The sequence below is a fragment of the Sus scrofa genome, chromosome X (assembly GCF_054392235.1).
Source record: "Sus scrofa isolate SSC_HxYL_T2T_F1_AM1 chromosome X, Sscrofa_HxYL_maternal_Yorkshire_Landrace_v2.0, whole genome shotgun sequence".
Taxonomy (NCBI): Eukaryota; Metazoa; Chordata; class Mammalia; order Artiodactyla; family Suidae; genus Sus; species Sus scrofa.
The window spans coordinates 134879449-134945358 of NC_139401.1; the positions used below are offsets into that span (position 1 = coordinate 134879449).

Below are 65910 nucleotides of genomic sequence, written 5' to 3' on the forward strand. Positions count from 1 at the left end.
GGCGGCCTTGTGCCCAAGCAGCCAGGGCCGGTGTGAGAGCCCCCAGGTGCCATCTTCCCCCCAACCTCCAGAAGGCTGTCTGATCACCACCGCCAGACAGCGCCCTTCACATCATGGCCATTGGCCCTCAATGCCAGGGGACAGGACAGCATAGCCGCCCCAGGCCGTGGGCTCCCCTGGGTCATCTGCTTCCCTCCGGCCCCCGGGACATGAGATGGGGTCCCATCCTTCCCAAGTCACAGCCCCAAGCGATAAGCACAAGGAGCCTGGAGAGCCAGGTGGGAAGGGAGGTCGGTCGGCAGCAGAAAACAGAAGGGGTGTCCTCTGGAGGCCCCCCGTGTGGTGGGGGTGGGGGGCAGACAGCAGGGCTGAGCTGAGGTTCCCCTTCTGCTCAGCCCTGTAGGGAGGAACGAGCCTGTTTCCCCATAGGTGGTTACCACTTCCTGCTGCCGGAAGAGACTCTTCTGCCTCCCTTCCCCGGCAGCTTTGCACCTGCTCTGTCCTAGGCCTGGGGGGCTGGGGAGGGGCCGCCCTCTTCCTTCCCCCTCAGAGCAAGGCCTTACTGAGCCTGGCGGGGGGGGGGGGGGGTATCTGGGAGCCTCTCTAATCCAGGGGCACTGGAGTTTCCCCTCACCCCTCTCTACCAACTGGAAGTCACAGGACTACAGTTTTTCTCCAGTATACTGAGACGGCAGGGTGCATGCAGCAGGTGACAAGCCAGATTTGACAGCCAGCCATCTTCGGTTGGGTGGGAGGGACATCCCTGGGGTATTGTCGCTGGTGAAAGAGGTGAAGGCAGTTAGGCTCCGGGATTGTGCCTGGGGAAGGCAGGCTTGTAGGCACTAGTGCAAGGGATCCAGGAGTGTGTGCACGGATGTCAAGGTTGAGCTCTGTACAAATGTGGGCACACGTGACCCTGACCTGCAGCTCTGGGAAGGAGGGGACTCTGTGAAGGTACTTCTTGGCTTTGGACTGTGGGCAATTCTCTTGGCTCCTCAGCTCCCTGCCCCCCACCTCCAGAACCAAGGCCCTTCTCTGAGGTGCAGTGTGCCTACGGGGCCCGGGCCAAAAGGCCTGGAAGCTGCTCTGAGGCCAGCAGGGACCCATGCCCCTCATCAGCTAGCCCCAACACACCTCGCCCCCTCCCCCCCATCTGAGCACTGGCTGGACCCTCCCCCATCCAGCAGAGCCAGGCACCAGGCTCAAGCCCACTGGAAACTGCTGCTCAACTGGACTCAGCTCCTACTTTCAGATACTCTCCTCCAAACTGCTACTTTACACTCCAGAAATACACGCATGTGATGCCCCATTTGGCTACTGCTGTAAAACCTTGGGTAGCCCTGGCTTTTAGGGTGCATGTCTGGCACTTAAGGCCCTACTGCTTTGCTCTATCTTCAGCTCTGTCGTTCCCCTGCAAAGAACCCAAAAGCCTGTTATCGCGCAGAAGGGTAGGGCCAAATCTGCAGGACCTTGCTAAAACTGCTGACGGGTGGAGTGAACACTCGGGACTGAGGGGTGACGGCAAGGCGAACGTGGTCAGGTCTGCTGCGTGGAAGATGGACCAGAGGGAGATGAGAGCAATGGGGAGGCTGTTAACAGCTGTCCACGTCAGTCAGATGAGAGCGTGAATCAGACAGCGAGGGTCCCACCTCAAGACGCTGTGATGCCCCTCCTATTTTCCCACGTTGGTTTTCTAGAAGAAGTTTCGCAACGGGGGCTTCAGGGGTCAAGGCTGTGCACCTCTCTGCATAGGTTCATCCCCTGGGGAGACGTCCCCCGGAGCCCACTCCCGGCCACAAGGCTAGGGAACAGGGGTTCCTGCTTTTCCCACTCTCTCGGCCTCCCAGCCTCAGCACCTTGGCATTGAAGCGGCCCCTCCCACAGGCGGAGGAAGTGCTGGGCCCCCAGGGCCAGTCCGGCCTGCAGCTTCCCCACTCTGTCCTCCGCCCCCGCCGCAGCTCCCACCTCCGCCCAGGAAACCCGACCGCCGGGGGGCAGCCGAGCGTCAACAGGCCGGCCGGGGACGCAGGGCACGGAGGGCAAGAGGGCGGGCCGGACGGCGGAGGAAGGAGAGCGCCGCAGGGAACCGTGGGAGCCTCCGCCGGCTCCCTCCCACCAGCGCTGGGGCGCGGCTCGGGTAGCGCGCATGCTCTCTCGCCCCGTCCCGCCCGCGGCCCCGCCCCCGAGCCAATCAGAGCCTGGGAATGAAGCCCGGCGCTCCCGGCGAACCGAAAGGGACTGACACCAGCGCGGAGGGCGGGGCGCGGAGCAAGCCCGCAGCTCGAGCCAATCAGAACACAGCTTCCCTCCCCCGCCCCGCCTGCGAGCGAGCGAGCGAGCGAGCAGGCGAGCGTGCGCAGGCGCATCTTCCTGTTCCCGGCCTCACCCACTCGTCTCCGCTTCCCCGGCTGCCTGTTGGTCACGTGTCAGGCGCCAGCCAGAGAGAAAGCCGAGCTCCGGATCTCAGAGGCGAATTATTCAGCGTAGCAGGGGCGCAGTGTGCCATCTGCGGTAGCAGAGGCATAAGGTACAGTGACAGCTAAGGAGTCCTGAGCTCCGCTGGGAGGTGGGTGGTCCAGGCATGGCTCACCCAGGGATGAGGGGCAGCAAACAATGGCGCTGCAGCCAGAAGGAATAGCAGGCATGAAAGGCGCAAGAGAAAATTTTAGGGCTGGAGTTGAAGCTGTGAAAAACAGAGGGCTCATATTCTGCGTGAAATGACATGATGCACCTGCATCTGGAGCAGGGCTCAGAAGGCTCCCAGAACTCCAGGGTCTCCTTCCCCCCGGGGACCCCTCAGACACCTCAAAGACCCCGACAACGCTCTTCCCTTCTACTTGGGCTTAGCAGGACCCACTGTGCCAAAAGGACGTGAGGTCCACATCCACAGGGACGCGGAAGAGCCAGAGAGGGGCATCCACACACCCCAAAGATGTGCACACTCGCACACAATCTCCCCAAGGCCACTGGGTGAAGTTTATTGTGAAACCTCTCGCGGTGAGGATGGGATGGGCAGGCCAGGGCAGGGAGCCGAGCACGTGCAGGCTCTAGGAGGCCGAATCCGAGGCCTCTGAGCTGTCCTTGACGTCGGTGCTCTCTGTGGTCTCGCTGACCTCGCTGAGGTCCTTGCTGTCACCACCGCTGTCCTCAGCAGCCAGGCCCTTTTCCTCACGACAGGCCTCTCCCGAGCTTGGAAGCGAGTTGCCCTTGCTGTCTGCCTTGTTCTCGATGGAGCCCAGCACCACGTGCCTGCCCTTGTCCTTCAGCTCCAGGTGCCGCCGCAGCTGCCGCCAGGAGCCCAGGGAGAGGCGGGAGGAGGGAGACAGGGCCTAAGTCCCGAGACCACGAAGGCCCTCTCCCGCCCCCTGGGGCTTTTCACTTGCTGGGGCAGGGGGCGGGATGCCAGGGAGCCCGGCCAGGGTGGGAAACACAGGCTGAGGTGGGAGAGCCGGCGGAGTCCTGGCGCTGCCCTCTCTGTGAGCCTGTTTCTTCTCCCGTAGAGCGGAGGCGCTCCAGACTCCCTCCCACGGCTGCTGTGGCGCCCCCGTCTCTCAGCACCTCTAGGGCCTCCTCCCTCTTGCATCACGCCTCTGTGGCGGTACAGGTTCCTTCCTCTGAGAATGGAAGCTTGGGTCGATGGCCGTCTTTATTTATTTATTTTTTGTCTTTTTAGGGCCGCACCTGCGGCATATGGAGGTTCCCAGGCTAGGGGTTGAATCGGAGCCATAGCCGCCGGCCTGCGCCACAGCCACAGCCACGCGGGATCCAAGCTGCGTCTGCGACCTACCCCACAGCTCACAGCGCCGGATCCTTAACCCACCGAGCAAGGCCAGGGATCGAACCCGCAACCTCATGGTTCCTAGTCGGATTCGTTAACCACTGAGCCACGACGGGAACTCCCTCGATGGCCATCTTTAGAGCTCTGCCAAGGTCCAGCCCCCCCCCCCCCCCCCCCCCCGACAGCTAGGGCAGCTGAGGTGAGGGAGGGCCGTGACTCCCAGCAAGGCTGGCGCCTAGTCCACCTGGCCTCCAGCCATCACGGCCTCCTGCTGCCTCAGGCCACCCCTGCCGGCCTTGCTTTGCTTCATCTGCAGGACGGTGGCCCTGACCCCACTGGACTCTTACCTCGTCGGCCATCTGGGTGAGATCTCGCTTCATCGCATATGCATCCTCCCCGTCTGCGTAGTACTTGGGCTCCACTTCGCTGATCCTGGGGGGGGGTGGAGAAGGAGGACAACCCAGGTCAAGAGGCAGCCTCTCCTAGTGGGCAGGGCGGCACAGCCCCTCCAAGGACCCTATCAGAGACACTTCCATCGTGGCTTGCTTTCCCTCTGCTCCTGTCCTGGGCCCTTGTCTCTACTGCCGCCCTCCACCAGGCCCCCGCCAGCATCAGGCAGTCTTCTCCCGGCCCAGCAAGAAACACCAAACATCCCCTGGAATCACATCAGGCCTCGAGCAGGCGGCAGCAGGCGGGTGCCCTTGCCCCTGAGAGCGGAGGAGGTGTCCGGGCAAGGTGGGGAGTCCCCGGCCCCCTCCCTGTGTTGGCAAACTCCAGCTATCCCACCCCCCTGCCCCGAAGGCAGCTCAGCCCATCCCGCCACCTGGATAAGCCAGACCTGGGCCCATCGCAGTCCCTCGGGAATATCCGGATCTACTTACTGAAAGTTGAGGGTGTTGGAGTAGAGGTGCAAGGCGGCCCGGTTACTGCAGGGGAACAAGGCACTGCTGAGCCCCACAGACTCAGCTGTGGGCAGGGACGGCTCATCCAGGTCCTGCCCCCACTGAGTCCCGTCCCCCCCCCACCCCGCCCCACCCATCCCACTTCCCGACCTTCTCCAAAAGCCAAGGAAGGCACCCCAGGACCCACATCAAGACAGTCCCTCTCCCCGCCCCCCCTTCCCCTTCCCCTGGCTTCCACCTCTTCCGGACATGCAGCGAGACGTATTTGGCGTTGAAGTTCTCAATCATGGCTCGGGAGGCCTGGTCCATCAGCTTCTGAGCCAGGCCGAGGCGCCGGTGGGAACGCTTCACTGCCTGGTGGGAGAAAGGTGGGCCTCGAGGGCTGCTCCCACTAACTCCCACTCCCCCCAGAGCCCGGCGGGGGGGGGGCCCTACGCACCAATGAGGTGATGTGGCCGTGGGGCACGTCGTCAGGGTCCTCTTCCCTAGCGCAGGAAGAAGGGGTTAGTGAAGAACCTCAGACGTCCCAGCCCCAGGGGGCGGGAGCCAGGACTCTCAGAACCCCAGGCAGCAGCCAAAAGACATGCAGGGTCGATGGAGTATCGTTCAAGGCTAACAAGAAAAGAGCTCTCTGGAGTTCCCTTGTGGCGCAGCGTGTTAGGAACTGGCACTGTCCCTGCAGCGGCTCGGGTCGCTGCTGTGGCAAGGGTTTGATCCCTTGCCTGGGAACTTCCACCTGCCACAGGCCAGCCCCCCCCCCCAAAAAAAGAAAGGAGCTCTCAAGCCATGGAAGCAGGTGGAAGAAACTTCAACGCACATGACTAAAGTGAAAGGTGGTTTGAAAAGGCTACACACGGGTTCTAAACATATGGCCTGGGAAAAGCAAAACTGTGGAGAGAGGAAAGAGATCAGTGGCCACCAGGGCTGGAGGGAGGAAGAGACGGCTGTGAGGAGCACAGGGACTTTCAGGGCAGTGACACTGCTGGGCCTGACACTACAGTAGGGGCACAGGTGCTGGGAGCCATCTGTCCACAGAGGGCAGAAGGCAGAGACTGTGGACTTCAATGTAGCAATGTCGCCTCACCACCTGTAACAAATGTCCCGCAAGATGTCAAGGATAGGAGACTAGAGAAGAGGGGAGAGGTCACATGGGAACCCTGGACTCGCCCCTCAGTTGCTTGTAAAGCCACAACTGAACTAGAAACCAACCAACCAGCCCACCCCAGGCACAGCATCCCGAGTTGGTGCTCCCCCCTCTCCCCGGCCCAGGTCAGGCGCCAGGCTTCTCTCTCCATCCTTTGGTGACTCACATTTTGGCCAGGACGTACCCCACAATCTTCCCATTCTCATCCTCGGCGATGTAAGAGAGCTGGGTGACAGCAAAGAGAAGGCAGAAAACAAACGCCTGTCAGAGCCGGAGGCGCCCTTGGCGGACACCTGGCCCGACCGCCTGCCTCTTACCGTGTGTGTGACAGACGGCAGCCAAGCACAGGCGGGGAGCTCAGTGACAGTTCCTGAGCTCTGGCCCAAGTGGCTTGGTTTTCCCGCACCACACTGTGCCCTGGTCCCTAACCCAGAAGGGGTGGACAGGCACAGAGGGGATCCCTACCTTGGCCCTGTTCCTCCGCCCTCTTCAGGCACCTCTCCCCCCCCCCCCCCACCCGCAGACACTCAGGGCCTGTTCACCCCTTCGCCCCGCTAGGGTCTTGACGACCTTGCCTGCCCCTCCCAAACTGACCCAGGCTGGAATTTCCTTGGTCTGGTTTCCGCCATCCCTAAATGCAAAAGCTGCCCACCTGGGGCCAGGAAAGGCCGTGGTAGAAGTAATATTTCATCTGGTAGTTCTCCGGCAGGCACAGGAGGTTGCAGTGCTGCATGTTCATCAGGTCCTCTGGCTGCGGGGGAGGAGGGCAGCGGAATGCGGTCAGGCCAGGGGCTGTGGTGACTAAGTAGGCCTCAGACCTGTTACAACTCTGCTGGCTGTCTACTCACCCCCCCCACCCCACCGGGCTGGGCGGGCGCCGTGACTATCTGTCTCTGCACAGGCCTGGCTCACAGCCACTGCGCAAAAACTGACTGTTCCAGGAATGAACGTGAGCGCCAGGAAGCTCCCAGACACCATCCAGCTGCGCCCCGACGTCCCGGAAAGAACGGGTTTGCAAGCCCCGGCCCTGCGCCCCTGGCCTCCTATTCGCGTAGGTCCAGTCCCACCGGCTTAGTGGCCTTCACTGTGCCGCGCCGGTCGGCCGCTGGCGCGCAGAGCGACTGGCCCGGGGCTCGGCTGGGCCCCTGGGGAGCATGCGCACGCGGCCACCGGGCCCCGCTCCCACGCGGCGCGGACAGCCTCCGGCCCCGGCCCCTCACCCTCGCATTGCGGATGTTCATAACGGCGGCGGGGCTCGTGGCTCCCAGCGGGTCGTGAACGCGCAGTCAGCTGTCGCCGCGCTCCGGAGCGTCGCCGGAGCTGCCAGGGCACGGCTGGGACTGGAGCTGGGTCCGGGATCGCGGGGGCGGTGGCGGAAGGGGCGGTGCGCACCGGGCCCGGCCACCGGCCGGAAGTGCGCGCCGCGGGCCCGCCCTCTCGGCCGCTTGGCCAATGCGCAGGGTGGGCCAAGGGCGGGGCGGGGCCTCCCCGCGGGGCGTGACGAGGCGGGGTCTGGTCGGGCCAATGACCTGGCGGGCCCCGGGCCTTGTTGGCAGGGTGGGCGGGCCCAGCGCGCGGGGCGGGTCACTGTCCTGGTGAGCAGGTGCCCTCTGGCCAGCGCGGCGGTCTCTCCCTTCCCGAGACCCAGAGACTCTCGCACACGGGCTATGGTGCAGGCTCAGCTTTATTCTGCGCTTCGGCGGGCGGGGTCAGCGGGCGAGGACCGGGCGCCGTAGAGCCTAGGCGAGGCGGCTCAGCAGGGCGCTCAGCATCTCTTCGCACATGGCAAGGCACCGCGGCACGTGGAAGCAGCCTGCGCAGAGGCAGGACGGCGGGTTGGGAGGGCCAGGGGCAGCCGAGCGCTCCGAGCCCCTGAAGCCCTGCCGTATCTCCCACTCACCTTTAAAGGGACCCCCCTTGATAGTGAGGGCAACCTTCCCCTCTCGGTTCAGGTAGCCAAACCATTCCCCGTACTCGGGATCACGAAACTGCAACAAGGAGGAAGTGACAGGTGGTGCCTGCAGGAGCCGCCCCGACGCCACAGGCCCTGGGGAAGGGGCGTTCCCTGTCCCCACTAAACCGCTCCACAATCAGTGCTCCTAAGTGAGTCCCGGACAAAGGTGAATGCGAGGGCTTTTCCTTTTCCTTTTTTTGCAGGTGGGTGGGAGTCTGCACCTAGATAACACTGCTTGGGAAAGAGGCCACAGGCTGTGAGATGAAACCTTGCAAGTTGGAATAAGAAATTCTCTATCATGATTGCGCTGGTGGTGACAGATATACACATTGTCATGTCTCAGTGAACTAAATGCTTACAATGGATACGTTTTAGAGTATATAAATTGTACTTCAATAATAACTGATTTAAAAGAAGGAAACAGGAATTCCTTTCATGGCTCAGCGGTTTATGAACCCGAACCCAACTAGTAACCATGAGGATGCAGGTTCTATCCCTGGCCTTGCTCAGTGGGTTAATTGGCAGATGCGGCTCAGATCTCGCATTGCTGTGGCTGTGGTGTAGGCTGGCAGCTGTAGCTCTGATTCGATCCCTTGTCTGGGAACTTCCTTGGCCCTAAAATGCAAAAAAAAAAAAAAAAAAAAAAAAAAAGAAGAAAAAGAAACAAAGAAAACATTGATGATGGAAGCGCCCAACCCTCGTGTAACTTTATAACAAGTTACTCCCTAGGAGGTCCTGGTTCCCTGCTCCTCCGAGGCCTAATCTTCAGGCCTGTCTTCCAGGGAGATGAGATGGTGGGCATGTAGCAATGACATCTGACTCCGGCCCTGCACACCACAGGTCTCAAACACACTCCCCCTCCCCTGGAGCCACCCGAAGCCTGCCCCTGCCCCACAGCTCTGTTGATGCCCTGGGACTCCCTTCTCTCCTGCCCACATCCCACCGGGCACCTATCCCGTGGAGGCTTCTCCAGTTCCTTCCCGACACTCCAGTATAGACCTCAGACCCCTGGTCTAGGCCCTTCTCTTTCCTTTCCAGATAAGAGACTTGAGCAGAAGCCCTTCTCAGAAGGCCCAAGGAAGAAATCAACGATATTGAAGTCCCCTATCAAAATGTCGTCCTTGGAGTCCCCATCCTGGCTCAGTGGTAACAAACCGGACTAGGATCCATGAGGACGAGGGGTCGATCCCTGGCCTCGCTCCGTGGGTTAAGGATCCGGCGTTGCCGTGAGCCACGGTGTAGGTCGAAGATGCAACTTGGATCTGGCGGTGCTGTGGCGGAGGCCAGCAGCTGCAGCTCCAAATAGACCCCTAGCCTGGGAACCTCCATATGCTGCGGGTGCGGCCCTTGAAGAGACAAAAACAAAGACAAAAAAAAAAAATGTCTGTGTAAATGGGCGCCTGTGAGTTGGTGTACTCTTTTTTTTTTCTTTTTAAGGCCACACCTGTGGCAAACGGCAGTTCTGGGACTAGGGCTCGAATCGAAGCTGCACCTGCCGGTCACAGGCACAGCCACACGGGATCCAAGCCACATCTGCGACCTACACTGCAGCTTTCGGCAACGCTGGAACATTAACCCACTGAGCGAGGCCAGGGATCGAACCTGCGTCCTCACAGAGACAAGTTGAGGGAGTAAAATTTGTTCTGTATGTACTCGGTCTCTTTCCAGGGACATTGCTCAGTCCTTGTTTTTCGACTCCTTGATCTGACCCAGGAGGAAAACAAAAGATGAGTGTTTGCCCTGTCTGTAATGTCTGAATTTCTGCTTTTTGTATAGTCTGTTATGATGCTTAGTGAATAATGATTGACCTGTTGGCTATAACTTTTGCGATGGTTTAGTGACATCGCTACCTCTTTCTTGAAAATTTATCCCTTAAATTTCACTTTACGGCAGTTTCCATTGTGGCTCAGTGTTTAGGAACCTGACTAGGAACCACGAAGTTTCGGGTTCGATCCCTGGCCTTTCTCCGTGGGTTAAGGATCTGGCGTTGCCGTGAGCTGTGGTGTAGGTCGCAGACACGGTTCAGATCCCACGTTGCTGTGGCTCTGGTGTAGGTGGGCGGCTACAGCTCCCATTCGACCCCTCGCCTGGGAACCTCCATATGCTGTGGGTGCGGCCCTAGGAAAGACCCAAAAAAAAAATTCACTTTATGCAGTTAAAACCAATGGCCTCGAACGCATGTTCTTTGCAAATGCTTTCAATGCTAAGATACATCTCCTCGGGTCTCGTGGCCCGCATGGTTGGAAGTAGAGACAGGCTCGTGCAATAATTGGAGACGCCTCTCTAACTGCAGCATCATATGAACACGTTTGGGATTTCTGGTGACAAAAGTCAGACACTGTAACACTGCTACGGTTCGCTGCTTTCGTTCATGATGGAAGCGAAAGCTGGATTTCAATTAGAGGTTAGTTTTCTCCTGGGTTTCAACGCCCACAGACCTCAGAATAAGACCCCCTGTTATAACCCCTCCCAAACTGGGCTTTACCAGTGCCGGGTGTCGTGGCTTTAGAAACAGGTGAGGAATCATCCCTCCTCCACCATCAAGCTGGCACGCGAGGTGCGCCTCGGCTGCAGCAGCTCGGCGCTCTGCTCAGAGTGCTCTGGCCTCAGGGAAGGGGCTTCCTTCCTACCTCACAGCCTGTCCCTCTGATCTCAAACGCTGGCCTTGCCTCCTGGCTTATGTAGTCGTGTGCCACTCCAGCAACGGTGGCCAGCCTAGACCTCGCCGCCTCTGCAGCTGCCGCCCACGGGCCAGGATGACAGCCACAGCCCCGGGTCCCCTCCCGGAGCCCGGGGACCCAGGAATGCCCAAGTCAGACAGGGTGACTCCTCTGTGCAGAGCAGTCCTTCCAGCCTTTTCTGTCCCACGTGCCCCCCAGTCCCCAGCCGTGCTTTAGGTCTCAGAGCTCTCATCAGCAGCTACATGGTCAGTCCTGCCACCACCACCAGCATGACGCACCCTGGGGGGCAAGGGCCACTCTGGTGACTGAACAGAGGGTACCAGGGCCAGCACTTCTGGGAGCTCTCAGACCTGCAGAGGCACCACACCCAGCAGCGGCGGGGGGTGGTGGAAGAGGTGCACGGGGTGAGCCTCCCCATCGCGGCCCAGCTTCTTCCCACCGCCCCCAAGCCTGGCCCTGGCCCGCCTGGGAAGAAAGGGCTGCCCACTGCCGCCTCCACGCACCTGGCGAAACGTGTACTCGGCCACCTGGTAGAAGAGACGCAGTAAGGCAGGGTCCCCGCTCTCACTGTAGCCCATGAGAAAGGCGATCATGGCTTCGCTGTGCGGCCACCAGAGCTTCATGGCCCACTCCAGCTGCGAGCAAGCAGAGGCGGGCGTCTGAGGGCCCAGGGTGCCACCCTTCCGGTCCTGGCTCAGATGCCATCTGGCCTGAGCATGGGGAGCTTCACGATGGGATGGACGTCCCTGGGGGGCCGAGGGGACTAGCTTCCTGACCCGGCTGCAGCCCCAGGAGCCCCTTCCAAAGGCCAAGGGTGGGGCAGGCTCCCCTTTCGCCTTGGAATCGAAAGCCTTTGTGTCTCGTTAGTCTGTCGAAAGCCCCTTGGACACTCTGCTCCTGCCGGGGGCAGAGCAGCCACCCTCTGTGGACCTCAGCAAGATCCAGGCGCAATCGGAGACAAGAACGGAAGGGAGCCAGCCGGCTCCCACTGCTGATGCCCCTGAAGATAAAGGCGAGGACCACGGCGCCCTGGGCACATCCCCACCTGGGTGGGGCAGAGGCCATCGGCATCCTGGAAGTAGAAGAGGCCTCCGTGATCAGCGTCCCATCCGGAGCGGAAAGGCAGTAGCAGGAACGTGTCGATGACGTGGGCTCGAAGTTTGGCGTCACCGCTCCGGCTGCTGTGGCGGAGCAGGAACCAGCCAGCTTCCAGCGCGTGGCCTGGTGAGGACTCGGGGTGAGGCAGGCAGCGGGTCCTTCCCCAGGCAGGGGCTCAAGGCCCTGCTCAGACCACTGACTCGCTTCCTCTCTTCCCCACAGTGGGAGCTGCTCTGAGCTCCCCTGGGGACAGCCGGCCCTCCCAGTCCGTGCCAGTCGCTCTCGTGCAGCTGACGCACTGGCACAGGAGCCACGTCTCCCCTTCTCCACCTGGTGCTCCGGGGCGGAGGGTGGAGGGAGGCCTTCCCCACGCTCCCCGCCCCATCACCTGGGTTCTGGTGTCTCCCCAGGCAGCCAGAAAGTTCCTCGCCATCTTCCGACACATTCTCCAGCACAGCCTGTCCATCCCTCTGCCGAGGGAGGAGGAGAGAGGCAGCTGGGCCTCAGCACCCCCCCCACCCCATCATCCAACCAGCAAGATGCCCCTCCCCTGCTCCCTCCCTCCTGATCTGCGGGCTTGGGTGGCCTGGCTCTCAGGAGCATTTGAGAGGGAGTCCATTCACTCCCAAGGGTCTGAGTGGGTTCTAACCCTTGCTCTGGGCCTGGGTGTGTAGGCTAAGACGCTGAACGGGGACTGAGCTTGGGTGGACTGGACTGCCCACAGAGGCCTGGGACCAGCTTGGTTCTGGGCCGGGTTTCCTGCGCCGTGCGGTGTCTGGGGCTCTGACCCCCACCCTCGGGCCCTCAGTCCCCCCCAGGCTCCCCTGGAGCCCTCCTCCCCTTCCCGAGGGTCCCGGGCCACACCTCACCCTGGCGGGGCCTCCCCATGCCTCCAGGTGCCTGAAGGGGGCCTTCGGGGCCCAGCTGGAGCGAGGGAGGCGCCCCCCGGGTGGGGGCGGGGGCTGCCCTGCCCCCCAGCTCCCAGGGCCCGTCTGGCGCCGGTGTCTGCCCCCGGCCCCTACCTGGACGTGCTGCAGGATCCTCCGAGCGCACCAGTGCCCCAGCTGCGCGTAGCGGCCTGCCAGCTCCTCGTCCTCCTCCCCGAGCTGCTCCACCAGGCACAGCAGCATCATGGGCACTGCCATGGACTCCGAGGCCACGGCCCCGGGGAGCTGGGGCCGGCCCAGCCCAGAGGGGTCCTCTCGCACCCAGTGCACGATCTGATCCATCATGTCCACCGCTTCGCTCTGGGGGTGGAGGGAGAAGAGGCTCAGGCTGAGGCTGCATGCCATCCAGTCTGGTCCCCCAGGCCCTGATCTGCCAGGTCCCCAGGGCTCAGCCCTGGGGTGGGAGAGCTGTGTCCTCCCACCCACTCATAGGACGCCTCACCAAGGCCTGCTTTGGGGCCTGGGCCTGGTCTCGGGGTGCAGACCATTCCCGGGCAGTGAGGTCAGGTCTAAACGCCAGAGGGGGACCGAGCGAGAGGGGTGCAGGGAGCGAGCGGCCCCTCCCAGCCAGGGCAGCTCCCTTCAAAACTAAGCAGCGCCCTGCGGGGCCTTCTGGGGGATAGGCGTCCCCTGTGTCCCTCACCCCTTATTTGTAGGCCAGCGTTAGCCCCCTAGGCTTTCCCCAAGTTCCAAAGAGCAAACTTGACCGGAGAAGTGAGCAAAGGCAGAAACAAAAGAAAACAGTCCAACAAGACGAAATAATAACACTTTAGCCATGAGGAAAAGCCAAGGACATTCTAGCTCCTCCTCAAAGGCTGTAGGTGACATCCGGACTGACAAGACGTTAACTGCTGCCCAGGGGCACGTAGACCCCAGACCCGTTGGAACCAGAAGGTTGATGATGCGGCCTCCCGATGACCTCACCACCCACCCATCGGAAGAATGTCCCTGAGCTGAGCCGGCGCCCTGCGGCCCTCCCTCACCTGGCTTTTAAAGACCCTCCCCTGAAAGCCGCTGGGGAGTTTGGGTCTTTTGAGCACGAGCTGCCTTTTCTCTCTGCTTGGCCTCACGCTGGGTGCCCTGCGCTTTGGTTGGGAACCACCTCTGTGTCCAGGGTCCCTGTGGGGCTGTGGGAGCGGGGGCAGGAATACCCGCAGGCCCACAGTGAACGTGCGGGGGCCCAGAGGACGGGTTGCCGTCGATGACAGACCCGGCCTGCGGACAGGACCCGGGCAGCGGCTCGCACACCGGGGCGCAGGCGAGGGCACGGAGCCTCCCCAGGCAGCCTTCCTCCCGCGCACCTGGTACCGTGCCTCCGCCGTCACCCTCCACAGCTCGTTCATGGCCATGGTGTAGAAGCACTCACTGAAGATGCTCCGCTGCACCTTGACGGGCCGGCCGTCCCGCGTCAGCACAAAGGCACACTTCTTTTCAGGAGGTGCCACTCGGGCATGGCGCAGCAAAAATTCGCCCCCTGGTGGTCAGGAAGGTGGCAGCTAGAACTCGGGGGAGGAGGGCCCCGCCACCCCTCCCTCCCTGCCTGTGAGCCTTCAAGGCCTTTCGTTGCTTCTAGAGCCCTCTAGGAACTAGGCACACGTGGTGCACGACTGGTAACTTGAAGGGGCCTCCACGATGCTGGGGACAGGGAGGGGGCACCTGCTTTAGCCGCATCCAGAAGCTCAGGGCGGTGGAAGCGCTCAAGCTTGCGGTACAGGCGACAGTACATCCACACCTGTTGCGGGCGGGGGTGGGGGGACATGGCTTAAGTCCTTAGGGCTGGGATGAGGGGGGAGTCCTCAGTGCCCCTGACGTGGAGGAAGGGTGCTGAGCCGACAAGCCCTGTCGGCGTGCTGACCGAGGCAGGGCAGAGCAAGCCCAGGTCCGACTCGCTCCCGCCCCTGGGAGAGCTGCGAGCTTGGGCACGCCTTGTACCTGCCTCCCCTGCAGCCAGACGTACTTGAGGTCGTCATACACCCGCCCGTCGCGGCCCAGGCACGTGAAGAAGCCCCTGTGGGACAGGCAGCATTAGCAAAGGGGCCAGGAGAAGCCCAGCAGAGCCGAGTCAGCTGCGAGTGAGGCGGGGGGCTCCGGCAGGGCAAAGCCCCTGCTGAGGGCTCCAGCAGGGCGAAGCGCACCCGTGCTCCCGATCGTGGGAGTGCTCCAGCCAGAAAGCCATCACGCGGTCCAGCTCTTGGCCCACACGCTCCTTCCAGGCCTGCAGAGTTTCGCGCTCCTTCTCCATATCCTGGGGAAAAAGTTGGGGCTTGGGGACGCAGCTACCCCACAGGCCCCCCCATCTTCCCGGGTCCCAGCCTCCCCTGTGGGCTCCTTGGGGGTCCGGGTCACTCCAGGCTCTGGGGAACCCCAGGGTTCCCTAACCTGTGTCCCCTAGGTCCCCGGGCCTCAGCACCCTGCCTTCAGGGTTCCCCCCAACCCCCTGTGCAGATCTGTCCTCGGGACAACACCCTCCCCGGCCCCGGCCCCGGCCCCGGCCCCCTGCCACTGGCCTGCCACACTCGGAGACCCCCCGCTCAACCCTCCCTCTCCTCCAGGAAGCCAGACGGAGCTGATCGCTGTCCCGTGACTGTCACTCAGCTGACCCAGCCTAGCCCCACCCACCCCCTCCTCTCCGGGGTTCCGCCGGCCCTGGGGGCGGGGCCTGCGGCGGGGGCGGGGCTTGGCGGGCGCGCGGCTCTGCCCCCAGCCTCGGCCCTGCCGCGCCCCTCGGTCGCAGAGCCCCGTGGAGCCCCCCTCTGGAGGCGCCCTGGCTCCTCCTGGCGGGAAGCGCTGGGTGAGCTGGCAGGACCGGCTGGGACCCGGGGAGGGGTTGGGGGACCGCAGGGCCGTCTCTCCTCCTCTGGCTGAGGTGGGATCACTGTCTACTCAGGTGGTCAGCGTCGGAGCTCCGGCTTCCATGCTTTCTTTGATAAGGCCATTGATTAAGGTTTGTGGCTTGAGGCTCCGGGGAGTACCGTCGCTGCAGGCCCTGTTTACGGCGGGGGGGGGGGGGGTAACCTGTTTCACGTCCAGGTGGACGCCAATCTCTAACCCGCTCTTAGCGCGAGGAAAGGAATGAGCAGAATGGTGGTGACTCTCAGTCTAAGGATGAGGCTCAGGGGCGCATCTCCAGCCCTAAGTCCGCTCTTGGGCAAGGAGACCGGGCCAGGCCAATGGGAGAAAACCACATCTTCCTGGACCCCACGTTGGTTTCCCCCCATCTTTAAGGGATACAAACCCCTCTAGGACAACAGAAGGGGGGGCTCTTCTCCCCCCTCGCCGCTGTCCTGGGAGCTGTTTGCTTTCTTGTGATAAAGACTTGGCTTGCTTGCTGCCTGTGTGTTCGCCAAGTTCATTCTTCAGTTCCGGGGTCAAGAACCCAGATTCCAGTAACATCTTTCCGGCATCGTAGCCACCTCTGCCTCTCACCACCCCAGGAGGGCGTGGGGTGCAGTGGGAGAGGGAACAGCTGGAAATGCCTGAACGCCGAGCCTCCTCGGGCCTGGGACCCACAGGATGGGCAAGTCCTCCGATGAGTCGGCTCCTGGGCATCCGACTGCACTGCGAAGGGCAGAGTGTGCATGCTGGCTGGCACCTCTCTGCCCTCAGCTGCCCAAGTTCTCCAGACCTGGCTACCAACCCCCAGGTCTGGTTCTCGTGGCTCCTGGGACCTCCATTTTCCCAGCCAGCAGAATTATGTGCAGGGGAGGCGTTGCAGGGCCCCGAGGGTGTGGCTTGGGGAAGCTTGGACTTTTTGGGGGTCGGTGGTCCTGTCTCCTGGAAGGATGGACGGCAGCCCGGGCAGCGTGCAGAAGCTTGGCTCCCGGGCCGTAGCTGTGCGGGGGGCTCGCGCTGCTCTGGGCTGCTCGTCTGACACAGCAGCCGCGGCTGTTTGGCAGGCAGAGTCCTTGCAGCAGGTGGACCCCCCCCCCCTCGACCCTCAAACAGTCGCCCTCTGCCTGGGCTCCCTGGAGCTGCCCTGCATTCCCCCCCCCGCCCCCCGCCTTACCTGGTTCGCGGGGTCCTGGCTCGCAGCTGCCTGTCATTGGGTTGTGGCGTAGCCCTGGCCTTTCCAGGCCTTCCTGGGACTCGGTCTCCCTCAGGCCTCGCCCAGGACGAGCCTTGGGATGTGGAGGATTCGAAGGTTCCAGTGGACGGGGCCTCAGCCAATCCAGCAGTACTCCTCTGAAGAGTGCGCTGTTTAGACCAGAGCCCAGCACTGGCGCGGCCTTGGCTTCCAGAGTGCAGGTGAGCAGAGGGGCGGTGGGACACCCCCGCGGCCCCCACGGAAAGCACCCCCTGAGCCATCTATCATGGGGCTGGCAGATCCGCACAGGCCCCTCCCCTTCCGGGGCCAACTGCACAGGGACCCTTGGCCCCAGCCAGGCCATGTCTGTCAGGCCTGGGCGTCGCTCCTCCTGCTACAGTCCTTGGGGCACCTGTCCACCCCTGTCCCCGGGCCTCAGCCCCTGCGAGGCATGGGGCGCCTGGGCTGACGCAGCTCAGGGTTGCTGTGGACGGGGAGCCAGAGCCTTGGCTCCCGGTGTCGAGAAGGACGGAGGGCGTGGCTTTCGGTGCCATGGTGACCTGCCAGCAGGGGGAAATAAGGCGGGACCGAGGGCCCCAGTCAGGAGCACGGGGACCGGGCAGCATGGTGCTGCTCCCTTCTGCCTGGCTGGCACCCAGGCTGTGCTGGGGCTCTGGCCTCTCCCCAGGCACTCTGCCCAACTAGCCCTGGCGGCGCCACCACTCCAGATATTCCCCCGCCCCACCAGTGGCACCGTTACAATGGGCTCAACGCAAGTTCTGCTGCTTCCCCTTCGGGGGCCTGATGGGTATGTAGGAAGGGCCAGACACGGGAGCCACTCTGCCTGACCCGGCTGCCCCGCAGAAGTGACACCCTGAGGGCCTTGAGCTCTTGGTGGGAGGAGCTCAGGCCTGGCCCACGGGCCAAGGAGGCCAGGGGTGGAGACCTGCCAGTCCGCTGGTCCGGGAGAGGGAAGGTGACTTGGTGTAGACACACGGAATCAGCAGCAGCTGCCCCGGGAGCCCCCGGGTCTGTGCCCCGCACTGCGGCTGCCATGGGATCTTCCGGGCGCCACCCAGTCCTGGTCCAGCAAAGCTTTGAAACACGGGAGGCAACTGGAGGCGGTTTGGCGAGTCTTACAGGGCCACTGCCACTTCCCAGACACAGCGAGACAGCAAGTGGTTATTTCAAAAAAAGTCTTTTTAATTGTTCAAAATAGCACAAAACGACATCGCACTATGGTAATATTGAGTCACAGGGGTTACTCTACAATAGATGAACGAGAGATCAAAGGGACAGGAAAACGACGGGACCAGGCGAGCGGGCTCCAAGGTGACTAAACGTGACATGTTTCCACAGCGAAATATACTATAATACAACCAACCAGAGGCCCCAGAGGGCGTGGGCTGGGGCGGGGGCTTGAAGAGGCTGGGGTCCCTCCAGCCACAGCTGCATCTCCAGGGCAGAGAAACGGGCTTTGAAAATACCGGCTGCTCGTTTTAAATTCTTTCTTCTGTGCGACCTGCTCGCAAGCCTGGCTCCTTGCCCAAAGCTTGGGCTTGGGGCAGAAAGCTGCCTCACTAGCCACTCCAAGCAGAGCCCCAAGCCCCCCCCCAAGTCTGGCCCCAGCTTGGGGACTGCACTGCAAATTCATAGAATGGGTGGCACCACACCACCGGCCCTCCCAGGCCGCCTCTGAGGCCGAGGCCCCTCCGTCCCGCACCAGCTTTGCCGTGAGGGGGTGGCTGCAGGAAGCCGCAGCCATGGGTGTCACATGCTCTAAGCCGGTCATAGGAGCCAGGGAGTGCGCTATGACCCAGGCCTGGGGACCAGGCCCCGGCCCCCACCTCGGGCCCATCCTCCTCAGACATCCGGCTTCGGGCTCCGGCAGCCTCTCCAGCTCAGGGCTCCGGGCGTGGAGCAAGCGCCCTCCTTCGTCCCAGAGGCCCGGGGACAGGCAAAGGGGCAGAGGGCAGGGCCCACCAGAACAAAGCGGCTGGGTGGCACACACCAGAGCCACAGGGGAGGTTCCGTGCCTCTCCTGGCCTGGCTGCCACCAGCTTCTCCTCCAGAAAGATCCCTGCCAAGGCTTAGCCAAGGAGAAAAAAAATGGAAAAAAAAAGATACACATTCTGTACACAGCTAACGACAACAACAAAAAAAGGGACAAAACCCCACACGCTAAGGCTAAAATTACAATAAAAATGTTAACTTCATCAATTTCAACTTAAAAAAATACAACAAATGCAGCAGTTGGTGATGCGGCCGAGGCCAGGCTGGGTGCGGGCGGCTCAGCGCCGGGGGGCCGGGGGCTTTCACAGAACATGGCTCGGCCCCGCGGGGCTCCTTTGCCACCTCCTTCTTTTTCTTCTCTCTCTCTCTCTCTCTCTCTCTCTTTCTCTCTCTCTAAGTGGGAAAGAAGAGGGCAGAGGAAAAGGGGGAGCACGAAGGCCTTTGAGCAAAGGCGTCAGCTTCCCGGGGACTGCTGGGCAGGGGCGGCCGCTCGGTGGTGGGACCTCAGCCAACAGAGGAAGATACCGGACCGGAGAGACACCCAGTGCTGGCTGCCCCGAAAAGCCTCTCGCAGCAGAGGCGGGAGGGTGCTGGGGGCGCCCATCCTCGGCTTCCAGGCCCCCCCACCTTGGGCCTTGGCCGCTCCCCGGATCCAAGGGTCACGAACAGCAAGAGGCCTGCAGGCTCCGGAGGCGCCTGCCGTGTCCTGTGCGTGTCCTTCGTCCTGTGAGTTTCTCGGTCCCGCCCTCTGAGGGCGTCTGCTCTTCCCGCCTCCGCCGTCTCCCACGGCCACGGTAAAATGTGCTTTCTTGAGATCATTTTAAAAACAGAGAGAGAGAGAGGGAGGGAGAAGAGCAGCCAGGGCTCGAGAGGGTGAGGCGAGCGCTGGGTGGGTGACGGGCAGGCCCTGGCGGGTGGCATTCCCGAAGCAGGAGGGGCCGGCGAGGAATCCGGGGCCGGGCGGCCTCTCACGGACCGTCTGCCTTCGACTTCTTTGGAGCGGATTTCCTGGGAAGGCGGGAGCAGAAGCGGAGCGTCAGGCGGGCCTCGGCGGGGCCTGCGGCGGCACCCGGCGGGCCAGCCGCCCTCCGGCTCCCACACGCTCTCCTCCCGGGCCCCGGCCCCGGCCCTGAGGGCTCCTCGGAGGCCCCCCCCCCACCTCCCGCTTACATTTCCGGAGAGGACATGGGCCGCTTGCTGGCCGGCTTGGTGCCAGAGCTGTCTTTACTGGTTTCTGGGAGGAAAAAGCACAGGGGAGGCAGCTGGTGAGCAGCCTGGCGAGGCGGGTACGACACGCTCCGGGGCGCAGCAGCCTCGGGGCCGCCCGCCCCGCCCCGCCCCGCCCCGCCCCGGGGCCCGGCAGTCCTACCGCCCCGACAAAGCACCCACCTTGCAACCACCTGACTTGGGTGGCTGGGCCGTAGCCCTTCTCGTTGCGGGCGGCGATGCGGAAGATGATGGCGGGCTTGGTGGTGTAGTCGATGTGGGCGTTGGAGAGGCTGGAGGACTGCACGAGGCAGGAGGGGCTGGGCCCGCAGTATACCCGCATGAAGGCCAGCTGGGCCGGGGCGGCGCTCTTGGGCTCGCCGCCGGCCTGCGAGCTCTGGATGGCCAGGTACACCGAGTACTCGATGATCTTGCCGGAGGTCACGGAGGGCGGCTCCCAGGTCAGGTGGGCTCCATCGGGACTCTAGAAGCGAGCGCGGGGCAGGGGTCACGCCGGGCCCTATCGGGCCCTGCGCGGCCTTTGTGACTTATTCTCGCCCTGCCTGTCCGGGAACAGAGAAGCTTCCAGAACAGGCTGCTCGCCCTTCACTCGCCCTTCGCTCGCCCTACTCGCCGAGCAAATCTACCTCACGGCCGAGGCCGAGACGCTCCGCAGGAAGGGCTTCACCCGCCCCCGCCTGGAAGGCAGCCCGACCGGGAGCAAGGCGCAAGCAGCATGAACACGGGTTTAGGACACCTCACGTACGGCCTGTCCCTCAGCCTCCCGGTGCCTCCGTTTCCTCATCAGGAAACGGGAGCTGATGCGCACGGGTCCCCGAGCTTCCGCCGTGAGAGGAGCGGACAGAGCAGGACGCTCACCGCCAGAGGCCGCCGACAGGAACCCGGCCAATCGGAGGCAGAGCCAGGAACCCCAGCCCGCCCCGCACCTCGGGGCCTCTCCCGAGCCACCGCCACCTGGGCCGGCACGAAAGGGAGCCCCATGCGTACGGACTCGCGGCCAGGGGCGGAGGAGGTCCCGCACAAGACGTACTTTGCTGATCTTGATGGCACAGGGGGCCCCCGGGAAGCCGGGCAGACACGTCTTAAAGGCCGAGATCTCGCTGAACGGCCCCCGGCCGCAGGCGTTGATCCCGGCGACTCGGAACTTGTAGGCAGTGCCCGGCTGCAGCTCCTGCTTCTTCAGCTGGTTGTAGTCGGGGACAGTGCCGGAGTCATCCTGGGGAAGAGGCCAGGTGACAGAGCGAGATGAAACTGATGGGACCGCCACCATGGAGAGGGCTGCTCGGCAGGTGGCCCTGGAACCTGCAGGCGGTTTTCGGCCCCCGGGAACGAGGCAGCCCCTTCCCCACGCTGGGGGCAGAGCCGAGCAGGCTGAGAGAGGGCTTCGCCACCGCCCGAAGAGGTCACGACCCACTGGAGCACGGCAGCTCCCGCAGACACTTACGTCCGACGGCACGGCGTCATCGGGTGGCAGGAAATAGTGCGTCACCATCACGTTGGTGCCCTTGATGACGCCCACGTCAAACCACTGGTTCTCCTTCTTCACGGGGGCTTTGCTGGGCGGGGGCGGTAGGTCCGGCTTCTGGAGGGTGGAAGGGGGGACGAAATCAGGCCCCCAGCCCTCGGGGGCCGGGGGCGCAGCCCCTCCCCACACAGGCGCGCCCGACGCACCACGCCCAGGGGCTCAATGCCGTTGGCCACCTCGGTCAGGGTAGCTGCGGCCTGCAGCTTCGCGGGACTGGCGACCACGACTGGCTGGGGGGCCACAAACGTGTTGGATGGAGCCAGGCCTGGGAGGAAAGACGGCATGAGCAGGAACAGGAGCAGCAGCTGCCGCGGGAGGAGGGGCCTGCACCCAGTGGGGCCCGCGGCACTGCGGGAAACGCGCCCGGGGCCGCACAGGGTCACACTCACTCTCGGTGGCCGTGGACGGGAGCAGGGCCACGGTGCTGGGGACGGCCCCGGCCAGCTCATTGAGGCAGTTGCTCTCGATGGTGGGGTCGTTGAGGCTGTCGGCAGGGGCCAGGGCCTCGGTGGGGAGGTGGTGCTGCTGCTGCTGGGCCTGCGCCTCCTGGAGCTGCTGCTGCTGCACCAGGGCGGCCAGCTCCTGCTGTGTCAGCACAATGGGGATGGTGGTGGCCTGACCCTCCTGGCCCTCAGCCGACAGGTGGCTCAGCTCCGCCTGGGTCACAGCCGCCGCTGCCTCAGATGTGTCCATGGGCTCCCCGGTGCCTGCTCCAGGGCGGAGGAAAGGCTACTCAAGAGGGGCGTCGGGCAAGGGGCGCCCGCCCCTGGCTTCCTGGGGTCCCGCCCCAGCTAGAGCGCCGCGCGGCCTCAGAGCTGCTCCCACAGCCCGTTTTCCAGCCCTTCCCGATCTAGAGATGCCGCCTCCCTCCTGGGGCCCCCCTCGGCCGGCCCTCCCTGCCACGCCTCCTCTTCTCGGGCCGCCCGGCACCAGCCAGGCTCCAGAACCGTGGGTCCTCACTCCTCCCGAGGGGCCTGTCTTCCCCTCGCGGCTCCCCCCTGCACCTACCCATGACAGCCTGCTGTGCGGCCTGGAGCACGGCCTGGATGGCCAGGGCCTGGGCTTCCTCCGTGGCCGCGGCCTGGGCGGCCGCCTCGGCAGCTGCAGTCACCGCCAGCTCCTCGGGGGTGAGCCCCGTTACCATGAGGGTGGTGGTCCCTGCCTGCGCCTCGGCCATCAGCTCTTGCGGAAGCGACAACTGGTCTACTTCGGACTGCGTGGGCGGGGGAGGCTGGACCACCACAGTGGCCACCACGGCCGAGGTGGCAGGCTCCTGGCCTGAAGACGGGTCCCCTGTACTGCTCAGATCCACGGCGGCCTGGAGCTCAGGGGTCTGGGAGGCAGACAGCACCTCAGCGGACTCCCCCATCAGGGGCGTGGCGGCGGGCTGCAGGAGTTGCCGTGGCGGAAGCTGCTGGCGAGGCCCTGGCGAGGCCTGGAGCTCCTCTGGGGGCTGCAGGATGTCAACAGCAGAGAAGGGCATGTCAGAAGTTTCTGTGTTGGCTATGGTCACTGTTATCGTGGCCGGGATGGGGACTTCGGTGGTCAGAGCCCCTGGGGTAGTTTCAGTCACTGATGAGATCTTCTAGAAAGGGAGAGAAACCCCATCAGAGGAGAGAAGAGGGGGGCCAGAAGCAGGCAGACCCGGATCCTTCCCCGTGGGCCTGGATTTGCATCCTCAACGGGCCTGCGCCACCCCGTGTGATGGGCGGGGGCGCGGCACGAGCAGAGACCGTCGATGGGCCGGCCAACTGCGACCCATCCTTGGACGTGTGCCGTGCCACCCTGACAGCGGGCGGCAGAAGGACAAGCCAGGGCAGACAGCTACAGAGGCAAAAGCGCCCGTGAAACCCCCAGGACGGGGGGGCTCTCTTGCCTCCTGCCTGCCAGGCACCCAGGCTGCCCTTTTATGGTCTGGACAAGGAGCCGGAGTGGCGCGTGCTTGGTGCGACAGTGCCATCTAGCGTCCAGTTCCAGAACAGCCGGGCCCGAGCTGTGGGAGGCAGCAGCGAGGCAAAAGGGAACCCCTCCCTCCCAGGGTTCTTACCGGCACCGAAGGGCCGGGCACCGGTGTGGACTGTGTCACGGTGGTCACAGCCCGCGTCAGCGTGGAGGACCCCGTCGTTGTGATGGGACTGGAACTGGCGATATTCATGCTGTCGCCCTGGGTGCTCTCCACCTCTCCCTGGTCGCTGGCAGGTGGTGGGGGATCTGTCGGGGGGCAAGCAGACAGTGGGCTGACAGGCCCCTGGCGGCCAGGGCTCCCCTCCTGCGCCAGCACCGGAGGCTGCCACCGCCCGGAAAAAACACCCGTTGCCCGCACTGGTCAACTGAGCCTCACGGAATCTCACACAGGCCTCTCGCGGAGCCCCAGGGCCGGCGGATGCCACCCACCTTGGTTGGAGCTCATGTTGGAGGTGACGGTGGTGGCCGTGTGTGTGGTGCCCGTCTCGTGGGTCTCGCAGGGGGGGTTGGAGCAGACCCTCTGCGTCGGGAAGGGAGCCAGCAATGAAGCAGCGGCCTGGGGAGTGACCGTGGGGGACGGTGCCCCCTCCAAGCCGGACTCCGGGGTCCTGTGGGCGGGCACGGCGTCGGGGAGCAGGGCGCCCACGCTGACCGACATGGTGGTGCCAGTGGAAGCGGTCTGGTGTGTCTCGCAGGGGCGGCTGGCGGGGGGCTGCTGCCCACCCTCTGGTTGGCCCGCGCCCCCTCCCGACGTGGCAGTGGTGGGCGTGTGGGTAGTGCCCGTCTCGTGGGTCTCGCAAGGCGGGTTGGAGCAAACCCGGGTCACGACGGCCGAGGAGCACAGCAGCGCCTCCAGGGCTGTTGCAGTCACGGCGGGGCCGGCTGAGCTCTCGTACACGAGCACGGGGGTGCCCTGCGCCTCGCCAGGCTCCCCAGCGCCCAGGTCAGTGCAGGCCGCAGTGGGGGTGCTGGTCGTGTGGCTGCGGTGTGCCTCCAGCGGGCGCCCCACAGACACCAGCGAGCCCAGGCTGGCCAGGGGGCTGTCCTCGCCGCCCAGGCTGCCGGCTCTGACCTGGGCGCTCACGGGGCCTAACTGCACCAGGGCAGTGCCGTGCCCGCCGGCCTCCAGGGCCAGGCTGGGTCGGAGGAGCGGGCCAGCAGGACACGGGGCCCCAGTGGCCATCACAGTCATGGTGGTGCTGGTGGCGCTGGTCTGGCGGGTTTGGCATGAGGGCTTGACGGCGCCCTGGGCACCCTCTGCGGCGCCGGCAGCCGCGCCAGCAGCCACGCCGACCCGGACCGCAGCGGCGGGCACGGTGCCGGCCGCACAGGCGAACCGGGCGTCTCGCCGCTGGCCGGCCCCGAGGCTCGACATGGCGGTGGTGGCCGTGCTGGTGGTGCCCGTCTCGTGGGTCTCGCAGGGCGGGTTGGCGCAGCCGTGCTGCCCGGCCATGTTGGAGGTGGCGGTGGTGGCCGTGTTGGTGGTGCCCGTGTCGTGGGTCTCGCACGGCGGGTTGGAGCAGACTCGGACCACGCTGCCATTCTGCTGCCCCACCGCGGAGCTCACGAGAGAAGCGGCGGCCTCCTGTCTGTCACAGACGAACTGCACTTGGGTGGGCTGGGGGTGCCCCCCGAGGTTAGCCACGACGGTGGTGGTGGCCGTGTTGGTGGTGCCCGTCTCATGGGTCTCACAGGGCGGGTTGGAGCACACCAGGGTCACGGTGCCAGGCTGCACGTCGCCCTGGCCCGAGTCGGCAATGGTGACGGTGGCCGTGGGCTGCTCTGTGGTGGGCGAGGCCAGGATGGACACCGGGAGGTCGTGCACAGGCTGGGCCTCGACCCCGCTGGGGGCTGTGATCAGAGTCACCTGGGTGGGCTGCGAGACGGGCTGGGGGGAAAGGCGACAGGCAGCGTCAGCGCCGCCGCCCCGCCGCGTCACCCGCGCCGGCTCCTCGAGCCACAGTCTCGGCAACCCCAGGACCTGCCTGCCTGCTCAGGGCCCAGGGAGGAGGTGCCACAAGGACTAGGGGCCCGTGAAGGGGCGGGGACCCTGCCGACCCCGTGCTGTGCCAAAGCCCCGCCGCTTCCAGAGATTCGGCTCGAGATGCGTGAAGAGGAGACCCAGGCTCAACGAAATAGGAGGAAGAACCCGGCCGCCCACAGCGGCGGTGGTGGTGGCAGTGGCGGCGGTGGCAGGAAGCCTAGGAAGGCTGCCCCGTGGCGGAGCCTGGGAGCCTCAGACCGGGGCATCCCTTCCGGCGCTGGCACTGGCACCGGCACACGGCCCGCACCTACCTGCATGGTGATGGTGGGGGTGGTGAGGCCGCCGGCCGCCGTCAGCGTGGTCTGCGCTGCCGACACAGTGATGGCAGTGGGGTTGATCACCTGGCTCGAGAGGGTGGCAATGGTGCCCAGGGTGGTGATGGGCGTGGCCAGGGAGGCGCTGGTGCTGTGGCCCCCGGCTCCGGCGAGGCTGGTGGAGACCGTGCCTGTCACTGTGCCCAGAGTTGTGACGCCTGCAGGTGGGGAGGGAGGCAGGCGTGGGATGCGGGCAGAGGTCTGCAGCTGGCGCCCTCTTCTCTGCCACTGTCCTCCCCCGGGCAGGGCTGGGGGCACCCGACGGGGAGGGGCCCCTGTGCCCTCGCCCCGAGCCCAAGGCCTACACACCTGTGGTGCCCTTCACAACCAACGTGGTGACAGCCGGCTTGACTGCGGAGACGGTGACGGGGGTGACCAGGCGGACGCCCCCCATGGGCACGGTGCGGAGGATGGTGCCCGGCTGGCCCGGCGCGCCCTTCAGCACCACCTGGACACCAGAGGAGAGCGCCCCTGTCAAAGCAGGCCGCCCCCCGCCCTGCCCCTCTCTGTCCCCAGCGGAGGACACAGGTGGCCCGCGCGCACCTGGGTCACGCCTTGCTGCCCGTGGCCGGTGGCGATTTTGGGCACGGCAGTGATGATCTTGGCGGGGGCTCCGGTTCCGGAGGTCATCACCTTGGTGGTGATGATGGTGATGGGGGACTTGATGCCAGGACTGCTGGTCACACCTGGACGGAAGAGGGTGGCGGACACGTCCCGTTTCTCTCAGGCCCCCTTCCGACGGCTTCCCCCCCCCGCAGCCCCTCGATTCGAGCGCGCCCGCGCCCGCCCCGGGCGCCGGCCCTCACCCGTGGCGCCCGCCTGCGTGATGATGGCTGACATGGGGATGGTCTTGATGATGGTGGTGGTGCCCGGCTTCGTGGTGCTGGGGGACACGCTGCTGATGCCAAGAATGGTGGGCTTCGTGCCTGCCCCGCCAGCCTGCGTGGTCGTGATGATGGTGGTGGGCTTGCCGTCTGCGGACGTCACCAGCTTCAGGATGGTCCCGGCTGGCAGGGGCCCTTTGGTCTGTACGGGGGAGACACGCAGGCGGGGGAGGTGGGCGCGCGGGGAAGCGGCGTCACGGCCGGACGGGTCTGGCTGGTCTCTGAGGAGGCGGTGCCGCCCAGGCTCGTGGGCTCTCGTCTAGGCCCGGACACAGTCGGGGGCCCCCAAGCTCACCTGGATGATCTGAGTCACCGGGCCGGTGGACGCCTGGCCCGTGACGGCGGAGGTCTGAACTGGCTTGGTCTGGACCACAGACATCACCTTGCCCAGGTTGGAAATCTACGAAGCAGAGGACGGAGCAGCAAGAGTGACCCAGAGACCCGGCCAGGACCCAGCCTGGGCGGGGCTCTCTCGGAACGTGTCACATGCGGCAGGGGGGCCCCCGTCGCTCACCAGAGCACTGCCTCCGGGGACGGAGATGGGACTCTTCACCAGGGTGATGGTCTTGGTGACCCCACCCACCACCGTGGTCACCACCTGGGCTTGCTGGGCCACTGTCACAGTCCCTGACTTGTGTACTGTGATGATGGGACGGGTGGACGTGTTGGCCGCAGAGGAGACGGACGTCCCCACCTGGGCAGCCGCGGTCTTCAGCATGCGAGTGGCTGGGTTGCTCACCTGGAGGGAGCGGAGCAGAGCGGCGGGCGGGGCGGAATGAGCCCAAAGGTCCAGGCAGCCCGGCCCCCTGCAGGTGAGCAGGGGTGGGGCCACCCCCCCACCAGGAGCTCAGCTCGGTTTAGCTCTCCTCCCGCGAAGCAGCGGAGGACACTGACAGGCCGCCTTCTGCCACCCCCCTGAAGGTGCCAGCCCGTGCCACAGCCCACAGCAAGCACCACGTGTGGAGCGACGGCCTCGCAGGAGGGACCGCCGTCTGACTACAGTGCCCAGAACCCCTGGCATGGAGGCCGCCGGCTCAGGGGGACGCTCACCATGACAGGCGAGGAAGCCACCTTCACGGTGGCTGGGAGCGTGGTGGTGCCAGGCGTCACGGCCACTGTCTTGACGATGGTGGTGCCGGCTGGGACGCTCAGCACTGTGGGTGCCGAGGACGGAGGGATCTTCTGGGTGGCGGCGGCCGCTGCTGCCAAGGCGGCCATGCCACTCATCTGCGGGCTGCTGCCGATGACCTGCAACGGCACGGGGTGCGTGAGCCCGCGGAGCGCCGGGGCCGAGGCCGCCCGACCCCTGCCCCTCGGGTTCTCGGCGCCCCTGAGGCGGCGCCCTCTCAGCTTTCCGGACTGCCTGGGCCTGCTCTGCCGGCCCCAAACCTGGACTCCTACCACTGCCGGCAGACCTGGACCGCTCCCCGGGTCAGATCCACCTGTGCCGCGTGCGCCTGGGTCAAGGCCCAGCTGGCTAGACGCTCCCCTCGGGCTTCAGGACAAGAAGGCACACGTTTAAAGCGCCCTTGAGCTCAGAGGGCAGGGAGGTCCTTCTGAGGGGGTAATTTCTCTCTTTTGTTTCTCTTGGCTGCACCTATGGCACATCAAGGTCCTTGGGCCAGGGACTGAACTGTCGCACGGCAGTGAGACCCAAGCCACTGCAGTGACAACTTGAACGACTTATTACTTCCTAAGCTGGTGATGAGCAAAAGCCCCAGTTGGGACTCGGGTCCCCTCTGCAGGCCCCCGGCCACCAGGAAGCCTGGCTCCTCACCGTGCCCTGGGCACTCTGCGTAGGCACGACCATCCGCACGCCTGCAGGGAGGGAGGTCACAGTGACGGGGGCTTTCCCAGCCTGGCTGGCAGGTCGCATGGTAACCAACGGGGTTCCCGTTGTAGCCTGAGGACCGGTCACTTTGAGCACAGCGGGGACACCTGGCAAGAGAAGGGCTTCTGTGACGCGCCTGTGCTTGACCTCTGCCCACGCAGACGCCCAACGGGCAGGAGACGCTGGCCCCCGGCTCACCTTGAGTCCTGGCTGCAGCGGGCACGGAAATCGAGCTGCCGGGCACCGTCGGCAAGACCTGGATGGTGGTGGTGGTCGGGGGCGCGGCGGCAGCCTGGGGCAGGAGCGTGATGCCTACTTGGGTCAGCGGCTGCACGGCAGGTGCGGCTGCTGCGGGGGCAGGGCTCTTGGGAGGGTTGGCAGGCACAGACGGGACTGGATTGGGTGTGGGGGAGGTGGCAGTAGCAGCCGTGGCAGGAATGTCATATTTCTGGAGCTGCAGAAGGTAACTGTCGGCTGTGGCCACTGCCCCCCAGCTCACCTCCAGCGAGTTGGTGTTGGCTCGCACCAGCTGCACCCGGGCCGGGGGCGGTGGCTTTTCTGTGAGAGAGCACCGCGGGTGAGAAGGGCGGGCAGAGGCCGCCGGGGCAGCCACGGCAGAGGCGACGCCCCTCCAATGGGCCTTACCTGTCTCCAGGTACCAGAGGTCCTTGCAGCAGACCTGGTTGTTCCAGGCCTTTCGGTAGCCGTCACGCCCACTCCAAATGTACAGGCGGCTGTTGATGGCGACGGCGCAGTGGCCGGCTCGGGCCCGGGGGACGTTGTCCTCCAGCGTGTCCATCAGGATGGTCTCCCAGGCCATGGTGTCTGGGGAGGGCAGACGCGGAGGTCAGCACGGCCAGGGACCCCCCCCCCCAGTGGCTTTCGGCCTCTTGCCGTCGGGGCCGGGGACTTAAAAGCAGGAAGTCATCAAAGATTACTAAGTGAAGACAAAACCAAAAAACACGACTCTGGCAAAAAGACCGCCAAGATGACCAACCACAAGCTACAAGCCGGGAGATCTGAAACAAGATGTCACTTCTCGCACATCAAACAACACAAGAGCCTCTAGAAAGAGATGGGAGAGGAGGGACGCCAGGCTGCGGAACAGGTGACAGGAGGACCTGAGCAAAAATACCTACCCTTGCTCAAGGTAAGAGAAATGCCAGCTCCACCCGTAGGGTGCCTGGCAGAGTGACTCTCGTGCCCGAGCCGCGGGCGGGGCGGCCCCCAGGGAGACACGCTCACCCGTCGGGCCTGCCGCCGGGGTGTCTGCGTTTGGCCACACCCCTCGGACGGCATCTCTACCTCTAGGGGTCCCCCTCCAGGTCACTTGCACGTGCTGAGAACATACTCACGGAGCAGCGTCGCTGCAAGTTTCGACACCACGAGAGCACGTCAAAAGAATGAGGCCCCTCGCCGCCGCGCGGGGTGGGACGGTCTCCGGGACGGAGGGGAGGGCCGTGGCCAGGCGCGGCGCCGCGTGGAGCGGGCTGCCGTCTGGCGGCTCGCTTTAAAGGCACCTATAGGCAAGGCTCGTCTATGCAGCCAAGTCCCGGCAGGGTGGGTGAGCAACCCCCGGTGGGAGACGGGAGCGGGGCCGAGCCTGCGCGCACAGGGCGGAGGAGAGCGGCCCTCGCGGCGCCCTGACCACTGGCTACCTCTGGTGGATGCTAGAGAGAGGCCCGGGCCTCGCGAGCTGCTTCGCCCCCGGCACTCCCCACACAGCTCGGGGCCGAGGGGGCCCGGCCGCCCGCAGCCCTCTGCAGGCCGCTCCGAGCCCGAGGAGGCCATACCCAGGTTGAGACAAGCCAGTGTGTTGGTACACTTCCACTCCTTCTCGTGTGTGGCCACTTTGACGTCATCCATGACGAGAGGCACCCAGCCACCAAACACGTACATTCTGGGACGAGGGAGGGAAGAGCAGGAGAGGATTGTAGAGGAGGTGCCGAGCTAGATGCCACCTCTTCCATCCAGAAAGGCCTAAAGACACTCGGTCCTCTAGCTCTCCCCAGGACGCACGAAGCTCCTACTTGGTGGCTCAGCCCTCACGAGAACTGTGTCACCCAGTCCCCACTGCTTGCATTCGCTTGGGACCGTGGCATGGCCGAAGACTCGCGGCTGCTGCTGGGGAGGGTCTTGAACCGTCCGTGCCCCTCTCCCCGGCCTCTGCCTTCCCTCAGTCCCCAGGGTCAAAATGCAAAGACGGGGCTGCTGAACGCCAGCCCGGCCAAAAAGAGGACTCCTGCGGCCTCAGGGACGGCTGGAACGAGACTGCGAGCCCAGGGTGGGGCCGGGGAGGAAGGAAAAAGCCCCGGCTGGCTACTCACTTGTTTCCTATCGTCGTGGCCGAGTGGAGGCTCCGAGGAAGAGGTGCCACCCCACTGAGACTGGGCTTGTTCCACGTCAGAGTCTCTGCAAAGACCAACGGGGAAGGGAAGGTTACCCACGCATTTCCCAGCCTGTCTCCCATCCTGGCAGCAGCCTCTGTGAACGTCCGCTCAGCACGCGCTCCCCCCGACGCCACCTCCACGGCCTAGAGCATGGGCGCCGGGCAGGCCGGGCGGCAGGGACCCCCGGCCCCGATGAGCTCTCGTCAGTGCCAACCCTAGCCGCACAGCCAGCTTCTCACCAGCCTGAACTTCTTGCAACCGCTCCGGATTCCCCAGCTGGTGCCCAGGCCAAAGAGCCCCCAGCGGCCTTGTGCTCTCTCGGCATCCGATCTGCCGGCACCCGAGCAGGGTCAGTCCCCCAGCACAGCCTAACCACTTGACAGCTGATGGGGACTCGGGCTACGAAACCTACACCGTTCCCTTCCAGAAAGGCCCTTACGTCTCCCCTTACTCTCCGGTAACCTAGCAGACCAACTTTGCACACTGAGCTTCCCTCCTCTTACTGATTAATTTTTCTAGGGCTGCACCCGTGGCACAGGGAAGTTCTCAGGCTAGGGGTCGAACTGAAGCTGGAGCTGCGGGCCTACACCACAGCCACAGCAATGCCAGATGCGAGCTGCACCTGCATCCTACACCACAGCTCACAGCAACGCTGGATGCTCAACCCACTAAGCGATGCCAGGGATCGAACCCACTTCATGGATACTACTTGGGTTCCTAACATGCTGAGCCACAACGGGAACTCTGAGCCTCGCTCTCCCTTAAAGAAGGGCCAGAAGCTCGGGGAAAGACGACAATGCCAAATAGGGGCCTCTCCCAACTGTGCCACAAGAAAGATGCCCACCCATGAGCCCACCTCAACACCCCGCAGGCTAGCTTGGCCCCGGGGCCCCTGCAGCCGCCGCCCCCATGTCTTACCAATATCCAGGGTCCAGAGGTCGCCTAGCCTGCAGCCACTCATCCCTCCATAGATCACCAGCTTGGACTTCTTGTTGTCTTTCTCGGTGTAGACCACGGCCGTATGCGACTCCCGCGGCGGGGGCAGGACACCGTAAGTGATGGGAATGTCCCAGGCTACCACTCCAGAGCCTGGCCGCAGTTCCAGGATGTATAAGTCATTCAGGTACCTGGAGAAAGAAGGCCAGTCCTGGCAAGCCTCGCCGGCACACACCAGATGCCCCCCCCGCTCCTGCCGGGACGAGAAGGAGTCGAAAAGGAAGAGCAGGCGGGCCATGCCAGGCTGCACTGCTCGCGAAGCTGGGTGTGGGACGAGAGCCTCCCAGGCGCCAAGGGGGCACCTGGCTCAGAAAACAGCCAGCAGGGAAGCTGCAGGCAGCAGACCCCGAGGAGGAAAGTGCCAACTTGACACCGGGTCTGAGGAGCAGGAACCAGCCCCAGGCAGGGCGGCGCCCACCTCCCAGCCTGCCCGCCGGGCCTCGCCAGGGCTGGAAAGCTCCTTGGAGGGCACTGAGTGCCAGCCTCCTCCGCCTCACCTGGGAATGTTGTTCTTGGGGTCCTCGCTGTCGTTGGCCAGACCTCCGAACAGGTAACATTTGTTGCCCACGAGGGAGAAGCTGTGCCCGAGCCGAGGACACGGAGGGGGCCCGTTTTTGGGCGTCTTTGCCTTCAGTCTCTTCCACTCCCATCGGCTCGCCTGCAAAATCAAGAGCCAGTAATTCAACGCGGGGTGAGCTGGGCCACCTGTCCCGCGGCGGCGAGACGCGCCCGGGGCGTCACCTGCAGCTCGTAGAGGTCGTTGCTGTATTTCCCGTACTCCACCATGCCTCCGAACACCAGCAGGCGCGTCCCGTCGCACACGAAGCCATAGGCCGCGCAGCCTGGAGGGATGTCCCCCCTCACGGCGGGGATGAACCACTGGTTGGTCGCTGGGGGGATAGGAGGCGGACGTCAATACACCTCGGGAGCTCGCGGCACCAGAGCCCCCGGCCCTGCTCCGCCGGCCGTGCAGCGAGCGGCCTTCCGATGCGGTCCAAGAAAGGAGAGGCTGGGACGCCACCTCCTCTCCCGAGGGTGTGGGACTCTGTCCGTTCAGCACCCGGGTGCCAGCCCCCATCCCGGCCGCTTTCCACCCACCCCCACCTCAGCGAAAGCAGCCCGGCACGGCCCCGCCTCGTGTCCCGGCCGCGCCAAGAAGCAGGAAGTCGCGGACCAAGGGAATCCTGGGGATGTGGCCACCAGCTTCCTTCCCCTGCTCCTCTTTGGGCCATTGGAAAGAAACGGCTGACACCCGAAATGCCCGCTGGGCAGCCCCGTGCCCTTCCCTCCGGGTGCCCCGGCCTGCGGCCTGCACCTCCCCGTGCAGGAGAGCCAGGGGGCGGGGACCCACCTCTGCTGCTGTTGCCCAGTGCCACGGTCCATGGTACCCCTTTGCCCCAGAACAGGGTCAGAGGTGACAGCAGTGCAGCTGGGCGTGGGCTGGGGGCCCTGCAGCCAGGCTCACGACCTGCCCTCGCTCGGCCTGGCACTTCCACGCCTCACTTCAGGCTGCCCAGCAAAATCACGGGGCGAAGATCCCCCTCTTCGTTACACGTCATTTAAAGGGCTCTCCCGTCAAGGACACTCCACACCCCCTCCAAAGCCTCAAACTGGCAGCCACAAACCTCATTCCACGTCCCTAGATCAGTTTGGGTCAAAAGTGAGAGAGCAGACCGGGACGGACTGGCAGGTGGCCAGGGAAGGGACTGGGGCATGAACGGAGCGCCTCTTGGGGTCTGACTGCTTCTTGGCCTGACTTGCTGCCAGGCACGCCCTTGGTCAGCAGGTAACCCAACCCCTCTGCTGTCACCTCAAGATTCAGCGCGCACCCTGGCAGAGAGGCCTGCGCCGACACAGAAGCACAACTCTAGGGCCTTTCCCAACACAGAGGTGCCTGCGCGCCCCTACACGGCTGTATAGCTTGCTTCGGGACAGGCTGCTGGCCCCCCGACAGCTCTGTGGAGTCCCTGGGCCTCCAGGATGCCCAGCAGCCGGCTCACCCCTCCCCTCTCCCGCAGAGCCAGCCCCGGACTCCCGCTCCCTGCCTCAGTCTCCCCCGTGGTACAAACACGAAGTAGGAAAAGCAGCAGCTCTCCACGCTGCGGCAAATCGCCCCTGCACACACGGGGGGGCAATGGCCTCACATGATCCCTGGAAAGAGTTTCATCCAATGGCCAGGAGTTCCCGCTGCGGCAAAGTGGGTTAAGAACCCGACTGCGGCAGCTTGGGGTGGGTTCCATCCCCGGCCCAGCACTGCCAAGCAGAGGCTCAGATTTGGCCCCTGGCCTGAGAACTTCCACAAGCCATGAGTGCAACCACAAAATAAGTCAAAAAATAAAAATACAATAAAAAGGCCAAAACACCTCTGAGAGCCCCTCTGTCAACCTCCTTCAACAGCTAATGGCACAGAGTCCGGGAGCAGCAGCGACTTACTCGAGGTGACCGAGCAACACACACACACAGAGACAAGAACCTTGCTCCAACTTCAAGGGACGGCAAGGTGCCCACACAGGGGCCCTCCGCACAGGAGCCAAGGGCCACCCTGGCTCACCCACGCACCCGTGTGGCCGCCACACACAGCTTTCTCATCACACCCTGACCGCTGGGTCAGCTGGCCAGGCTAGACTCGACCGGTGACACATCCCCAAGCTCCTCCCACAGGACCGCAGAGGGGCCGTCTGGCTCTGGAACACTCCGGTCAGGGCGGGGGCCCTCCGCACGCCCATCAGGAGCAGCCCGTCAGGCAGAGGTAGGGACCCTTCTTCCTGTCGCCCCATCTGGGTTCTGCCCTGGGCCGGCCTAAGGGACCACCTGCGACAAGCACAGCTGCCCTCCGTGGCCCCTCATCGTGGTAGCTCATCGGGGGAGGGGGCGGCACGTCGCCCAGGCTCCGGGTCCCTCCTTCCCCGTAAGAGGAGGGGTGCGGGGAAGGGGGGCCTCGCGGCGGGAGGCGGGAGCTGGCGCGCGCCTGGCCTCGAAGCACACGCAGCGCGGGTGATCGGGAGGGGCCACTTCTCAGAAGAGGGGCCACCGGAGCAGGGCCCTGAAGGCTGAACAGGATTTCCCGACACAAGAAGCCAGCGGGGCTGATCAGGAAGTGACTGTGCGAGGCGCGGAGGGCCCGGGGCGAGGGGGGCCGCTTCGAGACGCGCTCAGCCCTGGGCCCAGCCCCGGGCCCGTGGGCCGCAAGGACCCCGCTGCCGCCTCTAAGCCCGCGGAGGGAAGAGACACGGAGCCGGCCTGACTCAGCCGCCGCTGGCAGAGTGACCCTGGACGCGTCACTTCCCCAGTCTGACCCCAACCGCCTCAGGGTGAAAACGGAGAGGCACCCCCAGATACGCGGGGGCTCCTGCCCGCCCGCCCCACCCTCCCCCCTGCAGGATGCGCCCCACCCTGCCGGGCCGGGTCCCTCGGGCTAATCCGCTTGGCTGCGGCAAGGAAACTCCCTGAGGTCAAAGGCAGTGGCTCCCCTAAGGCCGCCCAAAGGCCGGCTAAGGGTCCCACAGCCCCCGAGGCGGGAGGACACACACTTTCCCCTCCCCGGCCTTTAGGTGCAGCCCCCCCCCCCCCGCCCCAGTGGCTGAGCCAAGCCAGACGGCGAGCACGCACATGCCCCCCGGAGCCTTTGTCTTAGCGACCCGGAGCCCTTCCAGATGCGAGCTCCCCCCAAAGGGCGAGTCTCTCCGAGCACTCATCGCGCAGAAGGAAAAGCGCTGGAGAGTACACTCTGACCTCATTTGAGACAAAACCAAGGGAAGCAGAAGGCCAGCTGTCAAGGTGGCAGCTGAGGATGCCCGAAGGATGCCCAGCATCTGCGCCCCGGCTGGCGGGAGAGGCAGCACGGAGACTGCAGGAGGAGAGCGAGCGAGCGAGCACTCCGCGAGGACCAGGGAGTCGCCTAGGAGACCCATCAGGCAGGGCACTCTGCGAACTGCCGCCCTGGAGGAATCGGGACCGTGGCCTCCAGAAGGCTGGCTGGCCTCTACCCGGCACGTCCTTGCAGATGGAGAACAGAGTAACGCCCAAGCGGTCCCCTCATTTCAATAAACTAACGAACACACAGAGGCCCCAGGAAGCAGTGGACTTTGGAGCTCACGGTAACTAGGCCCCTGCCCTACTTTCTAAAATTGTATTTCCCTGCCAAGGAGCCTGCTCCAGGCCTTACGAGAAAGAAGGGGGTCCGAGGAGTGCGGGAGGTTCTGCTCAGGGCAGCCGCCTCTCTAAAGCTGGCCCTGCCCCTTGGCCTCACCGTACTGGGCCACCGCTGCCACCGCAGCTGCGCCAGCTGGCATGCAGCCCCGCGGCCAGCCCAGCCTCACTGGAGACAACAGGTGCTCAGACCCAGAATGGGAAGGGCCACCAGCAACCCTCCGGCCTCTGAAAGTCAACTCTGTAGGGTCAACAACCTTCGAGATGCACAGAACACTGTCCTTCGCGCCTGGGGGCTGGTGGGGGAGGGGAGCACCCCACCAAGAGCCCCGCTCCAACCCACATCTTACCCCGGGGCCACCTCCAGGCCAGGAGGAAGAGGAAGTGCTCAGGCGCCAGGACCTGGTACCGCCAGAACCTTGGCGCGAGAGGGGTTCGCTAGACGGGACAGCGAGGGAGAGACAACTGGAAGGCGGCCAGGGACCGCGGCTGCTGGGAATGCACCTCCCCGGCGGCGAGGCGAGCTTCCTAAAATCATGCTGTCCCACCCGGAGGGGCCGCGCCGCACCGCGCCGCCTCCCCGTCTTTGCCCCGGCACAGAACGTGCAGGTCCACCGTCCTGCGCTCGTCCTCGGTGAGGACGCCCAGCCCCTCGCTCGGAGCAAGGCCAGGTCCTGCGGGGCAGCAGCGACTCAACAGGCAGCTCCGGCCCCAGGCGGCGCTAGGGGTACAAAGCTGGCCAAGTGGCCACCACGGGGGCAGGAGCTGCAGGAGGATGTGGCTAAGCCCCCGAGACCTAGCAGGGACACCAGGCAAGAGGCCGAGCCGGCGCGCCAGCAACACCTGGAGACAGAGGCGCAGCGCAGTCCCCAGTCTGTCACCGAATTCCGCTCCTCCCAGCCAGCCAGGCCGTGGGTTGGGGGGAAGCAGGAGAACGGCCGGGCTAACCCCCTCCAGCTCACAGAAAGCAGTGAGTCGGGAAGGGGTGAAATTCATCTCTTACACCAAAGGGCCCCAGATCAAGACGACAGGCGATGTGAGGAGAAACGCCCCAGAAGTAAAATGCTGAAAGTGATCAGAAGCAATGCCATCTGATCTGTGCGTCCCCAAGGCTCGGGCACAACGGGCGAGACGGTCACCCCGCAGGGCACACAACCCGCCCCTCCTCCAGGTGGGGAGGAGGCTGCTCAACTCTGCCCCGCTCCTCTAGAGAGGCAACCAATCTGGAATCCAGAAGTTGTCATTTCTCCTGAAAGAGCACTAGAGCCGGGGAAGAGCGGAGCAGGCGCAGGAGGGAGGAAGGGGGTGGGACTCTGCGCCAAAGGGACGCATCCGCCCGCCTGGCGGGGGTAACGGTGTATGTCTGAAGTCACCACCGCTGGCGACGCCCCCGCTCCCTCACCAGCCGGGCTAGAGGGTTCCTCTCCAATAATGAAAAGCACCCCTCAAACACAGAAGCAGCAGGGGTGTGAGAGCGGGGAAAAGCAGGGAAAAGAAGGGAAAAGCAGAGGAGCCGGGCACGGCAAAGGGTCTCGGAGGGGGGAGAAAAAAGCAGATCACTGCGGATGGAGAAGGGGAATGGGAGGAGGAGGAGAGGGAGGACGGGGAGGGAGGAGGGAGGGGGGGAGGGAGGGAGGGAAGGCAGGGGAGGGAGAGGGAGGGGATGGAGAGAGGGAGGGAAGAGAAGGGCGAAGAAGGGAGAGAGGGAAAGATCGGAGGACCCAGCGGGCTTTGCACTCACCCGTGTTGTACACGTGCAGTTCGTCCACGATCCCCTCGTTGCCGCCGCCAAACACCACGATGAGCTCCTTGATGGCCACGGCGCGGTGGCCGTGGCGGGGCCGGGGTACTGGACCCGACCAGCCCACCACTCGCTTCCAGCGAGGCTGCAGGAGCACCGCTGGCGAGTTGGCGGGTGACACGGCCGAAGCCATAGTTCCGGGAAAGGGCGCGGTGGAAAAAAGTCACCAAGCGAGAAGGAAGCCCCCCAATTCCACTCACACACACCCCCTTTAGTCTAAGACGGCTCTCACGGAGAAGCGGTTCCTCACACAGCGGTGGACGGCTCCATGGAGGCCGCCATCTTAACTATTCTCCTTCACTTCTGCTCTTCCCCTTCTTCTTGCTCACCCCGTCTCCTCAAGAGCCTCCTGAAACTGCCGAGCGCCTGGGCCCGAGAAGCTGGAGGCCGCCGAGTCCCGCCGCCCTGACTCCTTGCCTGGGAGCTCCCACTTACAAGCTCGGGCGGGAGGCCCTGGGAGCCGCCATCTTGAGCCGCCTCTCTCTCCTCCCTTCCTCAGTCGTAGCCCTCCCCCGCCGGAAATGGCGGAGCCCCGGCCCGGTTCCCACACCCCCCAAGTCCCCTGCACTGGCCGGCTTCCGGGGCGGGTGGAAAGCAGCCACAAGCGCCGCGGTCGTCCCAGCCCCGTCGGCGCTCAGACCACAATTGTGGGAGCCGCCATCTTGAGACCGTCCCGCTTCCCCGCCCAGCGCTTAGTGCAGCGGCCGCTCCCGAAACAGCCTCGACACTCTTAAGGAATAGAGTCGCGCCAGAGGCCAGTGGACCGAGCCCGAATTCTCGACGGCTGCTCGGAGGCCCACGCCGTACGGCTCGTGAGGTCTCGAAGCTCTCCCCTTAGTCCGCCTCTGCGGCTCAGGCTGAGCCTGCCGCCCTGGGAGCCGCCATCTTGAGACAAGCTCCCCCTTCCCCCCTATTCTCTTCCTCCTGGGTCAGTTCTTCCACTGCAAACCAAACGCAAGGCAGCGTCCGATCCTCGCTTCCCTCCTTATGACTCCTTCCCACAGGAGCCGCTCCAAAGAGGTAGAGTTAGGCCCCGAAGTGGCAACTGTACGGCAGGAGGAGCGGTAACGGCAGGGCGCTCATGCCTCCTCCCTGGGAGCCGCCATCTTGTGTGAAGAAGTAACAACTAAACATGGCGGCGGCGGCGGTCGGGCGAGGGGGCGGAGTCGGGCGACGTCACTGTTTTCCCCACCACCACCTCTCCCCCGCCCTCGCGGGCTTCTCCACCCGGCCGAGGCCTCTTAAAGGAACCTCGCGGCGAGGGACCAGGGCTGCTGCGCGCTTGGCTTGGAATCAGGCCGCGCTGGGGTCAGGCACAGGCGTGCCCAGCCCTGGGGCCCCCCCGAGAGCCCCTCCACGCCTCCGCCCTGGGAGCCGCCATCTTGCCACTTCCCCTCGCCCGGCCGTCCTCGGGCGTCAATAGCGACTTTCAGCACAAAACAAAGATGGCGGCTGCGGCATCTGGGGAATGCCCGGATGAGAAGGCCTCAGACGGGGTTGGCCCCGCCCCCCATGGGAACTGCCCCCTGGGTCGCTGAAGGGACACACTCTAGAGGCGTCGCCTTTAACTAACAGTGGGGACAGGAACAGAGGCTGCTGAAGGCGGCTGGCGGGACACATTCGAGTCAGTCCTAGGGTCGAGGGAGCGGACGTGTTTCTGCTCCGCACACCCAGCTGCCTCAGAGCGGCGGCCCGAAGCCCGCCGCCGGGGGGAGCCGGGGGCGGGGCGGGAGTGGGCGGGAACGCGGCCGGGCGCGCGGCGCCGGGGGCGGAGCCCTCCCAGGCTCCCAGGCCCGCCGCCCCGCCTCCAGGCGGGGGCGCCGCCGCAACCGCCGGCGCCCCAAGGAGACGAGCCGGGCCGCCGCGCGCCGGGCAGGCCCCCCGCTCCTCTGGCTGTCGGGCGGGCAGCCCGGCCTGCGGCGCCTGAGCCGGGCGGGCGGGCGCAGGGGAGCTCCGCGTCGCCTCGCGTCACCCCGCGTCACCCCGCCCCGCCCGCTTCCCAGAGCCTGCGCCCCGCCCCGCGCGCAAGCGCACAGCCGCCTTTCGGGTCCGCCCTTTTTCGAGATTTGAATTTCCCCCAGCAAAGCCGAGAGGCCAAATACCCGGATGGTGCTCGCTGGCCTTTTCGCGCCAATACTGTAAGTTCTCATAACAACCTTCAGAGGTGGGTACTGGCGTCACCCCCACGTTCCAAATCTTGCAGGAGACCGTCTCATCGCAGCACCTTCATGGTCACTGCCAGACGCAGGCTGTAATGCGCTGCTGTCCGGGGTCTTGGAGTGACAGCAGGTGAACTTCCCAGATTCTGTCCTCTTTATTTCATCTTGACATCCACCAACCTCTAGCCGAAAGTTGGCCTGTCCTACAATTCCAAGTGTAGGCAGCCAAGCCCAGAGCGTTAGCCTGGTGACTATGTCACCAAAAGAAATGATGAGAGATCATTTTAGATCAGATGGCTTTTCCTATGGAGATCCTGAAATTAATTACAAGACCTACTGGCAGGCTGAATAACTGCTTTGAAATTACCGTAGTTATTCAGCCTCCCGCAGAGCCTGTCATTTAACCTGTTAATAAAGAAGCACAGGAGTTCCCTGGCGGCCCAGTGGGTTAAAGATTTGGTGTTGTCATGGCTGTTGCTCCAGTTCCACCCCTGGTTTGAGAACGTCCTCATGCCCCAGGTGGGGCCAAAAAAAAAAGAAGAAGCAAGCACATATATTATCACACATTTTCAAAAATGTTTTAATACCTGTCTTTAGACGTATTAAATTTATGTTGGAATTTTCTGTCGTAGTTTATGCATCTGGAGGCATTTGTTTGAGAACGGCCAAAGAGTCCTGTGACGCAGCTAAAGACGAGAGCCCTCACCTGTGTTTGTGTGGCCTCTGACCATTCACAGCACCGCTCTGGCCCCAGGTCCTTCCCCTGTAAAATAAGGAAGCCGAGCTGCTGGTTCCCAGGGAACTCGCCCCCGTGCAGTGACTCTCTTCTCAGAGTTCAAGAGTCACGGTGCTGGCTCTAGGCTCCTTGGACATCCGGGTGGCCCCTGATCTGCAGAAGGGCAGCAAGGGTGGTCCAGGGAGTCCGGGGCACAGCAAGCATTTATTAGAGATGCTCCCGGCCGAAGAAGCCAGTACTGCAACAGGTGATGGTGGCTCCTGACCCAGGAAGCAGGAGCACTTCTTAACGCTCAGCCAGGAGTTGTCATGTTTTGCAGGACTTCCCCCAAAGACCCCAGAACCAGCACCCGCGGGGATAATGCTCTTGAGCCCGCTGGCCATCCTGTGCTGAAGGAGGCTGGGAAGAACGTGGAGTGTTGGGTCCCAAGGCTCCTGGCAGCTCAGGGGTACAGCGGAGCTGGGCCATAAGGTCCCCAGCGTGGTCTTCTGGGTGGACCTGGAAAGCAGGTTTCCCTTTCCGTTTGCACAGCGGCCGGAGAGGGCTCACTTGCCCTGCCCTGTCCGGACCTCCTTCTCTGACAGGCTGACACTGTTTGGCTCCTGTCCCTGGCTCTCCTCCATGGCGGCTGGCAGACAGGAGGATCTTCACGCCAGCAAGTCAGGCCCCGGGTGGGTTCAGGGAAGGACCCAGAGACACTAGGTGTTCCGCTGGGCAGGGCCATGCCAGTGCCACAGAGGACAGGACAGCCGAGTTGGGGGTTGTAAGCAGGCCAGGCGCAGGGGGGAAGGAGGGCAGACTGTGGCCTGCGACTCGCTCGCAGGACTACGTGCAGGTGGCCCTTAGGCGTCTGGCCCAGAGGTTGCCTTTAGCAGAGGGCTAGCCCCCGAGGGGGCCGAGCACGGTGCCATTGGCCGTACGCAAGGGAGATGCTGGGGACTGCAGTGCCTGGACCCCTTTAGAGGTGGCCCTCCTGGAGGTGGGCACCTGGGGCGGGGCAGCCCCCTGGGCTGGAGGCCGTGGTAGGCGGGTGGCAACAGGGCCCCGCGCTGAGGTGTTGCAGAGTCGGGGCAAGGGCTTCAGTTCAATCTGTGAACTTAACAGCAGGCCCTTGCGGCAGGATTAGAGCCAGGAAGCTCCCCCTGAGGCCCGGCGGGCCCCAGTGCCAGTGTGCCAAGCGAAATGGCAAACAGGAACGAGGAGCGAGCAAGGAGCCAGAGGGAGAAGGCGCAATCGGACCCTCGCCCTTCCAGGTCCTAGACTGCCAAAGGCAGCCTGGACCTTGTGCTAAGTGGTCCACACATCTAAAAACTCACTTAATTCACCCAGTGACTCCGTAGGAAGGTGCATCCTACAGGTGTGCAAACAGGCCCAGAAGGGTTCTAGGCCCGGCTCACACAGTCTTGCCTGCTGTCTTGCCTTTGAGTCATTTTCAGAGCATTGACCTGCCTCTCTCATGAATATTCTTGCATTTCTCAGCCCCTAGGCCCACTCCGAGCACAGCCGCCCCAGCACCTGACAGTCCACGGTAAGCCCACGCTGCTGGTTGGCCTGGGACCGCAGGAAGCGGAAGGGTTGGTGGTGGTGGTTTGGGAAGGTGTCGCACTTCAGGGCAGGGCAGGCTGGTGAACCAGGGTGACAGGCCTGGGGGCCGCTCCCCCTGCCACCAGCCTCAGCCAAGAGGCGGAAGCAAACCTTTCCTTCCCATCTCCCCTCCTCGCTGACCCCCGGTGCCCCGTCCCTCACCCTAGAGACCAGAAATGGGACCACAGCTTGTGGTTTCTAATTGACCTGGCTATTGGGTTAAAAGGGCTTCGGGGCACGCCTGGAAACGTCCACAGTTATAACAGCACTGAGGTGGGTTCAGCCATAAACCTGGGCAAGATTTCAGTCTCTAAATGCGGAAGAGCAGCATAGGTGTCAGGAGAGAGCGCCATGAAACCGCTAGGTAGAGGGTTCCAGAGGGTTCCCGAGGCTTCTGGAGGCCACGCCCACGAAGGCAAATGGACTGTGGCTCTCGCTGCACTTTTATTTCTGTTTTTTTCTGATGCAAGCGGGTGGCGGATCCCGAGGCTGCGAAGTGGGGGAAGATTTTCTTTCTAACCGCACTCTCTTTGTAACCACAAAGGAAAGAGGCAGAACCCGGGCCTCCGCCGGTGCCAACCAATCAGCAGAACCCCCGCCTTCCCCGGCCCGCCCCCGCCCCTGCGGAGCAAGGTCACAGCATCTGCGGCGGAAATCACGGGACGGCTTCCTGCTGGCTCAGCCGGGAGGCCGAGGCGCGGCCGTTGGGCCAAAAACTGTTTATCTGAATCCTGAAACACCCGCGGCGACAGCTGCTCCTTGCGCTCTCCGGCCTGGGTCACACCTCGGGGATGAAGGCCGCGTCGGGGCGGGCCCTGCTCCACGTGGCCCTGGCCAGCTGCCTGTGCGTGGCCGCCGTCCGCAGCGGTGTTTTCGACAGTGTCTTCGTCCAAGTGGGCCGCGAGCACTACGCCGAAGCCCCGCTCGCCGGCCTCCCCGCTTTCCTGGCCATGCCCTTCAACTCACTCGTTAACTTGGCCTACGTGCTCCTGGGCGCCTACTGGCTCCAGAGCGAGGCCAGCACCCCCGGGGGCCCCGCCGAGGTGCAGAGGGCACGCTACCTCAAGGATGTCTTCGCCGGCATGGCCCTGGTCTACGGCCCGGTCCAGTGGCTGCGGATCGCGACGCAGACGCAGGCCGCCGCCGTGCTGGACCAGTGGCTCACCTTGCCCATCTTCGCGTGGCCCGTGGCCTGGTGCCTCTGCCTGGACTGGGGCTGGAAGCCCTGGTTGCTCCTGGCTGTCGAGGGCCTGTCCCTGAGCAGCTACGGCCTGGCCCTGCTGCACCCCTGTGGCTTTGAGTTGGCGCTGGGCGTGCACATGGCCACTGCTGTGGGCCAGGCCCTGCGCACCCAGGGGCGCCGCGGCGGCACGTCCTCGGCAAAGTACTTGGCCCTGGGCGTGCTCTCCTGCGTGGGCTTTGTGGTCCTCAAGCTGTGTGACCATCAGCTTGCGCGGTGGCCTCTCTTCCAGCGGCTCACGGGCCACTTCTGGTCCAAAGTCTGCGACGTGCTCCAGTTCCACTTTGCGTTCTTGTTCCTGACGCATTTAAACACTTGCCAAAGACGCCCTCCCGGGGGGATGAAGTAAAGCGAAGAAGGAAGGTGCTCCCAGTGTCAGGTGACGGCTGACAGCGCACACAGCGATGCCGTGGGAGCCTGTCCCTTCCTGTGAAGTTGCGGGTTCGTGTGTTACAAAGAGTCAATTTCATGAAGGGTTAGGGTCTCTGCGACTTACTTTCAAGGTGCAGGGCTGTGGGGAGCCTTTGCCCTATTCTTGTGTCTTTACTGCAGCTTGAAATTTCTCAAAGTAAAATGTTGGTTGTCAGACGTGGGATGTCGGCTGCAAGTGCAGGCTGGTGACCATGGGACAGGGTAGCTTCTGGCCCGCCTGCCAGGCCAGGCACTGGGGTCACCCGTGAGTGTCCCCAGAGGTGTCTGGGTCCAGGGAGCCTGAGTCATAGCAAACTCATGCTGAGCAGACGGATGGGGAAATCCGAAGGCCAGAACACTTAACTCTGTGGCATCTGTGACGACCAAGCTGACAGCAGGTCACATGGAAGCCACGTCACCGCAGAGCGTTTGTGGAACAAGGCAGGGTGTGTCTAGATGCAGAAACACGCACGCAGTGTCAGAAATGGAATTCTCAGCAGAATGTTGCCTGGTGGGTATGGCGTAGGTGTCCTCAGCAGCCAGGGTCACCGAGGTGTCAAGTGTCTGTCACTAGGTCCTTAGGAACCATGATTCCCTGATGACGTCTCAGGGTAGGGCCCTGGCGTTGGCATCTTGAAACCCTGAAGCGTTCTTCTCACGCAGATGACGGTGTGGGGTGGGGACACCGGGCCGAGGAGCTGCTGAGGATTCTGCCTCTCCCACCTGTGAACGTGCTCTCTAGGCACCCGTTTCATGGCCCTGTCACCTGAGGTGAGGGCAGATGGAGAGGACACCCTCGGTTGCTACCTGGCCTCCTCCCTCCCCCAGGGGCTGGGGCTCGAGGCAGGCGCCGCAGGGGAAGGGGGGGCTTCGCTGGGGGAGGGAGCTTTGTTCCGCTGCAGGTGTCTCGAAGGCTCTCTGTGTCCTGGGAGAGGCCGAGGGAGGGAGGGAGGGGCTGAGACGGGGCGGGGGAGGGACGGGGAGGCCCAGGGGCCCGTGCGGGCTGCACGCGTCCCCTGGCCCCGCTTTGCTGGCCCTGACAGAGGGGAGCCACTGAGAACTGGCGCTTCGCGGAGCCTTATTCACGCCATACCTTTGAGCCCCGAGCACTCATAACTTATTTTGCTGTTTTCACTTTATTTTGACCTATACCCATTTAACAAGTGACCCTGAGAAGCTTCTGGGTTTCATTCCACGCCTGTGTTGGGCTGGGTCCGCACACTCAGACGAGGGCGACTCGACTGTTTCCTGGACGGTGGGGTGGACCGTGGGGGCTTTACCACTCCAGGGCCAGGGAGACCCTGGGCAGCAGCGTGGACTCCACCCAAAGGAGAGACTCAGGTGGGGCAGAAACCTCCAGAAGCCCAACCCCCTGCCTCAGATAAAATGCAGGGCGACAAACAATGGTTTAGAACCAGTGCGTCCCACGTGTTGTGAGAGACACGCTCATACCAAAAAATTTCTCATTGTTTATCTGAAATTCAGATTTAACGGGGCCTCCTAGCTTTATTCACTAAAATCGTACAACCCTTGGAGTTCCCATTACAGCTCAGCGTAAACGAATCTGACGAGTATCCATGATTCTCACGGATCAGTTCCTGGCCTTGCTCGGTGGGTCAAGGATCCGGCGTTGCCGTGAGCTGCGGTGTAGGTCGCAGACGCGGCTCGGATCCCACGTGGCTGTGGCTGTGGTGTAGGCCGGCGGCTACAGCTCCAATTCGACCCCTAGCCTGGGAACTTCCATGTGCTGCGGGTGCGGCTCTAAAAAGACACAAAATAAGAGAAAATCACCCAATCCTACCTTGAGCCAATCCAACCAAAGCCAGAGGCCTGGAACCTTCTCTCTCTTCTGCCTTTTTTTTTTTTTTTTTTTTTTCCGGGGGAGGGGGTTGTTTTGTTTTGTTGCTTTTTAGGGCCACACCCAAGGCACATGGAAGCTCCCAGGCTAGGGGGCCAGTCGGAGCTACAGCTGCTGGGCTACACCACAGCTACAGCAACACCAGATCCCTAACCCACTGAGCGAGGTCCGGGATCAAACCTGCGTCCTCATGGATCCTAGCCAGGTTCTTAACCTGCTGAGCCACAGCGGGAACTCCCTCTTCTCCCTGTTTTGGATTAGTGTTTCTCCAAGTGTGGCCAGCCCTCACCAAGCAGCCTCCTGCCTCCCCTGCTGCCCTGGGGACCGCCTTGACCCCACCCCGAGTTGAGGGCGCCGGGGGATGGGCTGGCAGCTGTGCCCCCACCCGGCTCTGCCCTTTGGTCTGCCTTTTGCCTCGGAACAGCAGAGAAGCATCGGTTACCAGATGGGCCCTCTCCCCGCGTCTGGCCTAACGGTTCAGCGTCCCAAGGCTCAGAGACACCTGCACGAAGCCCTCGTCTCACAGAAACTGAAACTCTAGGTGCTCACGAGGGGGCCAACGAGCCACCCGTCCCAGTCTTGCCCACTCCGCAGTGCTGGGCGCAGATGCTGCTTGCGGGGCATTGGCCCTGGGCCCCCTCACCCCGCCCGCAGCCAGCGCCAGGGGCTCACTCGTGGCGCTCCTTTCTAACGGCGACGAGAGGGGCCTCCCTGCTGCCCTCCCACCAGCAAGGTGTCAGCTGGCTTTCCCGTCTCGCGCCCCGCCACACACGCACACGCACAAGTGCACAACTGGTGCCTGTGCATTTGGCTATTGGAAGTTAGGAGTCGTTCTTCTGTGAGTGGCTGGTTTATTTCCTTTCCTCATTTGGGGAATGTTTCTTCTAATAGTTTGCAGGAGATTGTTTTATAGTCAAATCTTAAGTATTCATCTGTCATATCATTTTCTTTTGGGAAGGGCGGCGCCCACAGCAAATGAAAGTTCCCAGGCCAGGGATCAAACCCTCGCCACAGCGGTGACCCAATCGCTGCAGGGACAACAGCAGATCCTTAACCCCCTGCACCAGCAGAAAACCACATGAGTTTTCCTAAGTTCATTGGTCTTCGGCTTGGTGGGTATCTCAAAGTCTACCGTGGCGGATTCCCAATGCCTATCTTTTTCTTGGTACCTTTGGAGTTTCTGGTCTTGCTTAAAACAGTTTTGGGGAGTTCCCGTCGTGGCTCCGTGGTTAACGAACCCGACCAGTCTCCATGAGGATGCAGGTTCGATCCCTGCCCTTGCTCAGTGGGTGAAGGATCCAGCGTTGCCGTGAGCTGTGGTGTGGATCGCAGACTCAGCTCGGATCCCGCGTTGCTGTGGCTCTGGTGTAGGTCGGCAGCTACAGCTCTGATTGGATCTCTAGCCTGGGACCCTCCATATGCCGTGGGTGCGGCCCTAAAAAGACCAAAAAAAAAAAAAAGTTTTACAGCTGCTTCGATTATACTTGTGTGCACATCAGTAGCTTTGTCAAATTGTCATATGTCCTACATATGCACACTAGTATATATAAAATAGATCACCCACAAGGACCATGGATGTGGCGCTAAAAGGACAAAAGCCAAAAAAATAAAAAATAGCAATAAATAAATTTAAAAAATCTCCAGTAGCTGCTTCGGGTAGTCGTTTTCATTATGAAATTTTCATTATAAAGTTATTTAAAATAGTACTGATGACAAAATAGCACAAAGCAGTGCAGCTGTCGCCGTCGAGAACAGGACAGGTCAGCCGAGTGCACCTGCCTGGAGCCCCCCGGACTTCTGCAGGGCTCCATGAGCAGAAATCTTTGGATAAATATAAACGGGACCCCAGTTAGTCACGTGATTAGGAAGGGCCTCTTCCGCTTCTCCGTGGAGGCTTGACGTCCCCGTGTTTTCAGCCCCAATGTATTTCTGTCAGCCCCCTGCTGTGTGGCCTACCTGATGGCTGTGGGCCACCAGCCGTGACCTCCAGGGCCCGGCCCCTGCGCGTTGGGAGCGCTCTTTGCCCAGCAGACCCTTCCACCCACTTGCTGGTTTCCAGTCTCTTCTTCCGTTTCCTGCCTTTCATTTTGATCGCGCCTCTCTGTTTCTCTTCAGAACCGCTGCCTCCTGGTTTGACTTCTGCCTCTTCTTTCCTTCCTCTCAGGGCCTCCGTTTGCGCTGCCACCATCTCAGCCGTCTCACTTCCTACCCTCCCACCGTCCGGAGTTGGGTGTAGCCACTCCCTGGCTGGCTCTTCCACCCGGGAGGTGCCCTGGCTGTATACACTGCCGGCTCCCGTGTCTTGTAACCTTTAAGTGCACCCTGTGCACGGAGAACTCTATTCAGTGTCTTTTGATAAAGCATCATGAAAAAGAATATATATATATATATATAAAAGACGTGCATATACGTATAACTGAGTCACTTTGCTGCACAGCTGAAGTTAACACAGCATTGCAAATCAACTAGACGTCAATTTAAAAAAAATGTTAAACGCACCACGTGGTCCAGAGCCACGTCCCACCCATGTTCACAGCAGCGTTATTCCCAGGGACCAAAAGGCAGAAGCAGCCCGAGGCCCGTCAATGGACGAGTGGATAAAGAAAACACGTTCCATCCATACACTGTGTTGCAAACTGGACCAGTATCCACAAGGATGCAAGTTCGATCCCTGGCCTCGCTCAGTGGATTAAGGATCTGGCATTGCCATGAGCTGTGTAGGTCGCAGAAGCAGCTCGGATCCTGCATTGCTGTGGCGGTGGTGTAGCCCGGCGGCTGCGGCTCCGATTGGACCCCCGGTCTGGGAACCTCCACGTGCCGCAGGCCCGAAAAAGACAAAAAAGGGAGAAACAGTTAACATCTGTGCAATTCACTAGCTGGGAGGCCTCAGTTTCCCCCTCATGTGGTGTGGGTGGTTGTGAGGACTGGACCAGGCGACCGAAAGAGCAGTTGAGGCAGGTGTCTGCACAGAAGCAGGTGCGGGGCCACTCCCGGGCTGGGCTGCGTTGGAGGTGAGAACAGTCAGTTTAGAGGAAGGCGAACGAGGCCGCGGAGGTAGGAAGTGGCCAAGGCGGGGTGGTGATGGGAGCCCTTGCCGCCAAGGCTTGGGCCAACTTTTCTTTCGAAAATACATTTTAAAGTTGAGATGTAGGAAGTTCCCTGCCCGAGAACTTCCACTTGCCCCAGGTGTGGCCAACATAAATTGAGATGTAAACCACGTGTGGCGTACATTTCAGTGGTTTGTAGTTTATTCAGCAGGCGGGCCAACCATTCCCCCCCCAATTGTGGACCCCTGCCATCACCCCAAAAGAACCGCTCTACCCATGATGGACACTGGATTGTTCCTAAGTTTGACTCTCCGGAGGAACGCGTTGTGCACACGTTTCTGTGTGGATGGATGCTTCCCTTTGTCTTGGGTCTGTAGCTGGGAGTGGACAGGCTGGAACGTGGGCTAATGCCGCGTTGAATGGTTACCACAGCAACGGACAGGGCTTCCCGGTTGCCGGTTTGGGATTAGAAGCATCCTAGTGGCCAGGCAGCCACTGAGAAATGTTTTCCATTTGAAACGCTTCACCTTTGCCGTTCACATGGGCTCTCTTTGCAGGTGGACGAGCTGAGTCTGGGACACCGACGAGCTGAACCAGCCCTACTGGGGGCGCTTCTGTGGCGGCCGACACAACAGAGCTGTCACCTCTGAGCGGCTCTCAGAGATTTACGGAGATTGTCACATCGCGTCCACACCACAACCTCCAGGCATGTGGTGTTTATGACACACTCACCTGAAACATATGTCAGCAAGCTGATCCCATGCGAAGGAACGAGGAAAAGAAAAAGCGTGGACCACGCTAATCAAGAGGGAGCCGGCGTCGCTCTATTAATATCAGACAAAACAAGAACGTTTTCGGAACAGTGTTAAAATAGTTTCAAAATATATAAAGCAGGAGTTCCCATCGTGGCACAGTGGTTAACGGATCCGACTAGGAACCATGAAGTTGCGGGTTCGGTCCCTGCCCTTGCTCAGCGGGTTAAGGATCCGGCGTTGCCGTGAGCTGTGGTGTAGGTTGCAGACGCGGCTCAGATCCCGCGTTGCTGTGGCTCTGGCGTAGGCCGGCAGCTACAGCTCCAATTCGACCCCTAGCGTGGGAACCTCCATATGCCGCAGGAGCGGCCCAAGAAATAGCAACAACAACAACAACAACAACAACAACAAAAAGACAAAAGACAAAAAAAAAAAAAAAAAAAGAAAAGACAAAAAGAAAAAAAAATATATATATATAAAGCAAAAATCAGCACAACCCCAGGGAGAAATCGAGAAAGCGAGCACCATGGAAGGAACTTTCCACGGGCTTCCCTCAGAGGTATTTAGGTCAAGCAGACAGCAGTTTTGCGGGGATAAAGCAAACTGCCCTCAGCCCCCACAGCCAGCAGTGGCAGTGCCTAGGGAGTGTACCAGTCGAACCTTCCATACACACAGTGCAGGCGCCATCAAACCAACACCTAAAGCAGACAGTTTTGTGGCCTCTATCACTACAGATGGGTTTCACACATTCTAGAAGTTCATTAATTCCTTTTTGTTGCTGAGTTAGAGAGTCGATGATATGTTTATTTGTCGGGCTGTTGATAGGCTTTTTTCGGTTTGGTTTGGTTTTTTAGGGCCGCACCCGCGCCCCGTCGAGGTTCCCAGGCTAGTAGTCGAACTACTACAGCTGCCAGCCTACCTCATGCTGCCTAGTCGGCTTCCTTACCACTGAGCCACAGCGAGTACTGCTGCTGGGCATTTAGTCTGCTTCAGTTTGGGGCTGCTGCGGACACTCGTGCAGCGGAATCGCTTACTTAGGGTGGGTGAAGTTCAAGTTCATGAGAAGCCCGCCGACAGTTACCTAAAGTGGCTGTCCCTAGAGTTCCCTCTGTGGCACAGTGGGTTAAGGAGCTGGCATGGTCTCTGCCCAGTCCAGGAATGACCATATGCCACGGGTGCGGCCTGCTTCCTCGCCGACGCTTGGTGTGACCAGTGCTTTTAGCGTTACTCATGTGGTGTGCACAGCCACCTCACGCTGGTTTGATCGTGCGTTTCCCCACAACCAGTGAGGCTGAGCCCCGCTCCCCTCGGCTGCCCCAGGGCGGCAAGGCGGGCGGGGCCCCACGGAGAGCCGCGCTGGGGGCTGGGCTCCCCACTCTGGAGCCACTCTAAGCCGAGGTGACGTTGCATTCTGGGTCTGAGCCGCAGCCTTGAGCAACCTGCTCTGCTGGAGCCTCTCCTGGCTGTGCTCCAGGCCCGCTGGCTTGGGCACGGCAATCGCTGTCACCAAAATGGACCCAAGAAGAAGGAGCAGAGAAGCAATCGGGAGAGAGCAGTCAAAGGCAGTCGCGTCGTGTCACAGTCCAGAGAGTCCAGAAGAGCTTCCGGCAGCAAAGCAGCAGCACCCAGGCAGACTCTCCACTGCAAGGGTCCAGGCCGCTGTCTGGCGCTCCGTAGGTGCTCGCGGCCTGCCCCACAGAGGTGCCCCCAGCGCCCACACCAGAAAGAAACCTGCCGTGATAAGAAATGAATATGCCCTATAACCAGGGGCCTTCATTCCAAGAGGGCAGACACGAGTCAATAAGGAATTATGTTCCTATGCGTAGTAATATTAATACGTCCAAGGAGGAAAGAAGGACATCAGGAGATGTGAAAAAGATATTCGCAGCGATTCCACTGGAGGCTTTCTGTCCAAAAGAATTGAAAGCAGGGATCAGAACAGATACTGAAGCCCAGTTCACAGCAGCATCGCAGCAGCCGAAAGGCCAGGAAGGGACAAAGAGACTGTGGTGAAGACACACCGTGGAGTGTTATTCAGCCTTAGAAAGGAAGGAAAACGTTATGCTGAATGAAATACGCCAAGACACAATTGGACAAACAGTGTATAAATCGGAGTTCCCATCGTGGCGCAGTGGTTAACGAATCCGACTAAGAACCGTGAGGTTGCGGGTTCGATCCCTGGCCTCGCTCCATGGGTTAAGGATCTGGTGTTGCCGTGAGCTGTGGTGGGGGTCGCAGATGTGGCTCGGACCTGGCGTGGCTGTGGCTGTGGTGTAGGCCGGCGGCTCCAGCTCCGATTGGACCCCTAGCCTGGGACCCTCCATAGGCCATGAGTGTGGTCCTAGAAAAGACAAAAAGACAAAACAAAAAACAAAAAAAAAACGGTGTATAAATCCACATTCACAGCGACAGCAAGTAGGTTGGTGGGTGCTGAGGCCACGGAGAGGAGGAGGAGAAATGGAGGACGGTTCAGTTAAAAGTGGTCAAACGGTAAAATTTTATACGTATTTCACCACAAGAAAAAATACCCTAAAAGAAAAATCAGTCAGGCCAGGGATTGAACCTGCACCATAACAGCAACCAGAGCCGCAGCAGTGACAACACCGGAGCCTTAACCTGCTAGGCCACCAGGCAACTCCAGGAAGCATTTTCATTGGCCAAGAACCAGAGAGTAGTCCCATGATCATCATTATTACTTCATTTTGGAAAAGATGGAGTGCCCATTGTGGCGCAGCAGAGGTGAATCCGACTAGGTACCATGAGGTTGCAGGTTTGTGCCCTGGCCTCGCTCCATGAGTTGAGGATCCGGCGTTGCCGTGAGCTGTGCTGTGGGTCGCAGACACAGCTCGGATCCCGCGTTGCTGTAGCTGTGGTGTAGGCCGGTGGCTACAACTCCGACTGGACCCCTAGCCTGGGAACCTCCATATGCCGCGGGTGCGGCCCTAAAAAGACAAAAGACAAAAAAAAAAAAATAACCTTGGAAAAGATACAAAGAATGCATGTTGGAAAGGACAAAACAACCTTCTCATTTTTGGGAAAAGTCCAAGAGAATCAACGGAAAAAGAATTCTAAAAAAATAAGCAAATACAGTCAGTCGGCTGGTTACGAAATTGACACCATACCCAGAAAAGGGTGGGCTTCGATGAAAAAACAAGTCAGAAAATGTGGCGGGTTATCCTGCTCCATGCCTGTTTCCTGAAGCCAATATGCCGGCGTCTTTCTGGTGTCAGTGGAGAGGGCTTGTCCCCTGCCCGTGGCTCCGAAGGGACTGGGTCTGACGTCAGACGGGCCCTGTTTTTGCTTCGCCCTTGCGCCCGGCTTCACCGCTCCGACCGTCTTGGGAAGCATTTGCACGAAATGGGTTTCCTTTGGCCAGCAACGCCCCCTCCCCACCCCCGTAGTTAGTCTCGTTCGGGGTCTTCAATCCAAACCTGACCCTCCTACCCGGTTCGAATGGCTCCCCTGCCCAGGAGTCCATCCACCTGGGGCTGGCCTTTCCCCGCCCCTCAGGCCTGCGGGCCCCAGGGCCCTGGCTGCTTTTGATCCCCTCAGGCCCCAGCCAGGAAATTCTTGTCTAGGACAGGGAGGTTGCAAATAACTTGGTTGTTTATTCCAGGAACTTCCTCAAGACCCATTTATCCAACCATTAGAGGATCGAGCCCCCATCAGGGTAAGAGCCTCCGGCAGAGGTTACCTCCAAAGCCCTGGCCGGGCGGTGTCTCCCAATCCTGGACCGGGTTTGCTCCAGCCCAGGCGGATCCCCTCATTCAAACACCTCGCCCTTCACCTCCCCCTTCCAAGAAGCTTCTACGGCTCCGTCCAGGTGGCCGTCTCTCTCACTGCAGGCCGCAGGGGTCTAGGTGGTCTCATAAGGACTGACAGCCGACCGCATCCTGCTTTAAACGGTCGAGCCGCCCTGGGAGCTAACAAGCCACCGTGTCCCCGTGTGACAAACGATTCTGGGGCCAGGTATCCTTTCCCAGCCATCGCCAAAGGGAACCCAGCAGAGACCACAAACCTCTGGCTCCAGGCCACACCTGCACCTCCCAGGCTCTCACCTTGAAATCGCTGCTGGGCTCCAAGGCTCCGGGCTTTTCTTCCAGCTTCCCGTGCGGGGCGCTTCCTTTGCGGTGAGCCCAGTAAATTCGGCTGTGCCGGAGCAACGGGGTTTTCTGGGGGTCATTTTGGGGAACCAGCCGCTAACACCTGCGACTGGGACAACAGGGGAAGGGGTCCCCTTGGTCACCTCTAGTGGCACTGGTTGCTGCACACGGGTAGCAAGGGCACACAGATGCAGAACTGTGTCTGAAGCCAGCTGATGGCCACACCGGGCAGAGGCAGACGCGGCCCCGGCCCCCAACATGCCTCAGGCCGGCAGGGCCCCCTCGGGCCGGCAGGGCCCGGAGCCACACTACACAGAGCCATTTGCTCAACACGGGTCCTTTGCGCGAGGCTGGCAATTCCCTCTCACACATGATTTTTGTTTTCAGTTTTACGACTTTATGTTTGTTTGTTTGTTTGTTTTTGGCCACACCCAGGTCATGCGGAAGGAAGTTCCCGGGCCAGATATCCAACCTGCGCCACAGCAGCCACCCAAGCCCCGGCAGCGACAAGGATGGATCCTTAAGCCCCTGAGCCGCAATGGAAGTCCTGTTTCTCTAATACTTTTGAGACAATTTTGGAGATTTCTGTTTTTCAACAAAAAAGTCATTCATTTAGTCTAGAATTTCAAATGTAAAAGTTATATTTTGTGTTCAGTACATCAAAATTTTAAAATTTCCTCCTGAACCCACGAGTAATACTCCATTGCATGCATGTGTCACGTTGTCTTTGCCAGTTTATCTGTCGATGGACATTTAGGCTGTTTCCATGTCTTGGCTATTGGGAGCAGGGCTGCAGTGAACATTGGGGTTCACAAATCTTTTTAAATTAGAGTTTTCATCTCTTCTGGATAGATGCCCAGGAGTGGGATTGCTGGATTATACAGTGGTTCTGTTTTTAGTTTTTTAAGAAACCTCCACACATTCCCACCAAGAGTGTACTAGGGTTTCCTTTTCTCCAGATTCTCGCCAACTTTTTTTTTTTTTTTTTTCATTTTGGGGCCACACCTGCAGCATATGGAAGTTCTCAGGCTGGGAGTCAAATCGGAGCTGCAGCTGCCAGCCTACACCACAGGCACAGCAATCCAGGATCCAAGCCGAGCCTGTGACCTACACCACGGCTCATGGCAACGCCGGATCCTCAACCCACTGAGCGAGGCCAGGGATGGAACCCGCAACCTCATGGTTCCTAGTCGGATTCATTTCTGCTGCACCACGACGGGAACTCCTATTTGTGGTCTTTTTGACGATGGCCATTCTGACGGGTGAAGAATAGCACACTTTTTAATGTAAAGGACCAGGAACAAAGTTAAAGACGCGTCGCAGACGAGGATAGAATACATGTAACACATAAGGAGAACCCAAGAGTTATGATCCCGTATATGGAAAGAACGAGACCCAGAGGTCGGTGGAAATCTGACCACGGGTGTGACCACAGGCCGGTGAAGACAAAGGAACATCCAAACTCACTCATACTGAAGAAATGGAAATAAAATGAAAGATAGGCTTTTTCACTGATTAGATTTGCAAAAGCGGAAACTTTGGCCAATACCCAACTCTGGGTACCTCCATGGGAATGAGGTACCGAAATGAGACCCCAGCTCCTAAGGACCTCGCTTGAAATATACCATTGCGGAGTTCCCATTGTGGTGCAGTGGTTAACAAATCCGACGAGGAACCGTGAGGTTGCGGGGTCGATCCCTGGCCTTGCTCAGTGGGTTAAGGATCCGGCGTTGCCGTGAGCTGTGGTGTTGGTTGCAGACGCGGCTCGGATCCCGCGTTGCTGGGGCTCTGGTGTAGGCCGGCAGCTTGGACCCCTAGCCTGGGAACCTCCATATGCCACGGGAGCGGCCCAAGAAATGCCAAAAAAAAAAAAAAAAAGAGAGAGAAAAGAAAAATACCCTTGCCTAACTGTGTGCGAATCCACGAGCAAGGACACAGGATTGTTGACGGCGACCATCCCCAGCTACTCTGCAGCTCTGCAGAGGAACGAGAGCGGGGTTGGCGTGCGCACCGGGGCGCGGCCTCACGCGCAGTGCTTGGTGCGGGAGCGCGGGCTGGGTCCCCGGACATGGACGGTGGGGGTTTGCGTGGCTGTTCTCTGCTCTCGAGAGGGGACTTCAGGGAGGAGAGTGAGAAGGGCTTTGTCCCCCCTTGTGCACTACATGTGTGTAACGTTGGGGTTTCTTTGTAAGGAGCACGACTTTGGGGGGGGGTTTGGTTTGGTTTTTTCCAGGAAAGGCTTGATTTTTAAAAAACGGACTCTAAAGATGTTCTGGCTAGGGGGAAAAAATGACCACACGGTGGCTCGGAATGGGACTCCTGATCCCAGGTTGGCTTCACTCCCAGCCTGCTCACGGGTTGCCTTAGAAACAGGCTAAGCGCCGGGGACACAGTTATCTCGGGGAGCCATTAGGCAGTGACTCAGCAGAAAACCCAGCCCCGGGGGCGGGCGGGGAAAGGGGGGGAGGTCTCCACTCCCTGGAAAACAATTGCGACGACGGAGTGTTTCGGAGGTCGCCTTCGCGATCTGGCGTGATGATCAAAAAACGAAGGGTGACAGGACAGGCCAGCCCTCTCTTCGGATGTGCCAGTAGCCGAGCGCTGTTCCTCTGCCGTCCCGTCCCTAGGAGACCATGGGTCCCCCTTCTCCTGCCAGCCTGCCTTTGGCTCGACCTAACACGCAGCCTCGGCTCATTCCGGGTGCGGCATCCTCAACCCTCCCGCTGACGGTGTAAAGCGAGCTTCCTTTTCCAAGGCTTCCTCGGGGTTGCCATAGCAACCGGCGGCCTGCAGCCCACAAGCCCAGCAAAAAGGCCACTCAACAGAGGGCACAGCTGACGGACGGAGGCTGGCGGTCACTTCATCCTGGCGGATCTGGCCCAGCCGAGGATGCAGGGACGGCACAGTTTGACATCTGAGAGACCCGAGTGGCAGGACACGAGGCCAGAGGGCTGTGACAGGGCTGATGGTGGCCTGGGCCAAGGCAGGGCAGAAGCCTACAATTTGAAAGAAGATAAGACGTGTCGGTTCACTGGGGTTGGGGGCGGTGAGGGAGGAGCGGGAGGAGTCAAGCAGAACTTCTGGTGACTTCTGACTCTGGCCACGGCTGATAGAGCATATCAGACTAATTCACTGAAAACGTGCTCACAAGTGTTCCACGAGCAGGGCCGAACGGACGCTCGTGTGCCAGTTCCCCGGGGCTGTGGCACTTTCTCTAGGAGTGGAACTGCCAGGCGATAGGGGACTTAGGAGTAACACTTCGAGGGTCTGACAAAGTACTTCCGCAAGGGCGGCCCCGCGTCCCCCCCGCCCCCGCCCCAGCAGCGTGCGCTATTGTCTTCTGTAGCCAAAGAAGTTGGACAAGATGTACATTTCTGGAGTGTTTTTAGGGCCGCACAGGCGGCATAAGGACGTTCCCAGGGTAGGGGCCGAATCCGAGCTGCAGCTGCCGGCCTACACCACAGCCACAGCAACGCCAGATCTGAGCTGCATCTGCGACCCACACCACAGCTCACGGCCACATCAGATCCTTAACCCGCGGAGAGAGGCCAGGGATCGAATCCACATCCTCGTGGATCCTAGTCGGGTTCTTAACTCGTTGAGCCACCACAGGAACTCCAAAATGTATATTTTTTAAGAACCATTTGAATGCGCCAGAGAATAAGCAGCAAAGGCAGAGAAGAACCCTTCAAAGCAGCGACAGGGGGAGTTCCCTGGTGGCCCAGCAGGTTAAAGATACAGCGTCACTGCTGTGTCCCAGGTTCGATGCCTGGGACCGGAACATCCAAATCCTGTGGGCACAGCGAAAACCAACCGCCCAGACAAAGAAAACAGAGCAGTTAGACGGAAACACAACACTGCCTGCTGGTTGGCTTCCCAACAGAACTCATGAAAGGTGATGGGATCCCTTTAAAGTGTTTACAGAGAAAAACTGCCAACCTGGAGTTGTGTACACAGCAAAATGAACACATTTCAGGCAGAGGCTGGGGCAGCTCGATGCCAGCCGACCTGTCCCGTAGGAAAGAGCGCCCCCAGCGAGTTCTCCCAGCTGATGGACGATGAGGGAAGGAGCAACTCGAGCGACATGAAGCTCGCTCTTCACACCTGCTAGAACGGCTGTCCTCCAAAGGACCGACGAGGCCGAGTGTTGGCGGGAGGGAGCACGGGGCCGCCCTTGCGGAAAGAGTTGGACAGGCCCTCGAACGGATCCACCTAAGTTATTACTGTGTCACCGAGCAATTCCAACCTAGAGAAATTGCCACGGCCACACGGCCACAGACACACCAACGTCCCTAAAGCAGTGTTCCTAGAAGCACCCAACTAGAAACAACCCAAATTTCCGTCTATGGACGAGTGGATCCACACAATGTGGCCCTTTCGTGTGACGGCATGTTGGCCAACCATCAAAGGCGTGGAGTAATGACCCAATGTGGGTGAACCCTGAAATCCCTCTAGTAAGAGAAACCAATTAGGATGGCCTCTGGGGTGCAGCGGGTTAAGGATCTGGCGATGCCACTGCTGTAGCTCAGGGTCCATCCCTGGCCTGGGAACTTAACCACGCCTCGGGCATGGCCAAAGGGGGGGGGGGGAGAAAAAAAGATCCCATTTGTATGATCCCAGGTACACGAAATGTCCAAAACAGGTAAAAGCACCCCCAGAAAGGAAATCGGGGGCTGCCTCGGCGACAGGGAAGGACAGACACAGCGTTTCTTTTTTGTAAAAAAATACAAGGTATCTCATTTAAGCACCATATTGTTGGGGGCTTTTCATGTTTAATCCAGCCTGGCAATCATTGTTTATCCACTGATATGCTAGTGTAATTGCCGATGTGCGTGCTTTTTTCTTTTTTTTGCTTTTTAGGGCCACACCCGTGCCATATGGCGGTTCCCAGGCTAGGGATTAAATTGGAGCTGTAGCTGCTGGCCTCCACCACAGCCACAGCCATGCAGGATCCAAGCCGCATCTGCAACCTACCCCACAGCTCACGGCCACACCGGATCCTTAACCCACTGAGCGAGGCCAGGAATGGAACCCACAACCTCATGGTTCCTAGTCAGATTCGCTTTCGCTGTGCCACAACGGGAATTCATTTCTTTGAGTGTGTGTGTGTGTGTGTGTGTGTGTGTGTGTATGTGCGCGCGTGTGTGTTTATTCTGGTAAAACATACCCAACATCATATTTATCTCATGAACCATTTGTATACACTTCAGTTGCATTTGATACATCCAGCGTCGTATAACCATCACTGTCCATCCGAACTCCGCCCCCCCCCCCCCCCCCCGCCGAGAGGGCCGTTTAAAAGCACCATCCACGTCGAACCCGTTGTCACATCCACCTTCTTTCAGTGTGTGTGGCGCCTGGCTCCCTCCCTGCAGCCGTCGTCGTGCCAAATTCCAGGCCAGACGTGTGCGGAGTTTGGGCCGAAGGGCGCCCACTGGTCCTGCAGCACTGGGACCCAGTGGGACAGACGCGGGTGCTGCCTGGCGTTATTCTCCACGAATGTCTGTCTCTCCTTCCCGGGGGCCCGCCTAGAGCACTGCTGCCTCTGGGATTAAACCCTGACTCATACGACTCCTCAGAGAAATCGAGGCCTCTGTCACCCAGACACGCACAAAATGTCCATGGAACCTTTATTCACACCAGCCCCAAACTGAAGACAACCCAGATGGCCGGCGAGGGGACGAGGGATGGAGGGTGGCGGTTCCACCCGGGCCCCCTGACGGGCGCGAAAAGCAATCAGCTCCTGCTGCTCACAACAGCATGGCTCTGTGTCCGAACCACCAAGAGCCCGGGCCATGGTGTCTCATTTCTGGGAAGTTCAAGAACACGGCAGATTCATCTCCGCCTCTGAGGCCAGCGTGGGGAATCTTCTCGGGGTGACGGAAATGCCCCTGGGCGCGTTTTAAACCCGTCTACGAGTCCTTCCGACACTGCCCTCGTCAGAAGCCAGACTGGAACTCCCCTGCGCTTGCGGGTGCAGCAGAGAGCAGGCCACGAAGGGGCCTCGGCCTCCGCCAGGCTGCCTCCCCGAGATGCTGACTCTCAGAAGCCAGCCCCTGCCGGGAAGGCGGCCACAGGAAGATGGGTGGGTGTCCCTGCCCAGCAGGGTCCTGGCTGAGCTCCAGCATCCACTGCCAGACACCGGCGGGAGCCGTGCAACCGTCCCGGCGAGCAGCCTCTGGCCGCTCCAGCTGCCACAGACTCGTCCCATCGGAGCCCCTCCCAGGCTGCAGGCTCCTGGGCAAGACAATGCCATCGCGTCGGCCCTTCGACTTTGAGGGGCTTTGGTGCAAGGGATAACTGGACCCGCCTTGCGTCTCAGGGGTGGCTCTTTACGACAGCTTGTGTATTTTCCTGCTGTTACCTTACAGCTCCCTAACGAAGCCCACTGAAGACGCCTAACTCTGCAGGTCTGGCTTGTAGCCACTGGGCATCCAACGCAAAATGTCTGAACCCACGATTTTCAGGTCCTGGGCCACAGGCAGCGCAGGACACTAACCAGAAGGCAAACGAACATGGTGGCCCTGCGAATGGCAGCCTTTCTGCCTGGAGGCACTTTCCAGAATATGGGGCAGGAAGGGGCTCCTGAGCAGAACCAATGGTCTTGGTTATTAGAGCTAACGGGCCAAGAGGAGAGAAAAAACAGAGTATCAGAAACATCTGATTAATCAAAAGAAGTCGGGAACAGAGGAGAAGGGGCAGAAAGAGCGGGTGGACCAAGCAGAAAACAGAGAAGGACCAGACTTAAACCCAAGCCTTATGTGTACACACGGCTTAAAAGGCTGTGAGACTCGATAAGACGTAAGACGGAACCGTATGCTCCCTCCAAGTTCACTTCAAAGACACAGGTGCAAAGAACAGGACACAAAACATCACATGCCACGAGGCACATCAGGCCTGAGGAAGCTGGGAGCGGCCACATTCGTACCAGACCAAGCAGACGTCGAAACATCGAGATGAAGAGGCGCTTCGTGACAAGACAAGGGCCAACTTCTCGAGACGAGAACAACCCTAGATGTGCACGCACCCAATGGGAGCCTCGAAATACACGCAGCAGAGTCTTGATAGAACTGAAAACACCGAGACAAGCTCACAATTTACTCTGTATGCTTGCATTTCTTTTCAGATTACTGCGGCTTGCTGAACACATGGTTTCGCTTGGCGACCAGTCTGGCCTGCTCTTCTCTCAACGACCTTGACCCACTGGCCATGTACAGAACACGCTGCCCACCTGCTGCATACACGCCCTTTTCAAATACACACGGACTGGTCACCAAGCGAAACCATGTGTTCACCAAGTCTCAATAATCTGAAAAGAAATGAAAGCGTACAGAGTAAATTCTCCTCTGGTCACAATAGGATTAAAAACACTGGAGTTCCTGTCATGGCGCAGTGGTTAACGAATCTGACGAGGAACCATGAGGTTGCAGGTTCGGTCCCTGCCTTTGCTCAGTGGGTTAACGATCCGGCATTGCCGTGAGCTGTGGTGTAGATTGCAGACGCGGCTCGGATCCCGCGTTGCTGTGGCTCTGGTGTAGGCCAGTGGCTACAGCTCCGATTCGACCCCTAGCCTGGGAACCTCCATATGCTGCGGGAGCGGCCCAAGAAATGGCAAAAAGACAAAAAAAAAAAAAAAAAAAAGAATTAAAAACACCAAACAAAAAGCTATCTGCTGAATTCTCAAATATTTGGAAATGATTAAAACACATCTAGGGAGTTCCCGTCGTGGCTCAGTGGTTAACGCATCCGACTAGGAACTGTGAGGTTGCGGGTTCCATCCCTGGCCTCGCTCAGTGGGTTAACGATCCGGCGTTGCCGTGAGCTGTGGTGTAGGTTGCAGATGTGGCTCGGATCCCGCGTTGCCGTGGCTCTGGTGCAGGCCCGCGGCTCCAGCTCCGATTCGACCCTTAGCCTGGGAACCTCCATATGCCACGGGAGCGGCCCTAGAAAAGGCAAAAAGACAAAAAGAAAAAGCAACCCCCCCCAATTCTCAAGAGGTACTAGCAAATGGAATTCAGCAATACATGAAAGGGTAATACATCATGACCAAGGGCTATTGTTATCTAAGGACTGCAAGGTCGGCTCGATGCTACAGGGAAAGATGTCCACTTCCACCACTTCTACTGAGCCTGGCGTTGGAGGCCTTAGCTGAGTTTTAAGGCAGGAAAAAGACCTGAAAGGCATACAGGCTGGAAAGGAGGAGGGGCAAGTGTCTCTCTCAGCAGATGAGGTGACCGTGCGCATAAACTACCCACGTCGCGGGATGTCAGGCCGATGTGCAAAACTCAGTTGATTTCTGTGCTCTGAAAGCTCAATCAGGAAACGAAAGCAAAAGATGCCACGTGTATTACAACGGTGTCAAAATCCGCAACATGGGGAACACTTAAGGGCCTGTGGAGTTCTGCTGGGCAGTCGCGTTGTGGACCCGCCACCCGTCAGGCGGCTTCCCGGAAGTGCAGACTCGAGTCTGCAGAGGGTGCTGTTTTTGCCTTGGATGGTCGGGAGCCCTGAGATGTCAAGTGCGGCAGAGCTCAAGGCTCCCAGTCTCACAAAGTCTGCAAGCGCAGCCAGAGCTTGAACGTAAGCTTTTATTGCTCCAGAACAACCTGGATTTCACCAATGCCTAGCTTCGTGGGGCGTGTAGTGTGACTCAGGACTGCAAACGCCAAATTCTTGTACGCACGGGCTACAGCCCTGGGCTGCTTTCAAAGACCCTCGGTTACACGAAACCTGACCTGCCTTGAAAAACGCGAGTCGAATTTTCTTTTTCCTTCCCCTCTGCCTTGCTCCCAACCTGCTGCCTTCTTGGGGCTTCGCCCTCTCTAGGTAACACAGAGCTTGGGCCTAGCCAAACCTTGGGTAGCGGCCCCTCTGTCACAGCCCATGCCTCGGCCTGAGGCCGGGCCTGGGGCCTCCGGAGCCTGACCTGGTTGGGTGCCGACTGCGGCACGCAGACGCTGGCCTGGCGGGGGGGATCTCGCCACTGCCACTTCCAGTCGGTGGGCTGAACCTTAGGGCAGCCACAGCTCGCTCTCCTTCTGCCCGATTACAAGCAGCCTCCCGAGCTCTGCCACCAGAGGGCTGCTCTCCCCCAGGGTTCTGGCAAAGTCCCCGAGAAGGGCGAAGGGCTGCTGCTGTCGGCCTGGGCTACGGACACCCTGCCCACCTCTCGGGGGAGCTGGTGCGCCACCAGCCCCGTGGGACCAGGGCCCCACTGCCCTCTCCTGCCGGTCTGTGTCGCCAGCAGCCGTCGGTCACACGCTCCTCAGCTCCGCATGCCCTGCAGTCACACGGGCTTCCCCGCCCTCTGAGATGCCCTGCCCTGCCCTGCTGACCGCGAGCAGCAGCAGCCGGGCCAGGCGGCTCCGAGCCCTGCCTGTGCCCACAGCCCTAGAGCAGCAGGGCCGCCAGCGGGACTCCCGCACGAGGCTGGAGCCCCCGCCGCCCCCGCCGTGGCTGCATGAGCCTTGAGAACTTCTGACCATGAGAACTTTGGTTTCCGGGTTGAGGACCTGCCCCGGTGAAGGGATCAGCTCTGAAATTCATCACTCTCTTCGGGCCCCCGTCTGCTCTGCCGCTCCAGGCCCAGGCCTGCGGAGGGACCAAGAGAGGCCCGGTGGTTAGCAAACGGGGGCCGGGGAGGCGCCCCGTCTGCCCAAAGCCCCAGCTCGAGGGCCGGGCCGTGCGCCCGCCCCCCCCGCCCCCCCCCCCCCCGAGCTCCCGGGCGCTCTCGGGCATCGGACTTCTGTGCCTCAGCAGCGCGTCCTCACGTGGCATCTGGGGCGTCACGTGTCCTGGAAGCTTGGGCGGGTGCGTGTTGTCGGGGGAAGGAGAGGGAGCTGGCGCAGGGCTTTGCCCGCAACACACAATCTCCCGAAGGGGGCAGGCTGGGCGCCCGGCCGTCATGAGAGGGGGTGGCGGGCTTGTCCGGCCCTCGCACCGCACGCACCCCAAGGGGCCCTGGAGACCAGCCGTCCAGCTGCAGGGCGCGCCCGTGGCCCCCTCTGGGTTCGCAGCCCCGTCAGCCACAGCCTCTGGCACCAGGAGGGTTGGTCCCGGGGTACCTGGGAGGGAGCTTGACGACAGCAGCTGCAGGCTGTCCAGAACCCCATCCTCGTACAGGGCCAGCTTCTGCAGCATCTTCTGTCGGGCTGGGTTGATGACAATCTGCGGGGGCGGGGATGACTCGGAGCCGCCCGGGAGGGAGCCTGAGGTGGAGAGAGCGCCCTCTGAGCCGCAGGGGCCGATGGCCCGGGCACTGCTCTCTGACACGTCTGCCCTTCTGGACAGAGGTCCTGAGCTCTGTTTCCGAGGGCAGGGCTGGCAGGGGCCTTGCCGCGGCCCTGGCTCGCCGCCAGGCCCGGAGCCCGGTCCCGGACAGAGCCTTCCTTGTTCGCGGCTTTCAGGCAGCGAGCTCCTGGCCTCTCGTCCCCCACCTGTGTTCCTTGCCAAGGCTGGGCAGTGGCCTGGCACTTGCTCAGGACAGAGGGAGCTTCAGAGCAGGCCCCAGGTCTCCCCTCTCAGAGGGCCAGGGCTGGGGCGCATGGGGACTGTCACCGGGGGGGCCCCGGGTCTCCCCTCTTCTGGGCACATGTCCCCAGCTACCTTCCACAACTGTGGGCTGGGGCCCCGGGCCGCTCTCCCAGCCGGACTGTCCAGTGGAAGCCCCTTGCGTACGGCCAGCCTGCCTGAGGGGTGCTGGTGTCCACACGGCGGCCCCTGGGCCCAGGCTGCCTGGCTGGGCTGGGCCCGGGGGGCAGCTCGGGGTCAGGTGCCAGGAACGCAGGGCAGCAGACAGGCCGGACACACTCTCGTCGCTCTCCACGGGCTGGTTGGTGCCTTTCTGAAGCCGCTCTGTTGCCTGGGCCAGGGCTCCTGAGGTGGACACATAGGAGTTCTCCTGCGGGGAAGAGGGGGTGCGGCTGGCAGCCTCTGGCTCCGGGGATGGCCCTGCGACTGCCGCCTGCAGCGTCTCCAGCCTCTTGTACACCTGCGAGGAGAGACGGGCCCTCCGGGTGAGTGGTCCAGACCTGGTCACGGTCCTCGCGGAAGATGCTGAAACCGCAAGGTGGCCCCGGGTCGTGGCTGAAGAAGAGAGCCACGGCCACCAAAGCTAAGGCCTGGGAACGGGGAAGAGGTGGGGGCTGGGGAGGGGACACAAAAAGGCAGGTGCAGTGGCGCGGTCCACCCAGGAGAGGGCGCAGGGAAAGCCTTTTGCCTCGCCCTGCACGGCGGGCTGGTGGGACTCTCCAGGCAGAGGGCCCCTTTGGAGACGTCTGCAGCAAGAGGGCTGGCAGGGGCTGGCTCTGGCTCCCTACAGGGCAGGCCGCTGGCCCCCCGCAGGTGGCTGGCTGCTTCCCGTCCCCCCCCACCGCCCAGGACTACCTGGGTCATGGGGGGCCTCCGCTTGGCCCGGCGGTGCAGGCAGCAGCAGGCCAGCTGACCCAGGGCCAGGCCCAGCTCCGGGGGGCACGGCCCAGGCCTGGGGTCCACGTGCTTCTTGTAGATCTGGGTGGCGATCGGGGCCGCCCAGGCGTCTTCGGCCAGGCCGGCTTGGAGCGCGGACTGGGTGCTTCTCAGGACCACCCCGGCCTCCTCGGCTTCGTCATCAACCAGGTCTTTCTGCGGGACGGGGGACAGTGAGCGCGGCCACAGACACGACCCCTGGGGCCTGCTTTCAGAGAGCGGACGACTGCCTGGGAGGGGAGAGCAGCGGGCCGGCCTCTGCACCGCGGGGGCTTCAAGTGGGGCCCGAGCGCGTGGTGCGCCCGCTGGAGAGGGAGGAGAGCCGAGGGAGCGCCCCGCGGAGCGGAAGGCCAGGGCGGGAACGGGCGCAGAGGCGCCCTGAGTTCCGAGAGGGGAAAGGCCAGGAGGAAAGCCCCGGGGGGGTGGCCTTTCAGGCAGAAGGAAAGGCCCTTCCGAAGGCCCTGGGTTGGGCGCCAGGGAGCCAGCGGAGGACGGAGCACAGAAGGAGCCCACGAGCGGCAGAGTCAGGCTGCATCGAGGGACTGCGCCTGGACCCCCAAACACGGCGGGCACGTCCAGGCTTCCTCAACCTCTACCCAGGTCTCAAAGATCCCTCTGTCCGCGGCGTGGAGGACAAGGGGGAGAGCGTCCCAGAGGAGCCTCAGCTCCTGGCTGCTTGCCGGTCCTGGGGCCAAAGGCCGGCGGCCTGGTAACAGCCACAAAGAGCCCTCGGCCCGGAGAAGGGGCACAGCAACACGCCAGTTACACCGCGCGAGGCACAAATGCTGGCCGCACGGAAGCAGGCCCAGCGCCTCGCTGGGCTCCCGGCTCCATCCTGCCTCCAGGTGAAACAGGAACCGGGAAGTCCAGGGGCAGCCTGGGGAAGG

At 61.8% G+C, this 65910-nt stretch overlaps 5 protein-coding genes across 26 annotated transcripts in view; 1 reads left to right on the plus strand and 4 right to left on the minus strand.

Annotated features, from left to right (window-relative positions):
- Nucleotides 1-2954: 2954 nt before the first annotated feature.
- On the minus strand, nucleotides 2955-7195 carry NAA10 (N-alpha-acetyltransferase 10, NatA catalytic subunit). Of its 3 annotated transcripts, none has more exons than XM_013986517.3 (8): nucleotides 7045-7195; nucleotides 6477-6575; nucleotides 5991-6049; nucleotides 5120-5165; nucleotides 4919-5034; nucleotides 4660-4704; nucleotides 4126-4210; nucleotides 2955-3284 (listed from the first exon to the last, which is right to left on the minus strand). In XM_013986517.3, exons 1-8 carry the CDS (start codon nucleotides 7063-7065, stop codon nucleotides 3048-3050), a joined length of 708 nt encoding a protein of 235 aa, XP_013841971.1. In that variant the 5' UTR covers nucleotides 7066-7195; the 3' UTR covers nucleotides 2955-3047. The 3 variants fall into 3 exon arrangements, with proteins under 3 accessions (XP_013841971.1, XP_084863668.1, XP_084863667.1); XM_085007542.1 differs by having other exon boundaries at nucleotides 2955-3614; XM_085007541.1 differs by lacking the exon at nucleotides 7045-7195 and adding an exon at nucleotides 6673-6947.
- Nucleotides 7196-7490: 295 nt separating this feature from the next.
- On the minus strand, nucleotides 7491-15062 carry RENBP (renin binding protein; the record flags this gene model as incomplete). The annotated part of the gene is given in 11 exon segments (NM_213900.1): nucleotides 7491-7637; nucleotides 7725-7812; nucleotides 10963-11094; nucleotides 11505-11680; nucleotides 11946-12027; nucleotides 12580-12804; nucleotides 13806-13978; nucleotides 14161-14236; nucleotides 14437-14512; nucleotides 14640-14749; nucleotides 15012-15062. Coding segments are annotated over 10 exon segments (1209 nt in total).
- Nucleotides 15063-17710: 2648 nt separating this feature from the next.
- Nucleotides 17711-38780, minus strand: HCFC1 (host cell factor C1). 14 transcript variants are annotated; one of them, XM_085007511.1, is made up of 26 exons: nucleotides 37608-38780; nucleotides 32459-32607; nucleotides 32215-32375; nucleotides 31640-31848; nucleotides 30659-30743; nucleotides 30125-30231; nucleotides 28977-29156; nucleotides 28530-28889; nucleotides 28278-28438; nucleotides 27551-27748; nucleotides 27015-27239; nucleotides 26796-26900; nucleotides 26423-26642; nucleotides 26160-26302; nucleotides 25926-26064; nucleotides 25554-25774; nucleotides 23688-25146; nucleotides 23341-23504; nucleotides 22302-22746; nucleotides 21683-22000; nucleotides 21470-21558; nucleotides 21213-21350; nucleotides 20799-20984; nucleotides 19931-20231; nucleotides 19712-19775; nucleotides 17711-19549 (listed from the first exon to the last, which is right to left on the minus strand). In XM_085007511.1, the coding sequence occupies exons 1-26, from the start codon at nucleotides 37798-37800 to the stop codon at nucleotides 19510-19512; spliced, it is 6060 nt and encodes a 2019-aa protein (XP_084863637.1). In that variant the 5' UTR covers nucleotides 37801-38780; the 3' UTR covers nucleotides 17711-19509. The 14 variants fall into 14 exon arrangements, with proteins under 14 accessions (XP_084863637.1, XP_003135533.3, XP_084863636.1 ...); XM_003135485.6 differs by having other exon boundaries at nucleotides 21440-21558; XM_085007510.1 differs by having other exon boundaries at nucleotides 21683-22003.
- On the plus strand, nucleotides 34373-43974 carry TMEM187 (transmembrane protein 187). 5 transcript variants are annotated; one of them, XM_085007539.1, is made up of 3 exons: nucleotides 34373-34466; nucleotides 42042-42090; nucleotides 42691-43974. In XM_085007539.1, exon 3 carries the CDS (start codon nucleotides 42938-42940, stop codon nucleotides 43733-43735), a length of 798 nt encoding a protein of 265 aa, XP_084863665.1. In that variant the 5' UTR covers nucleotides 34373-34466; nucleotides 42042-42090; nucleotides 42691-42937; the 3' UTR covers nucleotides 43736-43974. The 5 variants fall into 5 exon arrangements, with proteins under 5 accessions (XP_084863665.1, XP_084863664.1, XP_084863662.1 ...); XM_085007538.1 differs by lacking the exon at nucleotides 34373-34466 and adding an exon at nucleotides 39764-41233; XM_085007536.1 differs by lacking the exon at nucleotides 34373-34466 and adding an exon at nucleotides 39764-39956.
- An 18157-nt stretch (nucleotides 43975-62131) lies between these two features.
- IRAK1 (interleukin 1 receptor associated kinase 1) overlaps nucleotides 62132-65910 on the minus strand; it is a 7276-nt gene continuing 3497 nt past the window's right edge. Inside the window, exons 11-14 of one of the 3 annotated variants that reach the window (XM_085007544.1) lie at nucleotides 64943-65179; nucleotides 64163-64457; nucleotides 63622-63765; nucleotides 62132-63148 (exon numbers count right to left, since the gene is read on the minus strand). In XM_085007544.1, the coding sequence (XP_084863670.1) occupies nucleotides 63087-63148; nucleotides 63622-63765; nucleotides 64163-64457; nucleotides 64943-65179 (738 nt within the window). In that variant the 3' untranslated portion in view covers nucleotides 62132-63086. Of the gene's footprint in view, nucleotides 63149-63621; nucleotides 63766-64162; nucleotides 64548-64942; nucleotides 65180-65910 lie in introns of all 3 variants that reach the window. The other 2 variants (XM_085007543.1, XM_003135490.5) reach the window with 2 other exon arrangements.

Coding starts and splice junctions, on each gene's coding strand:
- NAA10 (XM_013986517.3), bottom strand. CDS start 7,065: ATGAACATCCGCAATGCGAGG. Junction 5,166..5,990: donor GGGTACGTCCTGGCCAAAAT/GTGAGTCACCAA, acceptor TTCCTGCGCTAG/GGAAGAGGACCCTGACGACG. Junction 5,035..5,119: donor ACGGCCACATCACCTCATTG/GTGCGTAGGGCC, acceptor TTCTCCCACCAG/GCAGTGAAGCGTTCCCACCG.
- HCFC1 (XM_085007500.1), bottom strand. CDS start 37,800: ATGGCTTCGGCCGTGTCACCCGCCAACTCGCCAGCGGTGCTCCTGCAG. Junction 23,505..23,687: donor CAACATGAGCTCCAACCAAG/GTGGGTGGCATC, acceptor GCCCCCCGACAG/ATCCCCCACCACCTGCCAGC. Junction 20,985..21,212: donor ATGACGCCGTGCCGTCGGAC/GTAAGTGTCTGC, acceptor CCTCTTCCCCAG/GATGACTCCGGCACTGTCCC.
- TMEM187 (XM_085007539.1), top strand. CDS start 42,938: ATGAAGGCCGCGTCGGGGCGGGCCCTGCTCCACGTGGCCCTGGCCAGC.